Below are 72,089 nucleotides of genomic sequence, written 5' to 3'. Positions count from 1 at the left end.
GTCTCTGATTTGATATCAAGCTCCTTGATCCATTTTGAGTTAACTTTTGTGCATGGCGAGAGAAAGGGATTCAGTTTCATTTTGTTGCACATGGATTTCCAGTTTTCCCAACACCATTTGTTGAAGATGCTATCCTTCCTCCATTGCATGCTTTTAGCCCCTTTATCAAATATAAGATAGTTGTAACTTTGTGGATTAGTCTCTGTGTCCTCTATTCTATACCATTGGTTCACCCGCCTGTTTTGGTACCAGTACCATGCTGTTTTTGTCACTATTGCTCTGTAATATAATTTGAAATCTGGTATCACTATACCGCCTGATTCACACTTCTTGCTTAGAATTGCTTTGGCTATTCTGGGTCTTTTATTTTTCTATATGAATTTCATGATTGCTTTCTCTATTTCTTCAAGAAATGCCCTTGGGATTTTGATTGGCATTGCATTAAACCTATAGAGAACTTTTGATAATATCGCCATTTTGATAATGTTAGTTCGGCCTATCCATGAACATGGTATATTTTTCCATCTTCTAAGATCTTCTTCTACTTCTCTCTTTAGGGTTCTGTAGTTTTCATTATATAAATCTTTCACTTCTTTTGTTAGGTTGATTCCCAAGTATTTTATTTTTTTTGAGGATATTGTGAATGGAGTGTTTTTCCTCATTTCCATTTCAGAAGTTTTGTCGCTGATATACAGAAATGCCTTTGATTTATGCGTGTTGATTTTATATCCTGCCACTTTGCTGAATTCATTTATTGGTTCTAGTAGTTTCTTTGTAGACCCTTTTGGGTCTTCTAGGTATAGAATCATGTCGTCCACAAATAGTGATAATTTAAGTTCTTCTTTTCCTATTTTTATGCCTTTAATTTCTTTCGTCTGTCTAATTGCTCTGGCCAGTGTTTCAAGAACTATGTTGAACGGAAGTGGTGAGAGAGGGCATCCCTGTCTTGTTCCAGATTTTAGAGGGAATGCCTTCAATTTTTCTCCATTCAGAATGATGCTAGCCTGAGGCTTAGCATAGATTGCTTTTACAATGTTGAGGTATGTTCTTGTTATCCCTAGTTTTTCTGCCTTCTCAGAAGTTCCATGTCTTTGTTATTACAGCCAAAAGACACTTCTGCACATGGGTAGCCCCTTAATGAATCTTTGGGTACTTGCCAGAGCTGCTTAAAGGAACACTTAGAGAGCTAGTCAACTCATAAGTGTCAAAAAGCATTTACTTAAGAAGGCACTGACCTGCAGCTAGGAGCTGGGCATATGATTTTGCCCAGTGGGGTTTTTTTTTATAGAAGTGTTTTCTGTATACAGGGCACTTTCTTTGTATGGGATTTGTTCTGTTTTAATTAAGGACAAGCCTGGGATTTCATCACCTGCAGAGCCCTCCTGAGGACATGCCTCTGTATTGCACCTCCCCAGGGACATTCTGAGAGCTGAGTCTTAAACATAGGGACCCTGGGGGACAGGCAACATCCAAGCTTCAGCCTGTAACAGGATCAGGACCATTTCAGCTCTGGTCTCAGCTTCATTGACTGAATAAATCTGGTTTTAGGACCATGGGAAATTTATATGAGGTAGGGGTCTTTGTTTAAAGTAAAAGAATAACCCTAAGTCAGCTTAAACTTGTTTATCAAAGGGAGCAGGCTTGTCTCCTGGGCTGCAGGAGTGAGCCGTGCTGGGTGTAAGAAGCTAGGCCCTCCACAGATGCAGGGCTGGAGTCATCTTTCTCTGTGCCTCTCATCTCTACCTCCAGTGGTCATGGCCAGACAACTGCGGGGCCACCTCTGTATGAAAAATGGATGGCGATTTCCTGGAACATCCACCTTTGCATCTGATGACCTTGCCTGAAGCAGGCCTCGTGCTGGAAAGCCATGCCATGGTGGTGTTTTTCTGGTTGCATGAAGATGACACCATGTATGAAATGTTGCTTTCAGTCTTGAAGTAAAAAGCTGTCATTAGTGTGGGGACAGGAGCTGTCCAAAATTCAGATGCATAAACTAGTGCCCTGTACCTTCGAAAATCACAGGTCCTACATCAAAGCTCAGCAAAATCAGAGTCAAATAACACCTTTTAGTCACTGCCCCTGCCCCTGCATATGTGATGCTCTTTTTTTTCCTGCCACTCCCATGCCATCCTCCACAATGGCATGGCATTTCCTGTGCTGTCACACTGTCCCTGCCTGTGAAAAGGTGTGGGGTAGAAAAGACTGTCCTGTGTCTCTGCCATGATATCAGGTTCTTCTTCAATGGGGGACCCACAAGCACCCATTAAAGGCTCCAATTTGCTAGTGAATGGGTCCCTGGCCTTGCTGGTTGTGTGTACTCCAGATGTAGTGGGTGGCTCCTAGGGTGGGGAGCATATCATCCTGATGGTCCCAGGCCTGGTCACATAATTGCACCATTTTTTTTTTAAAGAGAGAGTGAGAGAGGAGAGAGAGAGAGAGAGAGAGAGAGAGAGAGAGAGAGAGAGAATTTTTAATATTTATTTTTTAGTTCTCGGCGGACACAACATCTTTGTTGGTATGTGGTGCTGAGGATTGAACCCGGGACGCCCGCATGCCAGGCGAGCGCGCCACCTCTTGAGCCACATCCGCAGCCCAGAATTGCACCATCTTTAAGGGACACTTTCAATAGACTTTTGATTCTGAGTTGGATACCTATCAGTGAGACAGAAAGGGAACATGATGCTGAGCACAGAAGAGAGGAACAGACCCAGGCTGGGGAGGCTGAGAAGGGACTGTGGGAGGAAGGTGAGTGCAGCTGGAGTTACACTGTGTTCATGGTGAGGAGTCCATTGGCAGAGAGGGCTGGGCTATTTCTGGCAGGTTTCCAGCACAAGTTTAGATCCTGGGAGAACACAAAGCAGTACCTACTTTTAGTATTTAGCTCCAGGAAAGAGGCAACATTGACAGGTGACCACCTGGAAGGCATTTTCTTTCTTTACTAGGCTCCCCATGCTCTGGGGAGTCCCTAGGTTGAGCAGCATTTTGTGTGCCTTGGGGGATTTAGTTCTCATTTACTTGGAGGCATTGATAAACCCAACCTGATCTTTTATTAAATTGGGAGCCCTCTCACCACAAAGCCATGAAAAGCTAATTTCGGCTTTACTATAAATTACTGCAAATTCTGAACCTGCTTGGAATGCCTGCCCATGCCTTGAACTCACCCATGCCTGGCTCTCTGACCAGATAGCAGCCCTCTCTGAAACTTTAGTGACACCTCATAAATATTGGCCTCCCCTGGCCAGACAACGACCCTCTCTGAGGCTCTAATGGTCTTCATAAATTCTGATGTTGGAGCCAGCAAAAATTGTAAACTACCATTAGTGTGATGCTTGTCAGAGTTCTGTTATCTGTAACCCCTCTTTTGTGTAACTTTCTGGGCTATAAAGCTGGGCTGTAGGAAAGCTGGGGCTGCTGTCTTGTTCCTGCCGTTTTGGGAGGAAAAGGCAGTCCGGCCGGTCGAAATAATAAGCTTGCTTTAATTTGATTTTATTGGAGTCAGTGGTCTTTTCTTGAGTCCTGGTCTAACAAATGTTTTTCTGATCAGTCCTATCTTTGACCAACTGTGGAGTTTTTGAAACATTGCAATGGAGATTTCACCTGCGAAAAGTTACTAAGGCCTTTACTATTGTTATGTGTGCACACTTTTGTTATGTGTTGTATGTCTATATATACATATGTCCGTATATCATATATATGATATACAAATTAACATATATAAGGAGCGCTCATAAAAACAAATTAAAAAAATGGATCCAAAGATCTTTAATTCATGTGATTTAAATGGTTCAATTTAAATTGGATAAACAGATAAAAATAAATGTCTTTAAATTTAACTTACAAGTTTTTCTAGGTGTTCAAAAAACTCATAAAATATTAATGTCTATAAAATGTCTAATATGCCTTGGTTCTAGGACTTTTCCTTCAACAAAAAATGGTTTACACTGTTCAATACATTTGTCTAATATTTTGATAAATAAGTAAAAAAATTTGATATGGGATTATTCATGAGTACTTTTGTTAGATATCTGATTGATTTACTAAGGTTTGTATAAGTTTGTACTAAAGTCTGTATAAGATTGTAAAAATCAGTCATGTGTTAAAGAGACAAAAATTTCTTAAAATATAAGTTTACCCATAACATTGTGTTTATTAAGTTTTACTTTTTTCTAGAGCAAGCAACCATAAAAATTAAACAACTGGTTAAATAAGAACTGTTATTTTAGAGCACTGTACTGCCATTTCTTTAAAAGCTAAGCTTGGTTAATGTAGAAACATTAATGTAATTGTGATGCTATTAATGTGCTCATATCTTCCAGGTATACAAGTCTGTAAGGTAGAAACTTTGAAAGAGCATTATATCAAGCTGGTGTTCGGAAGTTGTATGGTAAAAAAATATATTGGAGATTTATTTACCTGTTATCAATAAGATATGTAAAGTTTTGTTACTTCTTACATTGGGGAACAATTTAAATGTATTTTTAAGTTAATGAGAGCCTAATCTATGTAAAGGTTAAAACTTTCAGCCTTTCTTTAATTCATGTTTTAAATGTGATATCAAATGGTGTTAGCTAATGTTCATGTGACCTCAAACAATTTATGTAAACTTTGTAAAATGATAATTAAAAATACAAAGATCAGCTTTAGAACTAAAACACTTAAGATTTATAAAGAGCCCTGCCTTACCTGAGATGAGGCTCTGTGTCCCATCTTACTACATGTGAGAAAGACTATGAAAACAGTAGGCCAGATTTTAGTTCATTTAAAGTTATGTTCAAAAATTTGTTTTTTGTTGTTTTTTTTCTGTCAAGATTACTAGGATCTCAAACAGGGGATATAATGTATAACTCAGCCAAAAATTCAGGGTAGCTGTTACACGAACTAAGTGTTTTTACTCTTGTTAATTTTATTTTGTAATTTCCTTATAAGTGATCTAAAGATTCCCTGTTAGTGTTTTACAAAATTGTTGCTTTAAAAACACAACATGGGTTAGTTTGAGATAATAAGCCATCACCTACAAGACAGATAGGATAATACAGATCCCAATTAATAAAAAGATAAATAATTATAAAGTTATAGACATTAAAGCCCAGTACTCTTAATATAAGGCTGTTAAAATTTATTTGCTGGATGTTTAAGATTAAGTTTTAAAATTAAAGTTAAATTAAAAGGGCCAGAAAAACCAATATTCGGCTCTTGCCCTCTGAGTCAGTCTGAATCCAGGGAACAGGGGACTTCTCTAAAGAGCTTTGCAACTCTGGGCCACATAACCTCCCGAACAGGGAGACTAATGAGACCACTGGAGAACAGAAAGCCAATCAGTGCATTTGCTGTGAAGAGGAGGGTCATCAGAGAAGGGAGACATCCCTGGTGCTTCCGAGGGAAGCCACATGGTCAAGCAAGACCTAGACCCATCCTAGCGCAAATGGCACTAGCAGAACTGAGAAGTTTCCCCAGGAATGACTCCCATAAAAGCTCAGCTGTTAACAATAGATAGAAACAAAAGTCAGTTTGACTGCTTCATCTTAAACACTTAGCAAAGACAGTTAAAACCAAAATACAGCCATTCCTGGGCATTTTAAATAATAATAATGATGATAATAATAATTATTATTATTATTTAAGGTATACACTTTATGTTAGCCTCCCAAAATAAGTAAGACTGGAGGCTACAAAGAAGGATTCTCAGACAGAAATGTCTGATAACTATAAAAAGAGACTATCAAGAGGAGCTGCCAGAGACAAAAGTTTTTAGTTTAAGGCCTACAGTTATTCCTAACCTACACAGGTAGGCTTCGTGTTTGCTAGTATGATTATCCAGCCCTGAGTAACAGAATTAAAGGTTTCTCTATTAGACACAGAGCTCATACTAGTAAAAAATTTTTGCAAGATCAGATGGCATTAAATTATTAAACTGTATCTTATGGGGAAGGACATCTGTAACACTAAAAGTTAAATGTTAAATTTACAGGCCTGATAACTGGAAATGTTAAAGCCTGGTGAGGGAACTTCTATACAGTGACATGTTCCAGCTGCTACAACATTTACTCAGTACTCATGGTTTTTGTTTCTCTCATAGAAGCACCCATCCCCAGATGACTTTACAACCTGTTCTTCCCCAACCAGACTTCAAACCGAACTGACTTCTAAAAGGCAACTCATGTCCCTCACGCCGTGCTCCTTCACGTCACCCTCTCTCAGCTCAGAAGAAGCCAAAATGAGTGACGCCTGTCTTCTTACAACAATGGAGCCAAAAATAAATAGATTATCAATATAAGTAATTAATTAAGTCAGGTAAAATCAGGGAGACCGGTTTGGGGTGAGTTCTAAAAATTTGGAGACTGTTACCTGAGGGATTAAAATTCCCTCAGTGCTCTTCCCCTACCCTATCAAAGATTTGAAAGGGACACATAAGAAAAGGGGGGAATGATAAACCCAACCTGATCTTTTATTAAATTGGGAGCCCTCTCACCACAAAGCCATGAAAAGCTAATTTCGGCTTTACTATAAATTACTGCAAATTCTGAACCTGCTTGGAATGCCTGCCCGTGCCTTGAACTCACCCATGTCTGGCTCTCTGACCAGATAGCAGCCCTCTCTGAAACTTTAGTGACACCTCATAAATATTGGCCTTCCCTGGCCAGACAACGACCCTCTCTGAGGCTCTAATGGTCTTCATAAATTCTGATGTTGGAGCCAGCAAAAATTGTAAACTACCATTAGTGTGATGCTTGTCAGAGTTCTGTTATCTGTAACCCCCCTTTTGTGTAACTTTCTGGGCTATAAAGCTGGGCTGTAGGAAAGCTGGGGCTGCTGTCTTGTTCCTGCCGTTTTGGGAGGAAAAGGCAGTCCGGCCGGTCGAAATAATAAGCTTGCTTTAATTTGATTTTATTGGAGTCAGTGGTCTTTTCTTGCGTCCTGGTCTAACAGGCATGACACCTCTGCTTTCCACTGGAATCAAGGAAACCCTCTCACCTCCAGCACCCTGGCTGCCTTCTGTCCAATATCCTGGCTGTGTTTCTTTTAGACATTTCTGTCTCAAAGGAAAACCTACCCTGCATGAGCTGGCAGGCGGCAGTATATGTCTGTGGGTCCTGGCACCTAGGTGGACATGGGGACTTCTGCTGGTCACTGAACAACACTGTACTGTTAACTGTTTGGGTCATGATCTATCACTTTCATCCTACTTTAGAAAGCCAAGGTCATTATCTATCTGTAGTAGCCTTTGGATAATGGCTGTACAATGATTTTTATACCTGTATTTCTCTGGGAGAGGAAAACTTCTCAGCAGACATTATTAAAAGGTTTTTCATCCATGAAAGCTTAACCAGCCAAACTGGTTAAGAGCACAGTGTCACCGCTTGGTTGCCATGCCTGGCATCTTCATCTAATAACCACCTCTGCTGCAATGAAGATAGCAGATCAAAGCTGAAGAATCAATTTTTTTTTCCAAATCTGTTTCTGCCAATAGCTCTGGAAACTCATAGCCTCTATATTGCCTTCTCCTCCTTTGAGAGATGAAGGAAAGAATGGATGTTCTTTTTCCTTCAGAGTCCCTGAGGCCTCAGAGTCAAATGATTCAATTTTCTCCATCTGCACACAAGGGTGCTTTCAGCCTGACCCCACAAGGATGGTCAGGAGCTGTGGGAAACAAAAAGCTCCTTTGTGTGTTCAGAGCTTTTTGCATAATAGGGTCTCTTATCAGTGTGTCTACAAAAATAATAATAATAATACTGAGCAGTTTTGTACCTGGTTTCCTATCAGGAAAAGGAATTTCACCCCACTTTTGGCTCTGAATTAGAGAGAGGGGCTCACACACAGGTTTTCAAGATAATGACAGAATAACAATAATGGTGGGCTCCTTAGAGTGTCTTCCAATCTAGTTCACACACCCCATCACACCACAGGCCAGATGCAGAGCCAAGTGCTATTCTTGCACTGTCTTCTCCAGGCTCAAGGGTGCTCAAGGAGAGTTCATGTCACTGTGGTGAGGACCAGCCTTTTGGCTACTACACCTCACCTTTGGCTGGGTGATGCTAGTCACCATCCATGGACTGGGGTATGGGTGACTTCAGAAATGTGCCCACTACCAGCCCATCCCTCAGCCTATCCCTTAGGCCTGCCTGACTTCCTCTCTCAGCAAGATAAAGAGCATCCAGGTCTTGGCTTGTAGGCCCAGGGGATGGCAGGATGAAACAGTGGAGGAGCCTTAGTCCTGGGACTGCATGAAACCACTGTTAGGTGATCAGACGGAGAAGGCCCAGCTCTGGTGGTTAGTTTGCATTTCACAGGCTGAGACACTTCCTCTGAGAACTGTTCAGTCCCAGAGGGATTGCCGCTCTTCAGTTGGAAGGTGGGATTTCAGGGTGGCAGGACACCACAGTATGCAGTCCACTTATGCAGTACCTCCACAGCTGTGCACAGAAACCCAAACTACCACCTCCCTTTATAGAGAGGGTCAGTGATCAGAGAGTTTAAGAAAATCAGATGTCCTGGCTTTCTTGGTTAGCTGGAACCCATTCTTATAAATGTCAACATTAACTCCATTAGCAGTGTGGCCAATTTTTATTTAAAAACATTTTTTGTGGCCAATATTTCAATCTTTCAATATATTTATTTTAGTTATTTCCATTGAAGAAAGCGGTAGGAGAAACTCTGGATTAAAATGAGAATTAAGTTAGGAATTTTATCCACAGTGAAAGGGTAAAGTTTCTAAGCTGGAAAGCTTAAATTAAAATGTAAAAGATTAGGTATTATTAAGTTCCTCTGTTACACCCAGAACCTGAAATTCCTGAGATAGTTAAGACAACGCCCTACTGGCCATTTAGCCTAGGGCCCTGTGCAGTTTGTCACAGGGCCCGAACCAATCAGTTTGAATGTGTACCCGCTTAGGAATGACCAATCACCCCTGCCCGACCTGTTCCCGCCAATGAATGTGCTAATCATGTCTCAGAGTTGTTGTTCAATTTTCCCGCGCCTCATGAAGATTTGTTCTGATGTATGCAAAGCCCACCGCCCTCTCCAGAAAGTCTACTTAAGCTTTGCTTGACCTCTGCTCTGGGCTCTGGGCTGCTCTCCCTTCTTGAGTGAGCACGGGGCCCCAGCATGCTGGAATGGATCCCCAATAAATCCCCTTTTGCCAATTGCATGGAGCCAGTCTCTTGTGTGGTCTCTTTCTCCGACGCTCCGCTGGACCCTTACAACAGGAAGGATCTGTTATAAAGTTGTTTTGACAACCTTTCCTGCTGCCGGTGGGAGGGAAACACTCTGGCTGCAGGGATAGAGAAACTCTCTCTAAACTCACACATATGTACATTCAATCACATATTAGAATCAATGTCAGATTGATTTTTCTTTTGTTGGCTTAATACACAATAAAGCAAATGACTCATAAAGAAGAAAGAAAAGATTTTCTTCAATAAGAAACTGTTTAAATATGAAAACATTTTGATAATTGATAGGGAAGGTGATAAAATGGATTTGATACATATCTTGACTGAGGGTTCACAAGACTTTTGTAAGAATTTTGATTAGTGCTGGTGTTTAGTAGTTTCTTTGTTTTTTTTTTTTTTTAAAGAGAGAGTGAGAGAGAGACAGGGGGAGAGAGATTCTTTAATATTCATTTTTTAGTTATCAGCAGACACAACATCTTTGTGGTGCTCAGGATCGAACCCGGGCCGCATGCATGCCAGGTGAGCGCGCTACCACTTGAGCCACATCCCCAGCCCTAGTAGTTTCTTCTCTTGCCTCTGGGGCCCATTTCTCTGAGAATTCTTATGAATTAGTACCAACAGTCTTACAGATATTAAAGGATGTTGTGGCTAAAGTGAGACACCAGGAATTTTAGATATTTTAATGACCTGAGGTGGGGATGATGAGCCTTTTTATGATTTCACGGTTTTACTTTTTAATTTTTTTCCTTACTTTTTGCAGTCAGGAGCTGCCGCAGTCTGGCTGGGCACAAAATCACGAGCCACTCACAGCTTTGTAGATTCAAACAGCAATTCTTTATTCCCGAACTCACACCGGCCCTCTACAAACACGTTCTGGGGAAAAATCCACGTTCTGGTTCTGCCCCCAATACTCTGGGAGCCGGCATGCCTGAGGCAGCAGGATATGCCCTATTCCCAGCAGGGTACACCTTAAACCTGGAACCTCCCTAAACCCAAGGAGTGGGATACTCCCTAAAACCTGATCCACCCTAAACCCTGATCGGCCCTAGTCCTTGAGCAAGGTCACCTTACTCAAGCATACAAACAATGTCACTGGGAATGTCCAAGGCAAGTCCATTTTCAGGAGTCCTTCCTCTAAGCAACATGGGGTACACTGGCAAGGAAATTGACATACATACTTGGTTAATGGCTCTCAGCAAGGAGCAGCATTTTTTATAGAGAATGTTGCTTCTGGAGGCCAGGTGCCTGGAAATCTCAGGAAAAAAACCCTGGCTGGAACCCAGGATGATGTTCAAGTCTGGATGGCTATTGCCAAGGGAAATTAATTGTATTGCAGTTTCTCATTTCAACCAGGGGCAGCCAGCTTGCAGGTAGAGGCTAGGCAGGTGGCAGCTCCTTGGAGACCAGGGTCAGCCAGCTGGGCAGGGACAGGCTGGGCAGGAGGCAGTTCCTTGGGGGTTGGGGCAGTCATTTGGCAGGGAGAGGCTGGGCAGGAGGCAGATCCTTGGGGACTGGGGCAGTCAGCCTGATGGGAGAGGCTGGGAAGGAGGCAGATCCTTGGGGACTGGGGCAGTCAGCCTGTTGGGAGAGGCTGGGCAAGAGGCAGATCCTTGGGGACCAGGGTCAGCCAGCCAGCTGGGACAGGCTGGCCAGGAGGCAGCTTTGCAGGGACCAGGTTCCTTCCATTTTAAGGCCCTGTCCTTTCCAGGGAATCCAGAGCCCTCTACTGGAGGTCAGGGCCAGAGGTCAATGCTGATGGGTCACCTTCTTGACCCTGCAGTTGAGTCTGCTAGTGCTCAGCCATTATCTGTTCCCCTCTCTTTCTGGGGAACCTGCTTGGCCCCTTCACAGCTGCCCACTAGGAGCAGGACTGCTTTTTGAACCTGAGGTGAGTGCAAACGTGATGTGTATCCCCTTCTGTTGAGGTGGCCTTTCCCTTGTTCCTTTGAATGGGGACTGCAGGGGAGTGTGAAGGCTGTGAGGCCTGCAGAACCAGAAGACACCCAGAACTCAGGCTGCCATGACAGGGCCTGCAGCTCATTAGGTGGCGTGCTGGCAAGGTCCACAGGTTACAGAAGGGAGGAGTTTCACCCAGGTCCCACCCAGTGCTGGCAAACATGAAGCTCCCAGATATGAAGCAAATCAACACTCTGAGGGTTACGAGCCCAGGTGTGGGCCTCGAAGGGGTGTGCATTCCTGGGGCTGGGATAGAGCTCTGTGATGGTTGTGTCTTTGCTCAAAGGTAGGTTGACATGCTGTCCCTGAGGACATAATATGAGCTGATTTGGAATTGGGTTGTTGCAGAGTTAGTCAAGGTGATGTCACAGTACAGCAGAGAGTGCCCGAATGCAGGGTGACCATGTTCTTATGAGAGGCTGGCTGGGTGAAGAAGGACACATGGGGCCCTCTGAGGATAGAGAAGGAGGCTGGAGCCCAGTAGCTGGGAGGAAAAGGCTTCAAGGTCTGCATCACCGTTTGAGCTGGGAGGGCACACAATGGCACCTGGAGGTGTCCCAAGAGCAGGCCTAGTTACCTGTCTTAGTCTTTCGGCCTCCAGGACACAAAGGCTGAGTCTTGAAGTCACCCAGGGTGTCCAGCATTGTTCCAGCAACCACAGGGAGCAGAGGCTGCCAGCATGGCCATTTGCAGGTGCCCAGGCTGGCCAAACGTGTTGGCATGGTCACCCAGGGGCTGGGCCCCAAGGATTACCTGCAAGAATATCACCTATGGGAACATCAGAGATTCCAGGATTCTGAAATGATTTCCTGAGGCTTTCATAAAATTTTCCCTCAGCTAGCTCCAGCAAGTGGTGCCCAAAGGTGACTGAGAATCTTGGGAGAGCCTGGTTACAAAGGTGAAGGCAGGGAGTTGCAAGGTCATACTGAGGTCTTCAGGCACTAAGCACTATGGCCTTGTCCTTTGTCTTCCCTGCCTACCCTTTGGCATGCAATACCTCTATCTGGCCAAGTGTTTAGCTAAGCAGTTTCCAGGGCAATTCATGGCAATGTTCTTGTGGTTCCTTTGCCTGCACATCTCTGCCACATGGGTTAGCTTTTGAGGAATCCCCTAGCACATGCCACATTGGCTGTGGCATGCCAGGTTTGCAGATCCTTGTGAGAAATTCAGGTGGAAATCAAGGAAGGCACTGCTTTGGGTTTTGCTTTGAAGTTTGAATTTTGCTTTTTCATTTTTTCATTTTTTCTTTATTAGTACATCAGAGTTAAACACAGTAGAGGGCTTCCTTTTCAATAATCTCACAAGCAAGGAAGATCATTTGCTCCAACTCAGGCGCCCAAGCCTCCCCTTTCCTCCCTCCTCCTGCCCCATCCCTCCCTGCTTCTCTCTTTTTGTTTAATAGAAAGTGGCATATGCTCACATTTACATATCACTTTCTTTTTTAGTCTCCTTCCCACATCTGTATTTCTGAGTATTGGCCTTTTCAAGAGCAAATGATGCTCAAACATTTCAGATTTTTTTTAGTTCTGCCCTCCTGCTGTGTGCTCTCTGCTTTCTCCTCTGTGGCCAGAAGGTCATTGTGGTGGCTTCAGGAGGTGCAGGAAAGCACCAAGATTACATCAGAACCAGCAGTCTCTGGCTCCACTCACCTACCTCCCTTCCTCTGCTCCTGCATCATGTTGAGAGCACCCAGACCTCACCTAGAAACCACCCTCTTCCCAGTGCTGGTGCTTGGCTCCCTTGGCCTGTCACCATATCCTCTACACACAGATCCCACTGCATGTCTTGTTTCCTTTCTCCCACAGACTGTGATAAACATCATCAGGCCTCCAGTGGGTGACTCAAAAGGATTCCTGCAGCAGCACATCTGGAAAGACTTGGAGCAGTTAACAAAGACGCTGGGGAAGAGTGCTGACGAGACCACCCATGTGGTCCACCTCATGCTGCACTGCCTTCTCAAAAAGCAGCACCCACTTCCTGACCAGAATAAGCAAGGGGTAAGGGCTGGGTATGACTGCCAAGAGGCCAGGCTTCCCCAGCTCCTGGTATATGGCATGACAGGAATGGGAGCAAGCGCTCTGCTCTCCTTGCGGGGGGCTGGAGGGGCTGCTGAGCTCTTCCACACAGCACCTGCCTGGTGGGGGCCTGCAGTACTTATACCTGGTACTTGTGCATACAGCATTAACCTGTGCCCTGGGAGCACGTGGCACCCCGACAGGTGAAATGTGTCCCACTTTTGCTTTTCAGAGATGTCACACTTGTACTCTGACCTAATATGTGCAAGTCCACAATTTGTTACATAAACAAAGGAGGCTACAAAACACTGTCTGCCGAGCTAACTCTTCTACTGTAAATATTTAAATCCATGCCCAAAGCAAAGATCTGTGAGGGGACTCTGTAAGTGGTTATCTGAGTGGCATTAGGAGAGATTTCAGTTTCTTTTTGCTTACCTGAAAAAATCTTTCAAAACAACCATTGTAGAACAACATTATTTAAAAGCATACAGATAATAGCAGTAGCAATAAAATATGTGTTACTACCACCAGAGAATCTGTTCCCCTTCAGGTGTGTCTTCATCAGAAACCAGCATTAGCATGTGTTTCCATCTTAACACTGGTTTTGTTAAATGCCTCTTATTCTGGTGTAGTTTCCACAGCACCTGGACTTGAGAGCCCTAAATTGCTGCCAGCTCCTTCCTGCCCACATTACTCCTCAGTAACACTACCACCCTCAGAAGAACTCCTGGGAAGGGTGGTTGGGAGCCCTCACACACCAGATCCCAGGTGGGCACCTTTGAAATTATAACTGGAAGCTCAGTCCTCATCCTCAATGTCAATCCAATAACAAAGACAAGGTCATGAGAAAAAGGAAGATGATCCCCCACCTAGAGAAGAGCGGACCCCACCCTTCATGCCACCTTTACTACCTACCTTCCTCTTTCCCACAGCACTTACACTGGCCCATCTCCAGGACCATGGTCCAGTGCCAACCTGGACACTGTGAAAAGTTACAGGGCCTGAGCTCAGGGAGCTCCACCCTCACCACCATCCTTGAGCTGGACAGTCTGTCCTCTGTCCATAATCAGACAGGAGCACCATTTCCTGCAGATGCAGGGACCTTGGCCCAGGAGGGCTCTGAGGTTGATGGTCATCCTGGCCATTGCCCTTGGACCCCAAGCCAAAAGGTAAATTCACTCTAACCTGGATTCTAGTGCTGGAACTAGCAGGCTGCTCCTGAGCATGGGCACCCAGGCCATGGGAACATATGCAGTGGCCTGAGAGTAGCAGAAAAGTGAAGAGGAAGAAGGAAGTTGACAGAAAATGAAAGGAAGAACAGGGTGACATAGTGTGACTGTGCTGATTAGGCTGCTGGGCCTGTCCCAACCTCACCCATGAAGTCAGGGCACAGAGGGTCTTGGAGTCTGGGCCCTAAGTGCTCTGCTGGTCTGCAGATGGTGAGATTCTGATGGTGAGAACTCCCTGCTACTACCAAGGACCTCATCAGAAACTTTAGTCCCTGCGGCTGGCCTGGAACTAGGGGCATGTGTTCCTGCATCTGATCTCCTTTTCATGCTGTGGGCCCTGAAGATCCATAGCCACAGCAACAAGCCTCTCTATATATCCATGGGCCACAAAATGAGCCTGGAGGCAGCCATGTGCCTGATCTGATGCTGCTACAGATTCTGGATCCCAGAGCTCTTGTGCCAGTGGGGGTTCAGCACATGCTCCTCTAATTCTCACCACTTGTCAGCTCTGCTGGGGTCACAGAGCAGTGGTTTGAGGACAAGATGGCCCTGGGATGAGGGCAAGTCCATGAGCCCCTTGCTGAGGAACCTGGTGTGGACATATTGGGCCCTGGAGGCAGAAGGGTAGACAGGAGGATGCAGAGTTTCCAGGAATTCTACCTGAGATATCCTGCCTGTGCCTCATAAGCCACTGTGCCCAACACTCAGCTTCTCCCTCACTCAGACCTCCTGTACCTGGGTACCAGGTTGTCTGGAGGATAATTTGATGTCAGCTCTAATGGCACAGTACTCCACCAGTCCCCAGTCAGGAGCCCACCAGGAGCAGCCCTCAGCCAGAGGCCCTTGCAGAAACACTGGGGGTGAGTGCTGAGGAAGGCTTATGATGGCATCAGGAAATCCAGGGTGTGGCTATGCCAGGTACCCAGCACCTAAACTGGTGCTCAGGGGTCAGGGGATCAGCTCTCTGATGAGCCACTTGGCTCAGATGAGAAGGAACTCAGCCTGCAGCTGAGCACATGATGCCCACAGCTCACCTTCACAGTCATGGTGAGGGGACACGAGTCACATACTAGTACGTGTTCCACAGAAGCTATAAGGTGAAAATCCGAGAAGCCATCCTCAGGAAGAGAGAAATCCTGGTTCAGGAACAGTACTTGCAAAAGATTGGAGCAGGGAGAAGTTTGATGTGCTCAGGCAGCTCAGCCAGAGCAGGGAGGTGTAAAGCAACCTGGAACCAGTTTGTGTCTCAAGCTTTCAGATTGCAGACCTCTCTGCAGGGACTCAGCAGCCAGTGTGTAGGACTTTCAGATCTGCCTTTTTCAGGCAGCAGCTCTCTGTGTGCTACCAGGCCCTTGGGCCTTTGGGAGGAGCTGGGGGCATGGTCTGCACCTGAGTCCCTGCCTTCCACAGCCCAGCCCTGGAGACTGCTGAGGGTTGAGGGAGAGGGCCCAGAAGCCTCCCTCCAGTCTACTGCTTCCTGTATGCCCGTAACCTGTAATAGAGGTTACCGGCAACCATCTAGGAGACTGGCTACACACACTGTTAATAGTGGGACTCTGTCCTGCCTCAGCCTGGTTTCTGGCATGCAGAATGGCCTCCAGGTGGCAGCAGCAGTCTGCATACCACCAGGGCCAGGCTCCTGGGGCAGATGTGGGTGAATGAGTGGGCTTGTGAGCATCCACCAGCAAAAGCCTTGCTCTCTTCCCATCCAGGGTGTTGCTGGAGTCTTAAGCACATGGGCTGTCAAACCTGTGTGTGTCTTCAGCCCTAAGAGGCCTTTTCTCATCCATTCTTTCCCAGTGGCATAATGAGAAAAAAAAAATCCAGGAGATTCTCTGAGGCCCTCAACCTGAGAGAACTCTGGTTTGTGCTATCCCAGACCTGCTGGGCAGGCCTCTGTCCTCTTCTCAGCTTACCAGAGAGTGGCCCCCTGTTCTTGCAGGTGAGAAGTCAGCCACCTGAAAAGTACTTTGACCACTCAAAATAGGCAAGATCATGTGCCTTGAGTTGGAGAAGAGCCCACCAAGTCCTGAACCCACACTTCAGAGACAAGCCACCTGCTGGAATGGGTGAGGATGCTGCAGGCTCACTATTTTCTTCCTGGGCCCGCTGGCCTCTCAGCCCTCTTAGATAGTAAGAGAGAGGGTCTTGGAGTTGGGTCTCCCTCCTGCTGCTCTGGTGGGCCCCTGGTCATAGATGCTGCTGCACTGCCAGTGCCAGGTGCAAATGCTCCTGCCACGCTGAACTGCTGCCTGCCAGACACCCATCACCAACCCCAGCTACTTTCTCACTAACTGAAGCAGGAGCCATCTGGGGATTAGCTGCTCGTGCCCATGAGTCACGAGGCCACAGAGGTCAGCTAAACAAATCTGAGCCAGGATCGAGGGGCTTCTTGAGGCCAGGGTCCCACTTGGGACTGAGCCCTGTTTCATATTGCTCCCCACCTGGGTTGTCCCAATTTTCACCTGCAACCCACAAGCCCTCTTTTACTCTGGTAAAAGGTAACCTTGCTGAACTTTCTGGAGATGGCAGGAGGCACAGGTGACACTAGTTGGAAGGACAGACTAGCTCTGCTGGGAATCCTCAGAAGAGAGTTGAATGAAGTCTCCAGTAATGCGAGATAGAGCTACTCATATTGGGAGGACCTAAGACCCTCGTCCTCATATCAGGACCTGAACACTGAGGTTTTTGGCATTCCTTTCACCCACACCACCAGTGGTGGCTGTTCCTGATATCCAGAAGTCTGGGCCTGAGGAGGACTTTCTGTGGGAGGTGTGAGGGCAATCCCAGGTTGTTGGGCAGGTAGGGTGTGTCCAGTGTCTGGCTCAGAATCAGCCAGCACATTCCCAAGTTCTGTCTCCTCTAGTCTGACATCTGTTCTCAAGAACATTTACAGGACTCTGGGGCACTCCAAGTCATTTGTACCAGGCCAGGAAAGGTAAGTACCAGGAAAGACTTAAGCTGCCCACAGGTGGCTGCTTTCAGAGGTCCAGGCTCGTCCTGCTGCGATGTTGTGGCTCATGACTGGTAGGAAACATAGGAGAGGTCCCAAAGGGGGAGGAGAGTGAGATGGACTCCTGGCTTGGTGGGAACTCTCTAGAAACATCTGGCCCAAGTCCTGTCCCCAGCAGGGCTACTCCAGTGTCTCCAGAATAATCTGTGTATTTGGGGAAAAGAGGAGGTGTCTGCACCCTCCCCTCCAGGCACAGTGCCCCAGCTGCAGACATCTCTCTCTTGCCCAAGGCAGCCCAATCTCAGGTCCCTCAGAGAGGTGAGGAACTTGGGGTGCCACTAGGGGCCTGTGTGGGGTGGGGGCTCACCAGCCTGTTCCACCTGCCCCTTCAGCAGCTCAAGCAGCCCAGTGGTCCCCACTGCACCCCCCTGGCCAAGCCACTTGTACAGTTTTGCCAATTACTAATACAGCAGAGGTGGCTGCACTGGCATGCCAGTGAGTGGCAGGTAGGCGGTGGGCAAGGAGCACAGCCTGCTCTGCCCCACTCCAGCCAGGCAACTAAGCCCTTCAGCCTCTGACATCAGAGGCCAATACAGGAAGGTGATGAGGCCCTGCAGAGGGCAATCAGAGGTGATGGCAGGCAGATGCTCAAGGTGAGGGCCAGAACAGAGTGGAAAGACCTAGGGCACCTATGGAGGAGGAGGAAGAGGAGGAGGACACTGAGGGTCCCAGACCCAGGAAGAGGCAGCTTGGGTGCTTTGGGTTTTGTTTTTAGTGATTTAAATTTCATTTGTATGTATGTATGTGTGTATGTGTGTGTGTTTCCCTAAACAAAGCCATAAATGTGCATAGTCTGGATGATCAGATAGTTCTGTGGGGCTTGGGATAGAACCCAGTGCCTCTTGCATGCCACCCCTGCTTTCCCCATCCTCCTTTAGGCTGGTCTCTCAGTATTTACTTCTAAATAGCAATGTTACTGCTGCTTTTTCCTTTTATTTTCAGACTTAGAAATTATCCATTGACATCCCACTGTGGGGAGTCAAAGTTCTTTCATAGAGCCCAGATGCACACATGCACACGTGTGTGCACACACAGCACACTCGTCCTGCTTCCTCCCATTTCCATTAATAAGGGTTCACTATGTACAACATGTTTCTTTGCATACACTGGTTACCATTGAGTAACGTGTTGTACTTACATCTCTATATAAACTCTTGTTTTTCCTGGATTTAATAATTGCCTCATTTGGGGGTGGGTATTTTCTATGTGCCCATTACTTATCCTCAAATCCTGCCATGGAATGGAATGGAATATGAATCTCTTTTTGGTACTGAAAACATCAGGCAATCTACATGCTTAATTTTTCCTAGAGCCTGTGGTAGCTGGCCTCCAAGACAGCCCAGTGGTCTGCCCTTCTGGAATTGATGTCCCTGTCCTGCTGCATGGCACAAGTTGGTCTGTATGACAAACAGAGGATGGCAGAAGCACTGGCTCTCTCCCGGGCTCCAGTTTAGGTTACAGAACACACTGTGGCTCTTGTCTTGGATGTGGTCTTCCCTTCCCACTGCTCTTTATTGCCCCTTCCACTCTCCCTGTTTCCATTTCTCCCCCACCCCTTTCCTCTTCCTCTCTGCTTTGCTCTCTATTTCTATTTCTTCCTGTTTTTCTCTCCCTCTTTTTCTTTCCTTCTCCCTGTCTTTCTTTACCTCTCCCTTTCTTCTGTCTGTCCCCCTTTTTCTCTTCCTCTCTGCCTCCTCCTTTTGGCATTTGCTTTGAGAGAGGTCCCCTGCCCCATCAAAAGCCACTCTGTGAATGGGTCCACTTGGCTAGGAGTGCAAGCCTCCTGCCATTAGCCATGCAAGGACACCATTTTGGAAGTGGTCCTCCAGCCCTCAGACTTGGGAGGATGGTGCCCCAGCTGTCCTCTTGACTTCAAGCAACTTCATGACACCTACAGCCTGAGTCTTCCACCATTCTGCTTCCAGATTCCTGTCCCCTAGAAACTGTGTGGTAGTAAATATTTGTTCTGGGATTACTTGTTAAACAGCAAAAGATAAGCAACACAGAGCCATTCTTCCTCATTCATGCATCTGTCAAGGTCATCTTCACACCTGTGCACCATTTACCATCAGGGACTTCCCTTTACTCTAGCCTGGGAAGCTCTTCTGTCTGCTTCTGGTTGGCATCCCCTCCTTCCCACATCCCACACAGCCCTATGTTTTATACAATTCCCTGGTTTAATACTGAGAGGCAAAAGTACCAGCCCAACCTGCCCCTGCCTCAGAGACAGCACCCCAGCCCTGATCTTCCAGCTGGAAGACCTAGGAGTGAAGCTTTTTTTGTTAACTTGCATAAGATTTCAGGTATCTGTCAACAGCCTGGATATGAACTGCCCTGAAGGATGTCACCATGTTGAAGCCCATCTGCCTTGAGGGCCTGCTGGCTTCTCCTCTGGGCCCACAGTTTTGTGTGGGTTGAGCCTACCTGCTAGCCAGCTTTCTGTTATTGTGATAAAATACTTAAGAAAATCACCTTAAAAAAAAGGAACGTTCATATTTCCAGGTTTCAGTTCATGGTCACCTGGTCCCGTTATTTTGGACCTGTGGCAGGGCAGCATATCATGGCAGGAATGAAGCTACTCACTTCATGGAAGCCAGGGAGAAAACAGAAAGAAACCAGGGGTCCACTCTCTCGTGGAGACCACACCCCTAGCAACCTAGGACTGCCCACTAGGCCCACCTTCTACAGGTTCCACCACCTCTGGATAGGGCCATGGGCTGGGTACCAAGCCTAACACATGGGCCTCTCAGGGACACTCAAAGTCCAAATAATGGCACCACTGGGCTGGGCTGTCTGCCTTGGCTTCGAGGTACTAGGGACCCTCCTCCAGCTTCACTGCTTATCAGCTTCTGTTAGTTTCTCTTGTCCATGGCTCCCAGCATGGGCAGCAGACCCCTGATGGAAGAGTGTAGCTATCCTCAAGCATAATCTGCTCCAGGCCTGGACTTTTACCAGGCTTTCATCCTCCCTGGGGACTCCTCACAGGCTCTCAGGTGGGCGAATCCTGGAGTAAGAGCGTGCAAGTGTACTAGCCACATTGCCCTGTGTGTAATCAGAACTTATAGGTCATGTGTGACAGAAACCACCTGAAGCAAAACTGGGTCCAAGGAGAGCCAACACTGCACGGCCTGGCTGCCTCCTGGCTCTTCATCAGCCCTGCCCTGTGCAGGCTCAGAATCAGCCCCAGGTTTCCTCACTCCTGTATCTAGTGACCCCATGCATGGGGTATTCTAGCTGAATGGCTCCAGGAGATACCCCAGGTGGTGCACCTTCACTGGCCCAGCCTGTCACAGGCCTTTCCCTGAGCATGTCACTGTGGCTGAGGGTGGCCAGAGCCAGGGGCAAAGCCAGACTCCACCCACATATGGAAATGGGGTTTCTCAGTGGAAAGTCAAGGCACTGTTGTACATAGGGAAAACACCAGGTGGGGAAACTGAGGCTGAGGCCTTATGTAGAAGTGTAGAAGCTCCAGGGACTCATAGAGTTTCATTCACCCCAAGGCCATAGGAAGACACATCTCTTCCCAATAGTGCCCTGTCCCATCTCCCAGTAATTCTCTTTCAATGCCAGCAGGGAAGAGTGTGACTAAGGGCCCATTATTAACTTGCTGATCTTGTTTCTGAGGCACTGAAATGGCTTAGGGGATCCACTTGGTATATAATGAGGTCTCCATGACACATTACTTGGGTATCAATTAACTATATGGGTAAACGTGAGGCAGGATCCTTCCTGCTAGAAGGGAGAGAGAGCCAATCAACCTGGAGCATCAGTTGGATTTGTATTCAGCCTCTAGCAGGAAAGAGGAAGAGGAAAGGACCTGCAGGGCCCAGTGGGGCTGGGCCTCACTTCTCCTCTACCACTGCCACCATACACTGGGCATACACTCTGGTTTCTGCTGCCTCAGTCCCCTCATTCATTTATCAGTCACCTGCCAAAATGAGTAGTGTTCAAGAGAGGGAACTGACAGGGGACAGGGCAGTGCTGGGGAGAGACAGCTGTGCAGGCAGGTGGCGTTTGCAGCTCTGTGGGAATCAAAGATGACAAACAGCATCTTCGGGGCAGGGAGGAGGGCAGGGCAGGAGTACATCACAGAACAGGAGGAAAGAAGGGGCTGGGCCCAGGGACAAGGGTGGCATGGGGATGGGTAGGCCACGAGGTGCAGACCAGCCCTGGCTTGGCTCAGAGACAGGCTTCCTTGGGCACTGTGCCTGAACCAGGTGTCACATACTGCCAGACCAGAGCAGGATTTGTCCCCTACTGCTGGAAAGCTATAAGACTAAAGCAGTCTTTGAAAACCTTTAAGAGCTTCATTTTCTCCTCTTAGGATGGGGATGCTAAGCCCAGTTCCCAGGAGTGCTGTGAACATGAACAGGGTCCCCCAGCAGGAACTTACTGAACTTGGTTCCCTCTACACCTCCCACAGGTGTGGCTTGGGCACAACCCTGGTGAAGCCCAGTGGAACATTCTCAGGTCAGAAACAGGGTCCAGGGTACATTCCTGGGGTAGTGTCCTGGAGGAGGTAATGTGGGCTGGTCAGCTGGCACTTGGTGGGCAGAGACCAAGTGTCAGGCTCAGCCCTGTCCCCTCGGGCCAGCAACACTCATATGCTCTGGGTGCCTCTGCTGGATATGTCCCCCAGATGAGGACCAGTGAATATACCCTCACATACCCTACCCCTGGCTTTGCTCATGGTAGAGCCCCAGCATGCCCTCTGGTGCAGTAGATGCCCCCACCCTAGTCTACTCAGAAAGTGACTGGCAGCTGCCACTTGCCAACCCCCCCCCCCAAGCCTCATGTCTTTTCATGACACTGACATATGACACTTCTGGGGTAGGGGATAGGGATTCCAGGAAGCTGCCAATTGCAAGTGCAGAATGTCCCCATTTGTCTTGGGGCAGATGGCTGCCAGTGAGCTAAGTGTGTGCAGGGGAATGGGTGCCACAGGAACCCCTTCCTGCAGGGAGTGTGGGGCAGTAGGGGCAGGCACCCACTGGTAAAGGAGCAGGGATCTATATGAGGAAAACTTTAAAACTGTGATGGACTAAATCAAAAAAGATCTAAATGAATGAGAAGTTATTTGATGATAATATGGATAGAAAAATTAAATATTATTAAGATATTGATTGCCTTTTCCTGTACCAATGTCATCTCCTGACCCAATGCCATTTCCTGTCCCACTGCTTTCCCCAAGCCCATCACCATCTCATGGCCCACTGTAACCTAAATAAAGTTGTTATGGTCATTAATCAAAATAATATTAAATTTGCATGACTGAATAAGTTGTGGTAGTGATCATGAGTGTGAGCAAGGTGAACATTCTGATGTCTTTATCTTGTTAACCTTACTAAAATATGAATAAAATTATAATGGGAAAATGCAATCAATGTAAATATATCTTATCCCACTTCATTAATGTTTACTTAATAATGCCAATGGGATTCAACTCTTGATTCCATTTTATTGAATATTTCAACAAAATATTCCCTGAAATAATATTAATAACTCATTACTAAACTTTTATGTGTAATGAAGATGATTTTCTTAGAATTTTCTTCCAATAATGCATTGTGTGCTTAGGTTCTCTAACCAAAAATATTCATAATCCAAATTATGAAGATGTAAAGCATATTTTCTTGCTAAAAATTTATCTGCCCTGAGCTCTCCCTCCTCTTTTAGTTGTGCCATAGATTTCAGGTTTATTGAAAAATATTTATTTTTTCCTTTACAAGAAAGGATAGTTCAATCCCACAGACCATTGAAACATCAGTTTCTCCCTTCTGTCCTCTGTCATCAGATGCACTCAGGATACCTGTAGTGCTGGCACCTCCCTGGATGTGTGTGACACACTCAACATTACCCAAAGGCAACAGTACTCCTTTCATAGTACCCCTTTGCATGAGGGGCTTTTCATGTTAAGATGTTAAAGTCATCAAAAGCTCTCTTGAAGTGTCTACTTCTCTTTGTTCGTTAATACTTTGTTCACAAGGACAACTACAGACTTCTTATTCTTTGCTAAATAGAAAATCAGGCATCTCTCAACTTTACAGTGTATGTGCCTCTACAATCAGGAGGCTTGTCCTTTCCACAGGGAACTCTGGATTATTCCATGGAAGGTGGAGAACAACTTACAACTACCTTACCCAGGGTCTGCTCCTTGGGTGAGCAAAGGGGCATAAATGTTTTTTGCATTTAGAGTCAGTAGGGAAATGGTAGACCCTGCCAAGGGGCTCCTGAGCATATTTGTAAGATCAGGAGTCCTGGTCACACTCCAAAAGGGTCCATAAATCCATAGTGATTCTGGAGAAGAGGCCACCCTGGCAAGTTTGAGCACTTCCCCCCACACCCACTGTGTGATACAGGGTAAGCCTCTTATTTCCACACCTAAATTCTAAGGACATGGTAATTTACTTAATTCATGCAAAATGACGGAAACTGTGTCTGGTTAGTGATACCAGTGGGCCATCATTGTCACCCCAGCCCCTGGATCATTATCAGTGAATCAGTGACAGGCCCCCTCTCCCAGGTATATTCCAATGCACCCTGTGCACCCCACCTGAGAAAGAGGGCACCTCCACACAGGTCAGAATTTTAGTCTCAATCACTGCCTGAAGAAACCCCAAATCAGGATGCTCCCCAGCCCAAAGTGTTACAGTCACAGTACACAGAAGGAGTATTCCCAGTGTGTTCTGGGAGGCCTTGTGCCCTGCCCCCTCATGTCTCTCATGGGCTAGGAGCCCAGATAAATAGTTGTTTTACAGTATTGTTTAAGAAAAAAAATAGCAAGGAGAAAAAAGTCTGTATGTGTTCAATACAGAAAAATTTTTCTTTGTCAATATTTTTGATTTGAGGTTAGTTGAATCCATGGATTAGGACTGCAGATAAAGAAGGTTAACAGGGCAGGGGTTGGGGCCATAACTCAGTGTTAGAGTACTTGCCTCACATGTGTGAGGCACTTGGATTGATCCTCAGCACCACATAAAAATAAATAAAATAAAGATATCGTGTCCATCTACAACTAAAAATTTATATATTCAAAAAAAGGTGGTTAACAGTATATACTATATAACCCACAGCACATTACAAAAGGGACTGCTCAATATTTAATATAACTAATAAAAGCCTCTATTTCTAATGACTCTGCTATGACCCTCAGGGAAAGTTGTTTGCCACTGGCAGGATAATAAATGCATTTCAAAAGTTCTCATTTCTTGCAGTTGTGACTAGTTTATCATAAGTTTCACTAGTCAATTGGCAGACGAAGCTTGTTCCCATCATAGTCTGTAAGTTCTTGGCAGGAATGTTCTTAAGCCACAAGGCCATTCTGGGTTCTTTAATTATAACTAGAAAATGTCATCTGCAAATCCTGCAGAGGGATACCCACAGCTGGGGTCATCATACTCAGCTTAGAGGAGTAATTGACAGAGACCACCCTTCAGACCTTGTGCATGGAGAATATTCCTCTTCACTGCCAACCCCAGGATCAACAGGGACCTGGAGTGGCACAGGCCAGGGAGGTACCCTACCACCTGCTCACTAACAATGAGGAAGACAAGGACACCCCTTCTGCCTGATGTGCACACCCAGTTTCCAACACTTTCTTCCTCACCCAAGCTGCCTGTGATTGACTGCACAGCTCCTGCAGCTGACCTGGGGCCCAGGAGATGCTGCATTACAAGAATAATGTTAAACTTTATACATTTATGAAGGCTCTAAGTAAAGAAAACACTTGATATTTCCAAATCAAGGTATGATATATATATATATATATATATATATATTTTTTTTTTTTGCCATGGCCAAGTAAAGATGTAAAAACATTTAAAATAAAATAAAAAGTTCAAACCTCAAACTCAGGGCTGGGGCTGGCGCTCAATGGTACCACACTTGCCTGGCATGTGTGAGACACTGGGTTTGATTCTCAGCACCACGTATAAATAAATAAAATAAAGATCCATCAACAAGTAATAAAAATATATTTTAAAAACTTCAAAGTGATTTTATGACTTCAATTTCTTAAAAGTGAGTAACACTTAATGCATAATTTAAGAAGGGCATAATCTCAGAATTGAGGACAGCACATTTTACTTCAGAGAAACCTATCAAATCATTCTTACTTCTCTCATTCCCCATAGACCCAGACCCAGGCTAACCTTGGATTCTGTCTTGGCCAACTGATAGGAAAATGCAAAATGACCCTATTTTATTCACAGTGTTGACAAGACACACTGAGGCTTCATCACATCCTTTTGAAATGACTGATGTTGGTGAAGATGGCCTAATGTAAAGAGAAGGAAAACAATGTGTATTTAAGTTTCTAGCCATGTCTTTAAACTGGTTACGTATTTAAAATATTGATTACTCTCACAATATCACTATAAACATCAGATTAAACCCAAGAATGAATTAAATCAGTTTTTACTTTCAATGAGTGACATCACACTAGTTTTGTCTTCTAAGTTATGTCACATGGACCCAAAATTCATAATATTCTGCACATCCACTTTGGATTTAAATCCACATTATGTCTGACTACTAATAATATACATAACATCATTCATTTTTGTCAATCAACCAACTAATTAACAAGTCTCAGAGACCCTAGTTGTCCTTTGGCTGTTTACTGACTCATGCATGAGGTCACTTATTGTCCCTTGCTGGGGAAACAAAGGCATAGATTCTCCAGCCATGCCGCCCCACCCTCATCTACAGGCCCTATGAGCATCCCTGCTATAAACACTATGGTGACCCTGAGGTCCCTGATGCTCACCACAGACAACCAAACTCTCCATACCTGCCTATTATAGTTGAGTTATGTGCCCTCAAATTCATATGTGGTCTCAACCACCAATACTTCAGAATGTGACTTGATTTGGCAATAGGTCCATCAAAGTAGTAATTAAGGTAATAAGGTCCTTATTATGATTAACTATAATCCATTCTGACTGGTGATCTTTGAAAAAAAATATAGTCTGTGTAAGGGGTGGAATGCCAAAAAAAAGACTGATAGGCCTAGCAGTGTTAGTCTTCAAGAAAAAAAGGAAAGATAAAGAGCTTTGATTAAGAATAAATAAAGGTATGACCACTAGATCAGCATCACTGCAGATACTCATTATGGTTTGAATTCAGAATGTCCCCTAAAAAGTGCATACTCTGAAGGCTTGATCTCCAATGTAGTAGTATTTAGGGTGGTGCTGTTAGAAAATAATAGAATCAAGAGGACTTTGACTTCGTAAGTGGATTCATCCATTGATGGCTTCATAATATGAATTAATTACTGGGAGGTGGTAGAAACTGTAAGAAGTGGGATCTAGTTAAGGGAGTGGGTCTTTTGGGGCGGGCCCTTGGGAATTATATCTTGTCACCAGCCTCTTACTGTCATATTCTCTGCTTCCCAGCTGCCTGGAGGTGAGCAGATTTCCTCCGCCGAGCACTTCTGCCATGATGTTCTGCCTCTACCTTAGGCATAAGGAATGGAGCTGGCCAACCACAGAATAATACCTCTGAAACTAGGAAGCAAAATAAGATATTTTCTCAGATATTTTGTCAAAGTAATGAAAAGCTAAGATAATATAAAAGAGAATAATGTATACCCAGAAGAGGAAGATAAAATCATCAGTAAATGTGAAAAATTAAATCCCACAAGAGGAGTTGACATGCAAATGATAAATAGTAAAGTATCATACATTATCAATATAACAGACAATCAAACTTCTAGGAGGAAAAAAAACAAAGAATATTAAAAACCACCAGAAGAAAAAAGAACAAAATGACAGGAAAAAAATATATATACTTTTTCATAATCACCCTGAATATAAATGTTTTTAATTTTCCATATAAAAGATACAGATTGGCTGAATGGATTAAAAAAATAAGACCATATATACATTCTTGGTGTGTGTATATCTTTGTACATGAGGTACAAAGATATACACACACCAAGAGTGAAAGAATGGAAAATGATGTTCTGAACAAAGGGAATCCAAAAGCAAAAAAGGGAGTGGCTACATTTATAGTTGACAAAACAGACTTTAAAATAAAATTAGAAGAGAAAAAAGATCACTATGTATTTATCAAGGGAACAATTCATCACAAAGACATAATTATTATAAATACATAAGCAATGTCTTGGAGCAACCAATTTTTAAAAACAACATAATTAGAGAGAAATAGAAACAGGCCACAATAAATACATTATCCAGATTTTTTTAAAAATCAGCAAAGAAACATCAGACTTACATTTTACTATAGACTGAATGGATTTAACAAACATCTACAAAATATTCCATGCAACAGTTGCAAAATATACATTATTTTATTCAGCATACACAAAAAAGTTTTCCAAAATAGACTATATATTAGGCCATGGAGCAAGATGTACCAATTTTTTTTAATGAAATTAATTTTTATATTTTATCTGATCACAATGAAAAGAAACTAGAAATAACTGCAGAAATTACACAAACACATGGAGATTGAGCAACACACTACTAAATGAACAGTAGATCATAGAAGAAATCAGAGGGGAAATTTTAAAATTCCTTATATCAAATGATATAGAACCATAAGTACCAGAACAGAAAAAATAGTACTATCACACATGTTTATAGGAATGAATGCCTACATAAAAATTTTTTAAAAATAAAAAAATCAATAACATTGTGATTAATCATAATACAAAATGTTACAAAAACAAAAACAAACCAAATCCAAAATCCATAGAAGGAAAGACTCAATAAGAATCAGAAAAGAAATAAATGAATTAGAGACTAAAAGAATAATAGAAAGCATCAATGAAACAGTTGGTTTGCTGAAATAATAATATTGACAAACCCTTAGCTAAACTGACAAAAAGAAAGAAGGCCAAAATAAACAAAATTAGACCCCCCAAAAAACTAATATTAACAGGTACAGTGAAATTCAAAAGATCAGTATGAAAGTTTTTTTGGGGATGGGGGTGGGGGCGGGGGTGGGAGGGTGGGAGTATGCCTAATAAATTAGAAAATCTAGAAGAAATGGAAAAAATTTCTGGACACATATGACTTGCCAAAATAGAACCAAGAGGATATATAATACCCAAATAAATTAATGACAGGTATTAAGATTGAAGCAGTAATAAAATGTTTTGTTTAAAAGAAGAGGAACAAAAAAAAAAAAAAAGAATGATCCTAGAACCAGATGGAATCATTGCTGAATTTTACCTAATTTTTAAAGAATCCAATGCTACACAAACTAATTCATAAAACAGGAAATGAAAGCTTTCAAACTCATTTTATGAAGCCAGTTTTATCTTGCTAACAAAACCTGTAAAGGACACAACAGTACAAGACAACTACAGACCAATATCTCTGAGAAACATAGATATAAAAATCTTTGATAAAGTACTTTCAGATTAAATTTACTAGTGCATTAAAAAGACAGTATGCCATGACCAAGTTTGTTTCATTCCAATGATACAGGAATGGTTCAACACACAATTCAATAAATGTAATATAGCACTAAGTAAAATCAAGTATAAAAATCACATGATTTTCTCAATTGATGCAAAAAAAAACCCTTTGATAAAATTCAGCAACTCTTTATGATGAAAACCCTGAATAAACATAGTGAGATCATGTCTCAATATAGTGAAGGCTATATATTATGCTTAACTGAGAAAAGCCTAAAGTGCTTCCTATAAGATCAGGAAAAAGATAAAGTAGCAAATCAAATTAGCCCTCTTTGTTGATGATGATTGAATACCTAGAAATCTGGGGGAAAAAAACATCAAAAGTAAAACTGATAAATTCAATGAAGTAGGATTCAATATTAGCATGCATTTAAAAAAAATCAGTTGCTTCTGCATGTACCAATAATGAATTATCTGCGAAAGAAATCAGGAAAACAATCTCATTAAAAAAAAAATGAAGGAGGAGAAGGAGGAAAAAGGGAAGAGGAAGAGGAGGAAAAGAAGAAGCATAAGAAATACTGACGAATAAATCTAAGAATGTGAAAAGTTTTTACAATACAAATTACAAAATACTGAAGAAAGAGATTGAAGAACACACTAGAAGTTAAAAACACCTATTATGTTCATGAATTGGGAGAATCTGTATTGTTAAAATGGCCATACTACCCAAAGCAATCTACAATTCACTGCAATCCTCAACAAAATACCAATGACATTCTTCTTAGAACTAGAAACAAAAAATCAAAAATTCATATGTAAGAAATAAAGACCAAGAATAGTTATAGCAATTTTGAGCAAAAAGAGCAATATTAGATGCACCACAATACCTGAATTCAAATTATACCTGAGAGCCATAGTAACAAAAACAGTATAGTATTGGCATAAAAAGAGGCAGGTAGAGTAATGGAACAGGACAGAGAACTCAGAAATAAATACACATTGCAACTGATTATCAACAAAGGTGCCAAAACATTCCAGAAAGAACAGACTTCTTCAACAAATGGTGCTGGGGAAACTGGCTATTCACATGTAGAACACTGAAACTAGATTTCTCTCTCACCCTGTACAAAAATCAACTAAGGATTAAAGACCTTAATGTAAGATGAATCCTTCAAAACTACTAGAAAGAACATGGAGGAAGCACTTCAAGATTATGGCATAAGCAAAGATTTCCAAGTTACGACTCTAACAGCACAGGAAATCTAAATAAGAATGAACAAACAGGATTGCATAGAATTAAAAAACTTCTGCACGGCTAAGACTACAATCAGCACAGTGAAAGACAAAAAAGAGAATAAGAGACAATCTTTGGTAGCTATTCATCTGACAGGATGAATATAGGAAAAACTTAACAATCAAAAAGCAAGTAATATAATAAAAATGGACAAGTGACTGAATAGACACTTCTCAAAAGAAGAAATGCAAATTACCAATAAATATATGTGAAAAAGCTAAACATCTTTAGCTATTACAGAAATGCAAATCAAACCTACCAAACCAGTTTGGTAAGATGGTTATTCCAGTTGGAATAGTTATTATTTAAAAAAAAAAAAAACAGTAACAAAGAAAGTGATTGAAGAACACACTAGAAGGTAAGGATGTGGAATAAACGGAACCATATACAATGTTGGTAAGAATGTAAATTAGTACAATATCTATAGAAAACAGTATGGATGTTCTTTAGAAAATCAAAATAGAATTACCATGTGACCCATCTATAGCACTGCTGAGTATTTATTCAAAGGGAATGAAATCAGCAAATGAAAAAAGACACCTAAATGATCATGTTTATAGTGACACTATTCACAATAGGTAAGACATGGACTCAGCCAAGGTGCCCATCTACAGATGCATGAATAAAGCAAATATAGTGTGTATATATATACATACATAATAGAGTATTATTCAGCCAAAGAAATATGAAATCCTATCATTTGTAGGAAAACAGAAGAGGATCTTGTTAAATGAAATAATTCAGATACAGTAAGGCAACTATTGCATGTTTTCTCTCATATGTGGAAATTAAAAACCAAAAAAGATATTTAGAAAGAAGGATCATTTGGGTCCAGGAAGAAGGCAGCAGGGAGAGGGGAGAATGAGCAAGGGTAGAAAAAAGATCAATACATTATATGTACATGTATGGAAATGACACAATGAAACACATTAATTTATACAGCTAGCATGTGATAATAATAAATAAATATATTAACATATTTACATACAAAAAAAAGAGGAGATTAGGACAAAGACACACAATAGGGAAGACCAGGTGAGGACATAGGGAGGTGATGGCATACACAATTCCATGAGAGAATTCTGAGAAGAAAACATCATAACAACATCTGGATCTCAGCCTTACAACCTCCAGAACTTTGAGTCAATAATTTCTATTGTTCAATCAACTCTGTCATGGCATGTTGTTATGGCAGCCCAAGTTATTACATACCCCTTTCTACAGAGAGGAAGAGAAGGTGGACTCTGCCTTCTCCCATGGCAACCCTTGACCCTATGTCCCTGGAATATGGGGCCCTCACATAAGTCCATCACAGTCCAGCAGCACCTGACATCATTCTCATTATTTTAATGTTTTTGATGACATAACAGCTCTAACAATTTGAAAACTGAATGACAGAATGAGTACAGATGGGCCAGTTCCAGATTGAAGAAAATGAAGATGTAATGGAAAACGTAAGGGATGCCCAAATGTAATAGTCAAGATGATGAATGCACAATTTTCCAAAATCCAAATTAATGCAAAAACTCTATGATGAACTCCAAAATGTCAAAAACTTAAATCAGAGCAGGATGCACTGGATGATATTCAAAACCTTAAACACAGCCAGGCATGGTGGCTCATGCCTGTAATACCAGCCACTTAGAAGGGTGAGGCAGGAGGATCCTGAGTTCAAAGTCAGACTCGGCAAAAGCAAAGTGCTAAGAAAGTCAGTGAGGCATTATATCTAAATAAAACACAAGAAATAGGGCTAGGGCTGGGGCTGGGGCTCAGGGGTTAAGTGCCCCTGAGTTCAATCCCTGGTACCCCCCCCAAAAAAAAAAGAAAACTTAACCATAAAAATAGCACAGACTGCAGCCAATAAGAATGGACCCCCTGTCCGTAGGGCTGGAGTTGACCCAGAGGGCTTCAGCTCCCAAGAGTACAGGGAAGTGTAGATAATATCAAAGGAAAGGCAGAGACAGATTGGCAGCAGGGGGCCATTCAGGACTCTTCATCCACCAGTATCAAAGTATTTCAATACTGTAATGATCCATGCAACCACACTGGTTTAAGCCATGGAACACCAGCCTATTAGTACAGGTGGAATCAGACACTCCATTGCTGGTGATGTTTATGTATGAATAAATGTCTGGCCCCAGTACAAATAAGGCATCCTTGAGGTTAAGTGCACATAATATATGCCTTTACATTCTTATAGTAGGGCTCAGTATTTCGACTTCTAGGGTGATCAATAAATGCTGATGCTCTAACTGAACTATAGAAAACATTTTTATCTCCATGTAACTTGAACATTCTAAGAAAATGTAGAATGACCCATGAAGAACACTTTTCTGAATGGAAATAGTCTTTCATGGGCCATTTGTATAACTGGCCCATGAATGGCGAGTGCCTTCTCAGAGACTGTTTGTTGTCCTGACAAATTTCATATGAAAAGAAAATTTTATTCAAATTTTAAGTCAGAATCCCTTTGCCTTGGGAAGGGATGCCACACACAGAGGTGTTGATGAAGGGCTTTGGGAGCAGGGACATCTCACAGAGATGTGGATAAAGAGGAGGAGTACATTGATGGACCAGCAACACCTGGAAGGAGGCTGCACATCCAGGTGTAAGTGACAGAGAGAGACATGCTCCTGGACTTTGGCCTGAGGCTGTCATGGAAGAACTGCTGCCACTTCAGCCATGAGTTCAGAACTCAGCCTCTGCCAGAGCTGTCTCCAAGGAAAACCATAGAGGTCAGGGAATGATCACCCTGGCCTCTTTCCCCTCCAGCCCTCCTCTCCCCAGATATGTCTCCCATTGGGTAAGATCTATTGCCAAAGATCCAGGGAGCCAGGTTGATGCAGGGTGGCATGAACACAGGATGATGCTGAGGGGTGATATTCAGAAAAGACCCAAATAGTTCAGAGTTGTGAATGTCATATGTTTATATCTGCATTAATGATCTGACAACTTTCAAATGCTTCCCATTTAACCAACATCACAACAGGAGATGTTAATAAAGAAGGCATTAGTCTGTGCCAACCAAATTCTAGCAGACAGTACTTTCCACTCTAGGTGAGTAGAGAAGCTAAGAGCCATTAAACCAGTTTGGAACCTATGTTCTCTCTCTATCAGTCTCCAGCCAGAAGTCTCCTGAGCAACACAAGAGTAAGGATTAAATCACCCCCAGCCCTTGCTCTCTTTAAGGGGTACAGAGCTCAAGACAAAAATGGAAAGAAGGACAGTGTGGCATAAGTAGTAGATATCAGTTCTTGTCCAGAGTTTTAGCTATGTCAATAGAAACAATCCTTTCAGTTTTCATTAATAATTTTTTGTTTTTGTTGTATATGTTGATTGATTCACACTATGCATATGTAAAGAGACTTTTGCCTTTCTTATCATTTTTTCTCTTTTTATTGTCCTTTTACAATTTTTTTTGTTTTGTTTTGTTTTGTTTTTTGAAGGTTACTGAGTTTTTCAGGGTTTTTTGTTTTTGTTTTATTTTGGTTTTTGGTTAAATTTCTTAGCTTCTCCCTCTAATAGTCAAATTCTCTTGTTCTCTCTCTATCAATCTGTCAGTGTATTTTGTTTCATTTTAAAACTCTTGTTTTCCCCCCACCCTTCCCCACCACAACCATTTCATTATGGCCTTCACTTTTTACCTCTCTTCTACTTTATCTTTTTCACCTTTGGAATATTCTAACCTTTCTTTTGCCTTCCTTTCCTATTTTCTTCCTTCTTAATGAACTGTATTTTTGCCATATTTTAAAACTATTTAGATAATGTAATTTTTGCTCCCACCATTCATGTTTTTGCAATTATTAGTACCATGGGTGTTGCAGCTTACATTAGTGTTTACTTTAATGCTAAATCTAATTCACTGTTTTTTCTGTTTTAATTTAGGATACCATCATTTCTCCTTTTGTGATTATTAGTATGGTAGATGTCAAAATTGACACCTGGTATTTATTTGAATGTTACAGATTGTTCACTCTTTATTGTTGCTGTTGTTTTATTTCCCCTTTTCTGTAGTTGCTGAGTATTGAATGCAACCCTTCAAATTGATGGAGCATATTCTCTGCTGCTGAGTTACCCCCAATCCAGCTAGAATATTGTGCACCTTGTTCCACACATAACTATGCTCAAACTTCAGCAATACTTTAACACAAAAAATGAGGCAGGGACACCAACCTGACAACCAAACTTTTCAAATAAACATTTCTTATTTTTATGGAATAAAAACAACTGGCTTACAAATTTTAACATATATGGACACTATTATATAACACCTATTTTTTTCCCTGTAACAGTCAATAACTTAAAATTTGAAAGCAGTCAATTACACATTTCACTCATTTATCTTATTCTTTTTTCTTCTTCTTCTTTCTATTGTACTAAGGATTGAACCTAGGTGTACTTAACCAGTGAGCCACATCCCCAGCCCTGTTTTTATTTTATTTTGTAATAGGGCTGTGCCAAGTTGCTGAGGCCGGCTGTAAATTCACAATCCTCTGCCTTACTCCTGAGCCACTGGGATTATAGGCATTCATTTTATTCTTTACACCTGGCTTGAAACACGGAGGATGTGCCAATATATGAATGATGGAATCACAAACAACTGAACACTCATGACCTCTGCATCTACCAATTCCACATTCCCAGCAATTCACTCAATGCTGATTCCTTCCTTCCTGGCCTTATTCAAAGAATAAGCACATTAATACACATAAAACTACAGTAAAATGGAGCCAATTCAATACAACTGATGGGAAAAGAATGTGTTGCTGCAGGATTACTAAAGAATGACATTGCACAGGAACCCTGGATGTCAAAGGAGAAGGCAGAAAAGAAGGGGCAGAAGAGATGGAAAAGATGATCAAACTAGCTAAAGGAATGATGGACAGGCTTGGGAGGGCGGGTCTTCAAAGACCAGCAGATAGAGAATGTGAATTTGAAGTTCTCAGACAATACATAAACGCTATTAAAACCTTATGAAAGTGGATGACAAATGAAATACAGAACATTTTAGAATGAAATACAAGGCTGAGGACAAGTCTGCAGGGAGTGCTGAAATTAGACTGATAGAGCTGCCAGAGAGGCTGCCGGAGAGAAATTAGACAGCACTGCCACCCCTCCCGACCTCATCCTTGGTTTTAAAATGGTAGAAGGGCCTTTGAGGTAGGAGAAGTACATGCCAAGCTAGGAAACCCTGAAAATATACAATGTTAAAATGAATAATGAATAACATTGCAAGTGGAATTTAAAGAAATAAAACTGAAAAGGGAATCTGCATCTAAGAGTCTTTATATGCCAAGAAAAGTAATTTGGATGTTATTTGCAGTACAATATGTGAAATTCAATTACCAGATATAATGAAAATAAATCAGAAAATTTAAATAATTTTAGGTGATGATATATTGACCAAGTACCCTGCATTTGTTTTCCTTTTCTAATGTATGTTCTTAAAATTATGAAAAGTTGATATTGAGATAGCAAGCACATGAAAATATTTTAATTTTCAAATACTTACTATTAAATTATTTTAAAAAAATAAATATGGGGGCTTACTAACCCTTGATGATGTGGTGAGGACAGTGTATCCTTGGCCAGGATTGTGTATTTAGGCTGTGCTGCACAGTGGTGTCAGAAGCTGGCTGTGCTTGGTGCATCCCTATCACTGCATGATGCTTGGTAATGTAATGTTAGCATAATTAACAGATGAGTTAAATCTATCATTCTTGATCCCCAAACCCAATTAGGTGGGGACGTTAGGTGATTAAGTCATGATGGCTTCATCCTCAGGTAGGATAAATACCTTATAAATGAGCTGGAGGGACCTCCCTGGGCACTTTCCCTTCCAACTCTGCAGGAGACCACATTGTACTGAGGAATAGGGTTTCACCAGGCACTGAGTCTGCTGGTGCTCTGATCTTGGGCTGATTACCTCACCTCCAATCATGCCCACACCTTAAATACCCTGTTTCCATATCCCATAAATGTCCCCAAATCCTATTCTCAGGAAGTCAATATGAGACTTAGGCCTCCCATCTTCATGCTTGGCTACCTTGTGGATAAACTCTTGCACCTTTACAAAACTCATTTCAGTGACTGGCATGCTGTTTGGTGGGCAAAAGGAGCCTGGTTTGGGAACACATCATGAGAGGTCACCACTAGCTTCCTGAAGTTTTGTGCATACCATCCTCAGGGACAAATTTCAGTGCATTTTGGCATTTGATACACACTTCTGTAGCTCTTCCTACATAAACAAAAATCTACCACTATTGTGTGTTACTCTGTTTTTTCATGTGCACAGTCTCCTGAACAAGTTGAAAAGGAAGAGGCCAAAGAGGCACCATGACATCTTAAAGATCTGTGTTGACCTGGTGCTTTCAGGTCTTAGTTGTTGGAAGTTCTTTACTGACAAATTCTAAAACAGTTCTGCTAACATCTCACATTAAAAATAAAACTAGAATTGCCTAGCAAGCCTATAGATAATCTGAATATATACAGAATCTCATTTATGCATGAATAAGGTATGCCACCAAGCTGATTTTATCATGTAAAGATCTCACATTTACGAGGTGTTGTACAGAGATCTGATGAGTCTCAATGAAAGTATCTGTGTGCATCTTCCAGAGGTCCCCTTAGTTACTTCAATACATAAGATTTCAGATTGCCACACAGGAGGTCAGAACAGTAGCATGTCCCTTTGATGTCCTCATAACAATTGGGAGTCTGCCCAGCAAAGCAGGAGGCCAGGTATGCATGAATAAGGTATGCCACCAAGCTGATTTTATCATGTAAAGATCTCACATTTACAAGGTGTTGTACAGAGATCTGATGAGTCTCAATGAAAGCATCTGTGTGCATCTTCCAGAAGTCCCCTGAGTTACTTCAATACATAAGATTTCAGATTGCCACACAGGAGGTCAGAACAGTAGCATGTCTATTTGATGTCCTCATAACAACTGGGAGTCTGCCCAGCAAAGCAGGAGGCCAGGTACCCTAAATGTTGAGAGCTTTCTGTTACTGTTCCTAAGGAAGTTAGTCACTATTTTTTCAAAAATTAAATGTAGTATACAACCATGGCAGGAAATTAAAGGGTGAGGCCCTCAAAAATCCTCTATTTATTGGTACAGTCTGCCAAATGATTCTGGGAAAGAAATCCCATCAATGGAAAAACACTTTCCCTAAGGATACTATGATAGGTTAATTCACTGCAATTTGTAAATGTGCTGTGAGGGCCTTGGGAGAGAAGAGGCACAAGTAGATTCCCTGTCATAGGATATATATTGCTCTAGTACACATGCAAAATGGAGGAGGTCCAAGCTTTACAAATGGTGAATTCCACTGATAAAGAACATTCCAAGTGGGGGCATGTGTCTCTGTAGTGTGACATTTGACATTATTTCCATGGAGCAACATCATAGGAGTCAAACTTCAAGGATTATGGGGAAGAGAGATGAGGGAGTCCCAGAAATGGTCTTATAGTCAACTCCTACTCAGGAAGGTCTCCACTAACATTCAGCAAAATGAGACATTCCATAGTCTGGAGCAATTGCTGGGCTACAAATTAGACCTGCTATCTATGAATCCCATGTGCTTTGATTCGATCCATGCACCTTAGTGATCCCAACTACCTCATGAAAGGTCACTAATTCAACCACACCCTTTGGCCAGGAATGAAGGCCACCTTCATTGGTAGGCCTTTTACCAGAATCCCTGAATGGGGAAAAGGGAATGTCTCATTTCCCAGAAGAGGCAATGTAGTTGTTTGTGCATGGGTAAGAAGCCATGGAAAGCATGACAAGCCATGGGCAAAATACACATCCATGGGGACAAGCATTTCAATCATAAACAGGTTAAGTAAACAAAGACATCTTGGTTATATAAAGAGGACACACTAATATTCTCAATGTACTGCAGTGTATCATGAATAATATAAGAAGCTAAAAAATAAGAACAGTTATTTTGAAAGGGAAAAGAAATAGAATTTGCTCCCCAACTAGGTTAGAATTTGGTTGGTCCCAAGAAGGCCTCCCAACACCATTTGGTAAAGTACCAAGTGAGCCTTAGGTACTACTTACTCTCAGATAATTGGAAAACTTTCATGGCAAAATTGTGGTCACCATGATATATTGACCAGATAGATCATATACACAGAAATAATTTTGAAATAAGTTGCTCTAGTTGTCATCCCTCACCTTTAGTTATTGCTATTTGCCAGGGATCATTATACCTTTAAGTCCCAGAGAAACCAGGGAGAATAAGAACAATTCAGAAAAGAGGAAAGTAGGATGTGATAACTTCCTGCTACATAGGAGAAGGAACTACCTAATATATGGTAGGTTAGTAATCCACAATCCTTGCTCAGGAACAAAGACCCAGAGGATCAGAAAAGTCAGAGGAATATGTGAAAAGAACAGGCAGGCTTTTGCTCTGTTTCCCTGTGGAATTTAGGGATACGACCTTGTAGGGGCAAAGTATCACCATCCATTACCACCCTTTGCCAAATACTAATATTATTTGACTTAACATGGCATACAAACTAATAAACCCATCATTTTAAAATATTGTAAATGGAAAAATGCATTAAATACACCTAACCTATCAAATATCACAATATGCTATAGAGTACAGGTTTTTCAACCTTAATATTAGATCATGTGGCCAAAGAAATGTTAAAATACAAAATTCAAAGTACAGTTTCTACAGAATGCATATCACTATCACACCATGGTAAAGTTGAAAAATCACATGTTGGATCATGCCAAGTCAGAGACAGTCTGCAGTTCCTGGTTTTATACTCCTTGGCCACATAAAGCTTCATCTTCCATGCCCTCTGTGGTTTCATAGGGCAAAGTGACTAGTTGTTGCAGCTGAGCTGATAGGTCAGTTCTGAGCCTAAACTGCCAGGACAAAACCCATCAATATTTTTTTCCACTTCCTCATAGTGACTGAGAATCCCATCAAAAGATCATCAAAAGGAGACAAAGAAGTAAGCTGAGTCTAACAGAATCTAAAGAGAAGGTCAACTTGACAGGGGCAAAGTAAACATAATCAAGGCCCTGACTTGCTGCTCAGGCCAAAAATGAGACTCACAGACCTCAGGGAGGCCACACCATCAGCAACAAGCCAAGTGACATGGGACACATTCAGCACAAGATGATGACTGTTCCCTGGGAACAATTAGAAAGTCCACCACAGGCTTCAGGAGCAGATGTAACAGTCTTCAGGGTTAAGGCCAGGCAAACTCCCTCAGCACACAGCAAGAGCGAAGACCAGCATGAGGAGCTGATGTATACCAGGATGTCTTCTCCTATCATACAGTTCCACAAGGGCAGGAGACTGTCCTATGCATCTAAATACCATCTTGCAAGAAAGGAACAGCACTAATAAATCTAAGCATTCCTGGAAAGTGCTCAACCACCCAAAACAGGCAACTGAGTCCAGCAGATCCCAGATTCTGAGGGTAATTCTATAATTTGACATAGTTGGAGACAAAGTCACACCTAACACTGCCTCTCTGGCCAGTTTATTCTGTTTGTCTCATCTGTTAACTTCAGCTTTATGGAAAATATGAAGGCTCTGAAACTAGAGAGGAGCAGGAAAAAAACAGAGCAGGTGTTTACCTTCCATATGATGACTCCAGGGCAGATTCTCTCCAAACCTTGTTGTTTCAATTTGCTTCCCCTTGCTATCATTTTGCAGTTCATAAAAGCTGACTAAATAAAGCTATGTAGCTGCCAAGACAGCACTGTGCACTAGCACATGGACACATTTTTACCTTTGGCCTGTCCACAGCCACTTCACACCCATAGTGCATCTTGCAGGGTTTAAAAAAAAATCAAGAAAAAAATAATGGTAGCTTAAAAACAGAACATCTCTTGGCCATCATAGGTCTAAATTTTTTAGAAAGAATAAACAGAATTAAGTATCTGATGTGCAAAGGCAAAATCATCCCTGTATTTCATTCACCTTTATAGAAATCTAGTTTGCAAGTCCCTTTGCTGTGATTTGAATTGACCTACTTGATGGAACACAGGCCAATTCCATTAGGCACCTGCCTGTGCATAATGATGAAAATACAAAAACAAAACAAAGCAAAACAAAAAACAAACCTGGGTTCAATGGAAAAAAAATGTGAGGGTAAGATTTGCATTGAATATTTAGTAATATTCTGATTTGTATCAGGGGTAGATATACTTTAAGGTATTTTAAATTATTATTTACTCTTTCAAGTTTTTAAAAAAACATTTCACGGATTAAAAGCCAATAAATTTTATATCATATGCTATTTGGGAAATTTTAGAATTCAAATAGTCAACCCTCATGTTGTAAGAAACTATTTAGTATCTTAAGGACAAATTTAAATATTTTCCCTGATCTAATCATTTTTATTTTCTTATTTATCTTCCTGATGCCCATAACATAAATGTACATACTACTAACTATATGGAAATGAGAAATAAGTATCTTCATGTTAACAAGAGTTTCTAAAATGCTCAGCAATGACTAGTATTGGAAGTATTAGGCAAGTATTTTCCTGGCTCCACCAACAGATGAGGTAAAAAATGTTAAAATACAAAATTCAAAGTACAGTTTCTACAGAATGCATATCACAGATTAGCTCATGCTAACTCACAATGGGGTAGGGAGTGAATAGAAGTACTTTGGATTAGATAAAGGGGAATGAAGGCAGATGAGTGCAGTCCATGTTCTATAAAAACATATTCAATACCATTGGTAAGGCTGAGAATTACAAGGAAAAAAAGGAAAAATCAAATCAGTTCCATTTGTCTCCATCTACTTTTGTTACCCCCCCCAAAAAAAAATTCATACTGCATTCTTACTGCCACTTTTGATACAGTTGCAATCAAAGCAGTTTACAATTTCCACTGTCTCCAATGGGATCACCCATGTAGATGGCAACTTTCAGCTTTAGAGCTCACAATTTCAGCATCTGAGTTATGAAAAGAACAATCCTTTCCAAGAAAGGAGCATTTATGCAAGCACTTGGCGAAGCAGAAAAGAAAAAAAAAAAACTGATATGATTTCCTAGTCAATTTCAACCACCTCTGCCAAGATCATGATTCTGGTCTCCAATCCTGCACCTACAGCCCCCATGACGGACAGGATGAGAAGGTTGTCAATGAGGCTGGAAGGCAGCAGCATCTGATGCTATGAGTCAGCTTTAACTATAGTCCCTAGACCCCATGAACAAGAAAAATGTGGAGTGAAAGCTCACATGGAGATAGTTTTTTGGGTGTTGTTGTTTATTTTTTTTTTATTTTTTAACATTTATCTGAATAAATATGGAATATAAAGTTTCTTAAGAAAGTTTTTGAGGGGCTGGGGATGTGGCTCAAGCGGTAGCGTGCTCGCCTGGCATGCGTGTGGCCCAGGTTCGATCCTCAGCACCACATACCAACAAAGAATGTTGTGTCCGCCGAGAACTAAAAAAATAAATATTAAAAAATTCTCTCTCTCTCTCTCTCTCTCTCTCTCTCTCTCTCTCTCTCTCAAAAAAAAAAGAAAGTTTTTGAGAAGAAAAAGTGAAAATTAATATTTATAGCATGTTCTTATTTAGAATGCATATTCAGCAATCTGCTTTTATATGAGTCATACTAACTCTTAATTTTAGAAAATACAAATTTAATTTTGATGGCCACAAAGTAAACAGTCAAATCCAATTTTGTTAGAAATTTTACCTGTATTTAATGACATGAATTTTCTTAATTTTCTTAACTTAAGAAGTTTTACTTCTTAAAATCTATCTATCAATTTAAAAAAAATTTAGTGGAGGCATTTTGAGATGTTAATTTTTAAACAGTTTATGTTTCTTGAAATAAAAAGATAAGGCATATCATGTCAGGGCCACTCTGTTAAATGTATACCTGGAACCTACCCTCAACCTTTAAATGGGAATTCCAAAAGAAGCATCACAAGCAGAGCTTTTAAAAATAAACTCTTAAAACATAGTATATATATATATATATATACAAGGGAATATTACTCACCCATAAAGAGAAATGAAATTATGGCATTTGCCAGTATATGGATGGAACTGGAGAATATCATGCTAGGTAAAACAAGCCAATCCCAAAAAACTAAAGGCCAAACATTCTCTCTGATATGTGGATGCTAACTCACAATGGGGTAGGGGGAGAAAAGAAGTACTTTGGATTAGATAAAGGGGAATGAAGGAAAGGGAGGGGGAATTGGAATAGGGAAGAATGGGGATAGGAAAGAATGAATCTGACATCACTTTCCAATGTTCAAAGATGAATACACAACCAATATAATTCCACATCATGTACAACCAAAAGAATTGGAAGTTGTACTCCATGTTTATATAATATTCCAAAATAAATTCTACTGTCATGTATAAATTTAAAAAAATGAACTCTAAGAGCATTTAATTCTATGTTGAATGATAATACAAATCCATTACTATCACTACAATAACTTTTCTCTTCCAGAGGAAACTCAAAAAATTACTGACCTCAAATGTGGCAACAAGATCACTTGCCATGATGCTCAGCCCCTTGGGAACTGCCTCTCTGTCTTTGGTCACTGGAAACACCTGAACCTGCCCAGACTTCTCTACTCAGTCTTCCCAGAACAGTTCATAAGACTCCTTTCCTTTATTTGTCACAAAAGTGTTGCTAAGAAGTATTTTATTACTTTTCATAAATCAAAAGAAAACAACACATATACAGAAATAAATAAAATGCATGAGTATATAAAGAAAATCATACACATAAAACAGAAAACACATAAATAATCCTTCAGAAGAAGTATTGATACATTGAGCTTTATAAATCACACTTCACAAATGAGCATGAAGTTTGGTAGCAATATCAAGGAATATTTATTGAAACACACATTACATGCAATCAGAGTTGCAACCATAAACACTAACACTGAATGCTACTGTCTTAGAAAAAATTAACTTAAATATGCAGTGAAAGTAATCCGAATATACATGGTGAAATTAGCACTACCATTTCATAATGACTGCTTATCATATTCTGAGCTGTTAACTTTTTAAATTAAATATAATAGAAATAAGTAGATTTGAAACTAGGAGACTTTTTTCTCTATATGTATATATAGAGAGAGGAAAAAGTACCTGCTGCAGGGAAGCCTGAATCATAACAGGTTTGTGTCTCTACAGATCAGAAACACAACATGCAAGCCCACTGGGCTTCTTTAAAATAATTGAATTGCCCCTTCAGTAAATTATTGGACAAAAAAATGTGGCATATATACACAATGGAATATTACTCAGCAATAAGAGAATGAAATTATAGCATTTGCAGGTAAATGGATGGTGTTGGAGAAGATAATGTTAAGTGAAGTCATCCAATCCCCAAAAAAACAAATTCCAAGTATTTTCTCTGATATAAGGAGGCTGATTCATAGTGTGGTAGGGAGGGGGAGCATGGGAGGAATAGACAAACTGTAGATAGGTCTGGGGGTAGGAAGTGAAGGGAGGGGGCAGGGGGTTAGCAAGGATTGTGGAATGTGATGGACATCATTATCCAAAGTACATGTATGAAGACACAAATTGGTATGAACATAGTTTATAATTTTATGAACATACTTTTAATTTTTCAACCTGATATATAAAAAATTGTGCTGTATATGTTCAATAAGAATTGTAATGCATTCTGCTATCATTTATTTTTTAAAAAATAAATTTAAAAAAATTTTAAAAATAAAATAATTGAGTGTTTACTTATTATTATAATCTTTGAAACCACTGAAAAGTTTAGATGTTAACATGATATTAGATTAATCACCAGACAAAAAATGTTAATTTGATAATGTAAATAATAGATGAACCCTGGTTTCAAAGACAATATATTTTTACTGTCATGCTGGAAATATTTGAATGAGATTTGAAGTTTAACTCTCAGGCCACAGAATGCTCCTTCACATTTAAAAAAAAATTGAGAGTGGACAATCATGGGCAATTTAAATATTTTATATTTAAATACCACTTTCTGGGTTTTCCTCTTGTATCAACTTTTTCCTATCAATGTATCTGATAACTAAGCACCATGCTTGATTTTAAATGGATAAAGAAACTCAAGCTATACTTAAACCCAGATCTTTGGAATATTACATAAAGGGAGTAAATACTCAACTCCAAGACTACATCACCAATATTTACAAGGATGTACTTAGAAGGGGAAGAGCTCATTTTAAATTGTACTTCCTGAATGAATTAGCTACCTTTCACAGAAAAATCAGTCTACCTCTTTAGAATTTTGTAGAGAGTTTTATTTTTAATTTTATTAACTGAATTAATCCTCTGAACTACTATTTGTGCAACAGAAAAGTGATTTATTCAATGACACTGGAGTCCTGTGATAGAATGATACATTTCCAAAAAGCAAGTTCACAGCTTCCTTCATACTACCTAAGAAGGGACCATCCCTACTATCAGCACAGCCTTCCCCTGGCTTCCTGTCATATGATGTCCCAGGATGGTGCTCATTGCCCATCAGGCAGCCCTGTTCTCTTTTCATCACAGAGATCCTGTGTGGCGGCCTACTGACTAACCCCAGTGGCTCTGATGTTGGCTCATTTACTTATTTATATATTTCAGTTTTTCATGATCAGCTAATTGGAATAATAATTTTTTCATAGTCTATTGTCAAACTAAAAAGATTTGGTATAACTGGAAATAACGAATAGCTCCCAATAATTCCATTCTGACTTAATTTCCTTTATGAGTATTTACTGGCAACCAATAAGGAAGAGATTTATCCAAAGAAAATAAAAATAAATCTATTATAAAAAGAAAGATAACATGAAAAGTCCAATTTCTTTAATTTCATAAAATGCAAATAATTAATTTTTGAGCTACAGGAACAGAAATAAAGATGCAAGCTCTCTCTGAGGAAGGAGCAGAAATAACAGCTGACTCACCATCTCTCTGATTTAGATTTGCAAAGCCAAAGCCATGGCTACTGGACAGCTCTGAAGAGCTGCTGAAGGACACCCAGAGCAAGGCAGAGACCAGCAGAGCATCACAGATGTCTGCAGAGAAAAGCAACATATGAAGGTTAGCACACTGGGAGAAGCTCTCCTTTCTCCTCTTCCTTCCTTCTCTCCTTTTTTTTTTAGTTAAGAGGTTAGAATTTGCACCATCTTGGTCTTAAGCATATTAGTCTATGCCTAACAACAGGCTAATAAGAAAAATAAAAGCCCTAGCTTCCAGTCTTTGTCATTATCCTATTGTAACTATTCCCCTCATGGCCAAGTCAAAGCCCTCAGTGTGATGTGACTGGAAGGCACGCAATCACACATCACGAAACACTTCCATCTTGCACACACATAGAAGACACATAAACAGCCTGAAGAGCAGGGGTCATAGCAAGACACTACAAAAGAAGCAAAAGATGTGAGTTTTGATAATTGATACCTGTATTTTCAATATGATTGGCTTAGTTTCACTTACATAATTTAATTTTACTTTTTTATTTTTCCACAGATTCTATCCAGAATACTTTTATTATACAAGTATCATGCACATTGGGGAACATTTACAGGCAAGGAGTTTAAACCTCCATTTCACCCACACCAACTCTAACGCACATTTACCTTACAGTGACTGAGCCTCACAGGAATGAGACACCAAGTTATTGCTTTCTGAACACAGAGCTCTGATTAAACAGAATCTTCCAAACCAAGAACAAAGCCCTGTATCCTCTTAATTCTTCATACCCTGTGTACAGATGAATAAAATCTAAAGACATGTTATAAATTACCCCACCACCATTAAAACTTAACATTAAAATCAAATCATATTTCTCAAAAACTTTTAAGAAGTGCACCAATATTTACAGATCCCATTAAATTATGCATAAATATATTCTGTACACTCAACACACTGTTTCTCAAAATACAGAGCCTCTACAGGGGCTTGAGGGTGACAGGCAGCAGGAGAGCTTAGTGCCACCCTTTTCAAGTTTACTGGAAAAATCAAGATCTGAAATAAATATGCAAATAAAACTTCAGTTCCTTACAAGAACCTGTCATTCCAAAGAGTCACCCACTTAAAGAGTTAACCTTCAAAGTTAAAAAGAGAGAGAGAGAGAAAAGAAAAATGAAACGTCAGCAGGCATTGTTTCTACAAGTTTCCTACAACCAGAAGGCCCCTCTGAGCATGGGGTTTGCACCCACCAGCACCTACTCTCTGGCTGCAGAGCACGTGGTACCTTTGCCTCCTCCTTGAGGAAACCATCGTTAAAGTAGGTAGATAAAGACTAATTTTTGGAAAATAAAAATATTTAGTGAACATAAAAACCAGCCATATCTTAACACTGAAGGAAATAAATTATTGTTAATCTGAATATAATCAATCTGAAATCTCAACAGCATGGCTTCTTGTTAACCCTGGAAGTCAGAGGAAGGAGGGACGGGGTTCTGAAAAATAATGCTGAGCAAGTAAAAACAAAACAAAAACCAGTACTTGTCACCTTGGATCCTGTGTTCAAGGACAGACACTGCAGTGCTGGAGAAGCCACAGGGATCCATGAGGGCAGGTCAAGATCCTGCAAGTCTCAAGTGACAGAAGCCTTTGGATAGGTGGGTAGGGGAGGTTGGAAGCTCCTCCCCTAGCAAGAGCATGTCCCAGTCTGTCCCAGTGGAGAAGGATTCCTCAGTCTTTTCCCTTCCTGCCCTCTGCTCCCCCCCCCCCATTTTACTTCTTGTACTTGTCCATTTTCTCCAGGGTCTTATTAGAATCTACTGGACTCTGGTCTCCGGGGTTCTTATAGGATTTGTCTATGACAATCAGGGCTTCTTTGACCTGCTCCTACACTGCAGACACAGCGGTGCAGATGGCCTGGCTGCCAAACCTATGGGTGGGTAATCAGGCTGAAATGAGACAGGTGGTTCTGTAGGTACCTTTCCAAGATCAGGGAGGGCCTGTTGCTGCAGTTGGATGTTCAGTCTTGATTGAGGAGGTCCATGAATTCTTTCCACACTTGCTGAGCCGCCCCCAGTGTATTTATTCTTCTTCCTTGCAATCTCGGTTTACCCTCCTGGGTGAGGCCTGGTTAAATTTTCGTCCACTGGCTTACTAGGAAACTCAACTTCACAGACATACACAAAGTCCCAAGCCAAGTGAACAGCTTTTCCTTCCACCAAGGATGTCAGGAGGGTCTCAAGAGCAGCTTTCCAAGTTTCCCAGCCAGAAGATTCAGCCCAGTCTTGTCCAACTTTTCTCCACAACGATTGGCCTCCATTTTTGGACTTGGTTTTTCTGAAAACACCTCCCAGCAGCCAGGCATTTAAGCATTCAGAAGGTGACAATCGCCTCTGCACTTCAGCCACAGTCACTTTATATTTGGACATGGAGCTGAGGAGAGAGTCTTCCCAGAACCAAACAGAAGACTTTATGGGATTCTGCATGGCTCCCACCAGCTCCTTCTGACAGGGGAGACCTAGGGGGTTCTTAATCATGGAAAATGGGACCTTTGCGGATTACAGTCTGATCAGGCCCAAGCTGGTGTGAGTTGACGTTCTGTACCTTTTCCATCTGGTGAGCCATGTCGTGGAGCCCCAGGTTCTCTGCCAGGAAGATGGCATCCAGGGCATGCACACTGGGGAACAGCAGGTCTAAGCGGCTGTAGCCCATGGCGCCTCCCTCCTGCCCGGAGAGATGGGGGAGCAGGCCCGCCAGGCACCCTAGGTGCAAAGGCAGGCTGGCCCCCTCCTGGCTCTGGCGGCCAGGCCAGGACTGCTGCTGGTTGCTGGCGGTCACAGGCTGGTGCAGGGGATTGATGGCCACAGCATAGGCTTTGCTCAGATGCAAATAGGGATGGGCCAACTGAGTGTAAACCAGCTGCTGGAAGGGCGGTGGAAAGTAAGGTGGCGGCTAGTATTCAGGGACTCCAGTGTGGGACAGCAGCAGTGCAGAACTGTAAAGATGCTGCCCAGCAGAGGTTAGGTGGGGGATGCGTGGATTCCCGTGGCTACAAGCCCTGCAGCGAAGGTCTGGGCGCTTGGTTCCCCCGGGGCGCTCTGAAGCACCAACTCAGGACCTGGGGTCCCCAGCCAGATAAGTCAGAGCTTGCGCTCCAGGGGTAAGTCCGCTTGCTGCAAACACAGTGCGCACCAAGCTCGCTCATCAGCCTGCAATTGTTGGAGTCATAATTTAATTTTAAATAATGGTATATTTTGACACTGACTTGTAAAATACATGAAAAGTTCATGGTTGTCTCTTGATAGCTGCTGAAAATTGGTATTAGCACATGACTCAATGGGGACATATTAGAAAGATTTTCTTTAAAATCAGGAAGACGACTGCTTCTATTATCATTGTACCAAAAGTCCTATCAGTAAACAGAAGAAAATTTAAAATGAAGAGCATATAAACTGGAAAGAAGAAAAAGCAACTGTTAGAAATTGCAGATGATGTGACTGTATAGATAGAAATTTTTTTTTAAAAATGATTGCTTAGCTATTAGCTCAATATTCAAAAACTAATGCTATATTGGAACACTAGCTATACTTACAAAGTAGGAGAGAATATCAAATGGTAACAAAATATACTGGCTCCTAAGAATGCATCCTACAAAATGATGCAAGTGTTTATGGGGATCATTATAAAACTTTTGGGAAATGGGAAGAGGGGGACTACCTAAATGCAGTCTGCAAGAACTACAAGCAGGAAGACTCCATATTTTTAAGGTATCTTTTCCATAACTTGAGCTAAGGGTTCACTAAAAGCCCAATTGAAAGTCCAGGAGGTGGGGCTGGGGATGTGGCTCAAGCGGTAGCATGCTTGCCTGGCATGAGCAGGGTGCTGGGTTTGATCCTCAGCACCACATAAAACTAAAATAAAAGATGTTGTGTCCACCGAAAACTAAAAAAATAAAAAAAATTAAAAAATTAAAAATAAATATTAAAAAAATCTCTCTCCAAAAAAATAAATGAAAGAAAGAAAGAAAGAAAGAAAGAAAGAAAGAAAGAAAGAAAGAAAGAAAGAAAGCCCAGGAGGCTGTTCATAAGACTTGAAGAAGTGACTCACATGGCTCAGGGTTCTTAATCCAGGGGAATGAAGGGAAGGGGCTATGTAAACATGAGTAGAGGACAATTACATCTTTATTTTCACTAACCTCTAACTCAACTCAACATGACAGGCCACACAGGTTCAGCATGCCCTGTGCATTTGGTTAACCAATATAAATTAGATATTTTTATAGCAATCATTGCATGATTAGAAATACAGTTTGTGTCTCATTTCTTCAAAATAACAGTAGTTATTAATTTCATCGCCAGATTTTGTTCTTTTGCATGCTAATTAATAGCCAAGGATGGCTATTATATTACCATTTCTAGTACCCTCATTACTGCACTTTAATAATTGCTTTTCTCTGTAATTCCAGATGCAAATGTTCTGCATCTACTAGCATTACTCTGAGAAGGGGCTCATTGGCTTCAGCAAACTGCAGAATGGATTTGTTCGTGGCACACACACACACACACACACACACACACACACACACACAAACACAAATGGTTAAGAAGCCCCAAAGTGGTTGGTATGTTACTGGAGCATTATGTTACTGGGGCATTATGGGCATTTCAATGAATTCTGTTCAGGCTTTGCTACCTGGAGTGTTACCATGGCAATTTCTCCAATGCAACAAAACTCCAGTCAGAGTTATTCGTATTGTAGGCTAAGGGGTTCCCCCACTGGTGGGGGGGGGGCAAGTGAGGGTTAACCCATGAACTGTTTAACATGAGGGCCTGCTCCCCTTCCCAGCCTGGGCCCCAGCAGGCCTTCCTTAATGAATGTCCATTGACAGCCATGGCTCATGGCTCCCCCTGTAGTCACTTCTGCTCACATTTTTTTTCTCACCACTATGGTGTCTCCCCCACCCCCAAACACACACACCCACATCCCTTAGCTTGCTGAGAACTAAGCACAGATTTGAGAAGCAGAGTATGCAGGGTATAAGTCAGAGAGAATGAACCAGTTGACTAATCTTGGGATGTTCCTCAGCCTCAGCTTTCTCATCTATACAATGGAGATCACACAACCAATAGGGTTGCTGCTAGGATGAAAAGCATTTGCATTATTTTCTTTATCGTGAAATAAGTTATCACATATTAAGACCCTACAAATAATCCTGTGAGGACAGTTATCACATATTAAGACCCTACAAATAATCCTGTGAAGGACAGTTGTAACCTCCACATCCAATTTAAAATACAAGTGTAGGGGGGAGGCATTCACAGTGCCAAACAACACATTCATTCATTCCCCAAAGCTTAGTATTAAAAAGAAAAAGGAAAAAAAGACTGGTCACAGTAGTGCATGCCAGCAGCTCAGCAGGCTGAGGCAGGAGGATCACGAGTTCAAAGCCAGCTTCAGCAACTTAACAAGCCCTTAAGCAACTAAGCAAGACCCTGTCTCTAAATTAAAAAAATTAAAAAGGGCTGGGGATGTGGTTCAGTGTTAAGTGCCCCTGGGTTCAATCCATGGTACCAATAATAATAATAACAGTAATATTTTTAAAAAGAAATAACTTTTATAGTATAATCTTTCCTTGGGAAAAACAATTTGATACTTTTTTTAAAAAAATGATAATTTTATTTATAACCCTAACTGGAAGGACTTAGAATCAGCTATTCCAATTGACTCCTGAGGCCACCTGTGAAATCATATGATCAAAACAAGGTGCCCTGCTGCCCCGACCCATGCGGGCAGCTGAACTTCAGGTCGCTCATGTGAATTTCCAGGGACACCAAATAAAACACAGACATACACTTTACCTTTAAACAAGCTTCAGGAAGGCTCTATGGCTTTCAGCCTCAAGCTCCCCAAATGGGAGAGCAAGGGAAAGTCAGGAGAGGCTGGCCAAAGAGAGGGAGCACATTCGGAAGTGGGCTTTTATTGGGGGGACCTTCATTCTTAGAAAGTTCCATCCAAAAAAAGTTCAGAGGGGCAGGTTACAAAGAAAAGGTGAGTGTAATTCAACCCAAGGGGCTGCAGGGCGACACACCTATGTATGAAGACAACTTCCAGGACTGGGCAATGTCCAGGTCACTATGAGATGTAGTGATGGTCAAAGCCTCTCCTCTCAGGGACTGAGAACACAAATCATTCAGAGTGATCTCCCACAGTGCCCTCCTCCTGTGAGGCCCTGGCACAGGAGGATCTCTCTACCTGTGTACTGGGACAGTACAGTTCCTGCACTTCTGCATCTTCCAGCTAATTGACATACACACAAGGTAAACTCTCAGGTACCCTCAGAAATCGTCACTCCTTGATGTTTTCAATATGAACTGTTCTTTCTTTTATACTATGATGCCTGGAGTGAAAGTTGGTAGGATCAGATGTCATTTTTATTCTATGACATCATTATAAAATATGCAGTTTCATTAACTGAATATTATTCTTATAAATAATCTGAGAAATAATATGTCCATAAAAAATAGATAAAACTTGAAAGGCTTCAAAGCTATGAAAATTATTCAAAGAAATTTTTTTAACAGGTGAGATGATAAAGCAATTGTAAAGAACTATAACTTAGGACTTTAAAAACTTACAAACTTAGGACTTTAAAAACAGACTTTAAAAACTTACAAAAATTTAAAGCTGAGTACAAATAATATGCTTATAAGAATGAACATAAGAGAAAAGGAAATACTGTAGTTAGGCCAAAGCAAATTTATTTCTCTGTATAATAGCCACTCATATACATGAGAATGAGTCTGCAAAATTATCTCAACTTTTGAGTGCACTTATTCGTTCATAAGTATGAACATAATCAAGGTTGTGTTTCTAAAAGAAGCTTTAGAATTGGGCTGGGGGCATAGGTCAGTGGTAGAGTGCTTATCCAGCCTGAGCAAGGTGATGGATGGATTCCATCTCTAGCACCACAAAAGAAAAATTTTTAGTTGTAATATGTTTTATAGAAAAACTAAACACATCACAAATGTACACAATTGACACTGATTCAGGTCAGATTGCTAGGGCTATCCTCCTAGGCTGTCTGATGCAACAAATTCATATTTATAAAACATTTAAACCATATTGAAAAGCCACTTTAATCAATAGCCTGTTGTTTGTCATGCCATAATAACAACCTTAGACTGAAATAATAAAATAATATTTCAGCTTCTGATTTTAAAACTTAAGACACACTCATTCTTATGAATTTAATCTCTGGTAACAAAAAGAAAAAAAAAATTATAATAAGAACCAGAGGGTCTAAATTTTCCAGGTGGGTGTGGGGTTATATTGTTGTGGAATAACTGAAAATTGCTGCACAATTTTTTAAACCCTAGAAATAATATGAAAAATTTCATATGGTCATTTCTACTTAGAGAAATGTTTCTTCTGAAAATACCACAGACTTTAAAAACTTACAAAAATTTAACAAGTGTACTGTCACATTGGATTCATAAATATAATAATATGTTGGGTTTTCAGGATAAGACTTAGGCTGCAGGAGAATTTTTTTTCACTGTCTTAGAAAACACACACACACACACACACACACAATCTGATAATTTGAACATTCGCAGTTGAGAAGAATTTAGAGAAACTTTATTTAGTGACCCTGTAGGAGAGTAAAATATCCTACCCCAGACACATTTCTTTGGCATATTTCAAATTGGATAATTCAGAGAAACTTCAGGCTCTGTGAACACAGGAATGGTTCTGAAAGGTGGTTCTTTTCCAAAAGAAAAGTATCTATCTACATTAGTAAATAGCAGCTGTGCATTGGGGTGGGAGGTCCATTTTATATCCCCCACCTCTTTTCTGCCTAGGAGGGCTATAAACACAGCAAATAGAGATTGAGATTCTAACACCTGACCCAGATAGTTGGCCACAGGTGGTTGTTGCCTGGAAGACCCCTTCTGTATCACAAGATATCCTTGCTGGCTGTGCATATCCAATCCTCTTATGATCTCTCCCCACCCCCACCCCTGCTGGGTTTTCCCTTTTTCCACCTTAATAAATTTGTATAGCTCTTCTCTAATTTAATCTCCATCAGGGTGAACCAGTGAACCTTGAGAAGGCCCAATAGAAATGTCCCTTTGTCTGAGCAACACCATGTGTGGATAGTGACTTTTCTTTTATAAATCCAAATCTAAATCTACACCCTATAAGCATTACTAAAGCAAGAAAACTTAAAATATAAGAATTAACTAAATATTTAAATTGCTCACAGAAAAAAAAGTGTTTGTTCTATAATTTACCAGCAATAGTGATTGTAAAAACTTCTTAAATACACTGGTAGGACTGTAGAAGCATGAATTAAATACACCCCATGGATACATTCAGGGGTCACCTAGCCACCACAGGTGAGCCTCCTTGGCTACAGCAGGCCCCATAGCAAGTGGATTATGGGCCAGGCATGGTGGTGCAGGGCTGTAATCCCAGCAGCTCTGGGAGGCTGGGCCTCAATAACTCTGCCGCAAAACTAAAAAATAAAAATAAAAATGGCTGGGGATATACTTCAGTGGTTAAGCATCCCTGGGTTCAATCTGTAGTTACCCACCACCAATTAAGAAATGAAAGAAAAAAAGTAGACTGAGGAAAACCACATGCTTGAATGATCTCATCCACCCATTCTACACCATGAACACAATTTCCAGGTTTAGGGGAAGATATTCTTATATAAAACAGTGAATGAACCAACAAGCACTCATTGAAACAAAACATGACTTTTTTCCTAAGTAGGAAACAAGTCTCACAATTGACAGCATGCACAATTTACTTTCTACTGAGCATTCTTCTCTTTGACACAAAACCAAATCTCATTTTTTTAAAAATAAATGTTTAAGGTTAAAATCCACTGTGTTCCTGAAGAACATGAATAAGAACATTCTCCTTCCTTATCTTCCCCACCTGGTGATCTCAGTCCCTATTTTTATAACAATTGAGATTTTCAGATAGCTGTTCAATATCTACTAATTTAGATCTTATCAAATTTTTCTGTTTTATTAATTTGTTTTGCATACTATTGATAAGAGTTTTTTTCACTTCATTTTCTTTGGATTCATTCTCTCTTCTTTGTGAAGTACATCCTTCCTTTTCTTTTCCATTAAGTTTATAGGATAGTGAGTAGGTAGCATTTCTGAATAATATCATATTGAAATAGAATAAATAAAAGATAGGTAGAAAGGAGACAAAGGAAGAAAAGGGAGACTACTTTAAACTCAAAGCCTTGTGATAAATTCCTCATACCTTCACTCTCTGGTCAGTTTTTCTCCAAGGGCTGTCACTTCCCAAGCCAGATTTTTTTCTAAGAGCCTGAGTTCCCAAAAGGTGCATCTCACTCCCTTGACAGCCGCATTCTTCCTGAATATGGATTCCTTGCTTTCCTGAATAAATCTCTGCTCCTCCCTCTCTGACATGGGTGTTTTGTTTTTGCTGCTTGGACTAACCAATAAGCTATGAGCCTTCCTTTTTATCTTGAATTCTCCCTTAGTGAATTTCTGATGACAGCAGTGATAATTTCACCATTTTGTCCAACAGTTCACTAATCCTAGAAACACTGTATTCAATTTAACTTTACCAACCACTCAGACAAACCAAGGATTTATATGGTAACATAACAAAGGACTTACAGAGTCTGAGTCCTTCAGGCAGCCCCTGCTCTAAGTCTTCTGGCAAGAAATTGAACCTGCAGGACTCCAATCAGTGGTTCCACTGCTTGCTCACATATTAGAGAAATTTTCTGTTGGGTCTTGAATATCCCAAATAATAGGACATTACAAAGAAGACTGAAGCTTCAGCCAAAGTTCCAGGAACCACCCAGGGCTATGGAAACAGAGTCCAATGTCCACCAGTCCCAAAAATCACGTGGCATTATAATTCCTTCTCCAGAGAATAAAACCACTAAATCAGGTGATGGAACCACAAGCAATACAGTTCCTGAAAGCCACATCCTAAAAATATTTAGAAAGTTTCATAATTTTAAATATCAGACACATTCATAATAACCTCCCAATGAAATAAAAAAAAATGTTATGTTTGTTAGTCAAAAACCAAACTTTATCCAATTTTTTTTTTCATGGGTTAGATATAATTGACCCTGCCTCCATGCACATCTTATATGTGCAAGTATACCTTATCCTAAAGTGTATACAGGAAAAATTTAATGAATGCTACAGCACAGATAAGAAATAGTATATATTTTCCCCCACTTTGCGACTTATAATCTTGGAAGAAATTTTTTATTGCTGTGATATTAATGAGCATATAATAAGAATGCAATTTCTAATTTTAATCTAATTAAAATGCTAAGTGTTTTGTAAATTACACTGCTATAATCATTGGTATTCACGTATCATTATAGTATACTGATTTAGTTCAAGTTGTGGTGTAAGGGTCTGGCGAAACGTCAGAGGGAGAGACCACCCAAGAGACTGACTCCATGCAATTGGCAAAAGGGGATATTTATTGGGGATCCATTCCAGCGCGCTGGGACTCTGTGCTCACTCAAGAAGGGAGAGCAGCCCAGAGCCCAGAGCAGAGTTCAAGCAGAGCTTAAGTACACTTTCTGGAGAGGGCGGGGGCTTTGCATACATAAGAACAAATCATCATGAGGCGCGGGAAAATTGAACAACAACCCTGAGTCAGGATTAGTGCATACATTGGCGGGAACAATCAGGGCAGGAGTGATTGGTGCTCCTAGGTGGGGTACACATTCAAACTGATTGGTTTAGGTCCTGCAATGCCTACGTGCCAAGCAACTCAAAACCCTTAGCTATTAAACAACCAGAAAGTCAGTGGAAATATTTACTGGGCAGTTCCAGTATTGTCCTAACAGCTACAGGGATTACAGGTTTTGGGGGTAGCAGAGGGACTCTAACAATACCCAGTCTTTTACTTTTTAACCCAATCTCCGCACTTTGGAAACTTTAGGATGCCTGGTCTTTTACACTTTAACTCAGGCTCTGCAGCTTAGAATCAGGTTGGAAATTTTACCTTTACAGTGGAATCAGCCCAAGTGCTCAACTGATGAAAAAATGAATACAATAGACTTTTACTCAGCCATAAAGAAGAATGAAATCATGTCATTTGTTAGTTAAATGGATGGAACTAAAGAACACCATGCTAAATAAAATATGTGAAGCCAGATTCACACAGTTCAAGGATAAAATGTTCTCTCTCATATGTGAAGCAAGAGAGGGGGAAAAAAGAATAAAAAAAGAATCTCATGAAGACAGGAACCAATAGAGTAGAAGAAAGGGATAGAGAGGAAGAGAGGAGAAAAGGGCATGGGGAAGTCATGGGTAATAAAATCTACCAAATTAGTTATGTCCCTCCATGAATAAATCAAAGTGAATCTCACTGACATGTATAATTATAATGCACTAACAAAAAATAATAATAATAGAAGAGAGATCAGTAGAATAGAGTAAGTGTATGGGAGAGGAAGGGAAGGAATAGAAGGAAAGGTATTGGGGAATGAATGAGACTAATCAAATTATGATATATGCATATATGAATATGGCATAATAAATTCCACTATTATAATTATAGTATACAAATAATAACAATTTTTGAAAGTCAAATGTTTTATGCTTCTATTAGTTTTCACTATAATATATTGAAAATACCCAACATTTTAAATCTAATGATATTTTTACCTCTTTTCCAAGCTAGCTCTCTATTCCATTATTGAAGATTAAAGTTTCTAATGGATAAGAAAGGATATACAGTATAAAGGGACAACTAAACTAACAATGATATGTTCAATGTCTATGTCATAGCACCATTTTCAAACACTTAAAAAGAATTGAAGTGTTTGACTCTTAAGCAAATACAGAAAGTTTTGTAAGCTCATCAACAAATGATCCAGGGAAAGTACATTTTTGAGGAAGTAGAAATTTACAGGCATTTTTGAGAGGACATGAGAAAGAGATGGCTAGATTACATAAAAACTAATTAATGTCCTAGAGGACACTAACATCTTTATCTTTCCTATCTGCAAAACTGCACTCATCAATTTAGCAGATAACATTTCAGTGTTTCAATTATAATCAAATAGTAAACAAGTAAGAGAGCTATGGGAGTTTTATCCTAGATAATTAAGAAATAATGGGTACCAGTAAAGCCAGATTTACAGATAGGTAGTTAGTGTAGTTAGGTAAATCCGGTCTAATATCAAGTAAGATAAATGAAAAGGAGGCCATTATTGAGAATGGAGTCCAGAAAACCAGAGCAACACTTGGGGAAATTGAAATGTTAATGTCCCCAAGGCCCGGAACCCATTCTAAGGAACAGTTAATGAAACAGCTCCCAGCAAACAGGGAAATGCTAATCAAAAGCTTCCCCAGGCCTTTCCTGCCCAGATTACTCCTCCAGCCCATCTATTCCCCACCTTTTGGGTCTTCCCACCTGCATTCTATCACTGAAAGATAAAGGGAAACAAAAGGCATGAATGTGGGAAAGCTGAAAGAAGACCTTAGCACTATATAAAAAAGGGAAGACCTCCACCTTCCATGGATTCCACCTCTTGGGTCCCCTTCTTCCTCCAGGGAGAAGTCTTTTCTGCTGTCCTTTAATAAAGCTTCTACTTTCCACTCTACACTTGCCTCAGCATGCTTCTCTGGTGTTATACCTCAGCATTCCAAGAAGCAAGCCGTAAATAGCGGTAACACCTGTTAATCAATGCCTTTGTAGAAGACTGAGAGGTCATACTATCACACTCTTTGGCAGTATTTAAAAGTGGTACAGAATTTTCTTTTCTTTTTTTCTTTTTTTTTTTTTTTGTCTGTTGAAAGTTTATTATTGTGTCCAATCTGTATTTCGCAGCACTAAAAAATGACAAAATCATGGAATTTGCAGAATTTTCTTAAGTAGTGATTTGAAAAAACATTCAAAGCACATAATTTTATGCGTTAGAATTGAAACTAGAAAAAAACACATATCTATATTTTGGAGAAACATTTTATATTTGGCTTTATGCCTTTCAAAAATATACAGAAATGTATAATGCAGTTTTTAAGAAGCTATTCAATACTAACAGCACAGGCCTAAGGCAACTGGATTATCAGTGGGTCCCAGAGGCAGGTAGAAATGTGTAAAATTTACAAGACACACTAAAGAACTTTGTGTGTTGAAATAACCCTTCAAAAGTTCTAAAAAAATAAGTGAGGAAAATATCCTAAAGTTCAATTCATCATTGTTATTTAGAAACCTGAGGCTACAGCTAAACCCTAGATAAATACTTTCAAATCATTTAAGCTATTTTACACTTTTATATTCAAAAGTGTATATATTATATTGCTTTCTTCCCCAGTCAAAAGTGCCCTTCATATTCCGAGAAAAAAATTCTGGATCACTATAGGTAGGACATATACTTTGAGTCACAATTACCTAGAAATTTTATATTTTATATTTCCTTTGTGATTTAAAGGGAAAATTCACCATAACATATACTTATTTTTTATTGATTTTTTAAATACATGGCAGCAGAATGCATTACAATTTTTATTACACATATATACCACAATTTTTCATCTCTGTTTGTATATAAAATAGATTGACACCCAATTTGTGTCTTCATACATGTACTTTAGATAATGATGCCCATCTCATTCCACCATCCTTGCTAACCCCTTGCCCCCTCCCTTTCTCTCCCACCCCTCTGTCCTATCTAGAGTTCATCTATTCCTCCCATGCTCCCCCTCCCTACCCCACTATGAGTCAGCCTCCTTATATCAGAGTAAATATTTGGCATTTGTTTTTTTGGGATTGGCTAACTTCACTTAGCATCATTTTCTCAAACTCCATCCATTTACCTGAAAATGCCATGATTTTATTCTCTTTTATTGCTGAGTAAAATTCCATTGTATAAAAAAATCACATTTTAACATTTACTTATTTTTTTTAAATAAACTCATCAATGAGTTGTTCCCTTCTTTTTTTGAGAGAGAGAATTTTTTTAATATACATAATTTTTTTTTTTTTTTTTTAGTTTTCAGTGGACACAACATCTTTGTATGTGGTGCTGAGGATCGAACCCGAGCCGCATGCCTGCCAGGCAAGCGCACTACCACTTGAGCCACATCCCCAGCCCCTATTTATTTTTTTAGTATTTATTTTTCAGTATTCAGTGGACCCAACATCTTTATTTTAATTTTCTGTTGTGCTGAGGATCGAACCCAGCACCCCGCGCATGCCAGGCGAGCGCGCTACCGCTTGAGCCACATCCCCAGTCCTAACATTTACTTATTTAAGGACAGTTTCCTGTCCTTTATCAGGTACTTTGGAATGATTTGATCTCACTTTTACCAAACAACTCACACAGAGAAGAAGATTTTCCTTGAGACCCATGAGGCCTGAGTTCTCCTCATAATACCCTACAGGCCTGGCAGGGGCACTGAGAATGGGTCCTTATGGTCATTTAGTTTGCTTTTGCTTAAAGAATCCCTTACAATTCCACAAGCTTCAGACCCCACCAAGCCTAGGTCTCTCCTCATTTGGCACTCTGGGCTTAGCAGTCACATGAGCTTTTATTAAAGAAAATGCTATTGTTTTCTGTAAGTACGCAAACACATCCTAGTCTTCATACTTCTGGAAATGTGTTCACATACTATGAATACCGATCTTTTTACTAGTTTGTAAAAAGTTCTTTTTAAAAAACTCCAAGTTCAAATGCCCATAAAGACACTGATCCCTGTTTCCAGGGCTATTTCCCCAATGCCTACATCAATGCATGGCTTCCCATTCACAGGGGGGGCCTTCCTTCACATACCAGGTTGATGCAGATCCAACTCACTATAGGCAAACAGCAAGCATGCTACTGAGGAAAGAAGATCCTGACTCAGTTAAAATATCAGCAGGAGTTTAGACCCTGTTATCCAAGGCTTTATAGACTATATTGATCCTCTTAGCACTCATAGCGTTACTTGAGATTGAACATATTCCTTTAGCAATAAAGAGTATTGACAGCCCTTATCAAATAAGGACAAACAATCCATGTCCACTAAATGACTTGACTACTGAGAGAAAACTCTTAGAGAGTTTGACAAAGACACTACTGAACGATTTTTTAATAAATGTTCATGACATTATATGGGAGACTGTTCAGAGCCTCCATTCTACATGCCCCTGATTTACACCAAGTATTTAAGGTTGACTGTGTTCTCAGATAAGAATAACATATACACTACAGTTGTGTTGCTATTAGATGACACTGTGGATATTTATACTTGAAACTGGTAATACTGTGCAGGAACTTGTAGGATTAATACACTATCACCAAATATGATATAAAGTAATGCTTTCCTCGAGGCTTCAATGAAGACAGTGTACAAATCTTCAAATCAAGGTATCGATATGGAGACTCCTCAGGTCAAGCATATTACTTGAACATCATGGATTTGCTTCCCATGTAAGCCAACAAAATAGACTTGGTCTGCACCTCCAGTCATGGGCAGGGACATTTCCATGAGTGATTTTTTGAACTTAATGGAAATGAAGGAAGACATCAATGGATGAAAATAAACATTATCACTGTTAGAAGAGTGACTCAAAGTGTATGTTCTACCTATAGTGACCCAGAGTTTTTTTTTCTTGGAATATAAAGGGCACTTTTGACTGGGGAAGAAAGCAAAAGGAAGCTTCTGGAGAAAATTACACGTGCAGAGATTTCAAGTCAGACCTACTCACTGAATTGACTCCCTGGATCTGTAAGTGTGGTCACTCCTCAGATATCACCATCAAGGAATGAAATTGCTAATATGTACTTTAATCCTCCTTAGAGTAATAGGGGCACAGAAGCTGTCAGGTAGAGTTTGTGCTTTACCTACATGGAGCGAATGATGCAGCTGTTAGATTCCAACTGTGTAGCTGCTACATGGGAGAAGAGTGAACCCTATACTTCAGAGTGACAATCCATGAGACAGATTTAAAGCACTGGATAAAAAAACAAGACATGGACATTTTATTATTCTCCCTCTTTTTCCTCCAAATACCCAGAAATTAATAAATGGCAGATTCCCGGGGAAAATGATAAAACAGACTTACCTTCTTCCTCCACTTGTGCCTCCCAAAAGGAAGTAAAGGAAATGACAACTGCTCATACAAAAAACTGAACTCTAACTCAGAATCTGTGTTCAAATTTCCCCTAGAGTTCCCATCAAGAATTTCCCACATAAAACACTCTCATCTTGACTAAAAGAGTTTTAGAAGGCAGCCCAGGCAGTTGCTCATATTTTCAAAATAATAGATCCTGTGTCATAGACTATATATAGTTGCAGTCCACTCAACTTGGTTTAACCTCAGGGACAGAGAGAGTAGAGAGGAAAAGAAAAGAGAGAGAAAGGGGGAGGAGTGAAGAGGAAGGAAGGAGGAAAAAGTAAAGCACAAGCCAATGGTACAGGCTATCTAGAAACATTTTACCCTCTGTGAAAAATTCTCCTGACTCAAAATCTCCTTCTGATTAAAAAGATCATGTCAAAATGTGCATGATCTCTGAGAGTGCAACTTCCAGCAAGTCCTATTCTGGAAGAGTTGCTCTCATGACCAAACCTCATGCGAGCTGACCCATAAGGAAGAATGGTTTCCTCCTGAGAACCAGCATTCAGTCTGTATGGGAAGAAGATCTATGCATTTTTTTAGATATCTTTGTACTTCTCATTACTTTCATGTTGGTGCTCAAGAACATTTCAGTTTAGTTATAAAGCCTACAGGAAAGGACTATTTAAGTTCTTAAAGCACTTCTTAAGGAAATGAAGGTTAGCCAGTAAAAGCATTTAGCAACACTGAGGTCCATGGCTTTGTATTGAACCTAATTTTCTATCCTGCCAGCAAACTCCTCTTTAAAATTTCTCACAAACAGGAGGCTGAGGCAGGAGGATGGCAAGTTTGAAGCCAACCTCAGCAAATCAGCAAGGCACTAATCAACTTAGGGAGGCCCCATCTAAGAAATAAATAAATAAAAAGGGCAGGGGATATAGCTTAGTGGTAAAGTGCCCTGTGGTTCAATCCAAATACAGCAAAATTAATTAATTAATTAACTAATTTAATTTCTGACAGGATAGCACAGACATGAGAATAAACTCTTTATGACTTGGTAATAACAGATTTCAAATACAAGTTTTAAGTACCTTACTTGTACACACATACACACAAATACTTCCCAAATACTCAGAAAACAAATATTAGCTTATCTATTAACTTATCTATCTTACCTAATGAGATTAATAACATTTATTCACCATTATTTCTACTCCCAGAAGTCATACTATCAGAATGGGAGCCCTAAGGAATTATCAAATGTATTTTTTCCTAGTCTCTGTGAACCTTTAAAGCCACAAGCCATTTAAATATAATCTTGACATTTGAAGAACCATCACAGCCATATCTTCCCTGTGGAGATTGACCTTATTATCTAAAAAGGTTGTGGCAATGTAAATTTATTTTTAACATTAATTTGAGTACTAAATACAACAAAATTAAAAGAGGTGATACATGAAAGCTAGTGTTGATATTTACGGAGTCAGCCAGAGAGCCACAGGGAGTTGGGCTTAGAAACACATCTACTGCAGGCAGGTGTACTGCCCCTCCCCACAGAGTACCTGCACTGTGACTTCTTAGCAAGAATGCTCAGGGTCAGAGGGGGCATTCTCTTGGGTTCCAGGGAATGCAATACCAATGAAAAACAAAGAGTAAAACTGCTTACAACATCAAAATCATGCAATTAAAACTAAGGAAATGGGAGAGGCAGCAAAAAGCCCCCTGCTCCTCTCATGGCAATGGTTTCTGAAGCTACATTTACTCCAAGTTATAGTGACCTCCAGTGACTTGTTTTTTAATTGTACTTCAGTGACTATGTGTAGGAATTATCTGGTAATTCATTTCTACAAGCAAATTAATTAGTATGGTTATTTTTAAATCTCTTAGCAAAATGACAATGCTTTCTTGCAGGACTTAATGATTGGGTTTCATGTAAATGCCCCATTTTAATTAATTCATGGAGGTGGTTACACAAAGCTAAGTTAAAATTGTGTCTGAAATGCAGGTCGATATTGCATGTTCATTTGTTTCAGGGACTCACATACACTATGGTCTTAAATGAGTGAAATGAAATCATTAAGCCAGTTGGCACAGAGGGATGAATGCTGGAAGAGTAACTTTGCAGTGCTTTTCCCTTCGGGTTAAACTTTCCCATGATGACAAAGCTTAATCTGGATACATGGCAGTAAAGTGAATTTCTTGAAAGTCACATTAATTTGTCCTCCTGCCCACAACTTGCCTTCTTTTTTTGGGGGGAGGGCAAGGTAGGGAAATGGTACTGGGGATTAAACTTAGGGACACTCAACCATTGAGCCACATCCCCAACCCTATTTTGTATTTTATTTGTATTTTATTTAGAGACAGCATCTGAGTTGCTAAGCACTTCACTGTTGCTGAAGCTGGCTTTGAATTCATGATCTTCCTGACTTTCAGCCTCCTGAGCCACTGGGATTACAGGAGTGCACAACCACACCCAGTCACAACTAATTAAAAAAAAAATTAATGAGGGATGGAGGGAGGGAGTGAAGGACATGAGAGATGTTTTAAAAATTCCTCAAGAAAACGAAAAGCCCTGTGATCAAGATTTTTTAAACTTTTTTTTTAATTGTCAGATTAAAATACCTTGAGGACTGCTGAAACCATTTGGCTAGCATATCATAGCGTTAATCCAGAGCAGAGCAATCAGCCTGACTACCCTGAACTCACAAAAATCAGAAGCAGAACAAATCACAAAACACAAGCATTTGAACATTTAAAACAACCTGAATGACAAACCATTTTTTCTTCTAAGCAAAATCCCTCTCGAGAGAGGAGCTGGAAGTCTCCCAGAACATGCCAGGGAAATCCAGGTTTATTCCTGTACCCTACTGCTGTGCCTGCCAGTGCAATGCCAGAGTTCTCTGGTCCACTTCACTCTGCAGAGTTCCAAATGCAAGGATCCACACTATGCAGAACAGAGCCAGTTTGATGGCTATTACTTTTTCTTACATAGTTCCTATGAAATGCATTTGTAATGAAATGACGTTAAGTGAAGGCACTTGCAAGCTCCTATTATGTTCACTCACCTCATCTCACCTGTCAATATTCTAGCACTAATTTTAGGTTCTTGCACTTACTCAAAGAATATGCAAAACAGCAGCCTACATTTAGGTTCACAAAAGTCAAAACATGCTTCTTATGTTTTAAATGCAACAAAAGGAAAAACAATTTTAATCCATACTATTTTAGTGGTGGGATTTGGAGATACTTTTAAAGCTTCATTTTCAGAGACAAACCAGAGATTAAATTTGTCAATATTTATTTACAATAACAACACAATTTCTAAGTTTTCAATATAAGTTTAAAAAGATCTGCTGTACTCACAAGTACTCCTGCCACTCCTGTGCTGCAGGTCTTCGAATTCAAAAGAGTGAGCATCCTGAGCAAGGTTCCAGGGACAGGGTTCACGTCCACATTCTCGAGGCTCCTCCACCCCACATCCAATATCTCACTCGATGCAGAGGTCTCTTGGTGCACATCCTCCCCGCCTTTTCTCTCCTCTCTGATGTGGGGCGAAGGTGGAACCTGCAGACACATCCACTCATCTGCCATTTTGCACTCCTTGCCCCACACACCTGCAGAGCCCCTAGGTCCAGGCTGCCCTGGTGGTAATACAGGGAAGTGCAGGCAGGGACAGTAAATCTTAAACCTGGCTGGCTACTGGCAATGCTGGGGAAGGAGAGCTACACACCCACTTTCCTGGCTAGTTTATCCTATGTTTCCCACTCTCAAGAGAATAACATTTCCATATATTTCAGTCTAAAGAGGCCAAGTATGATGAGTGATGCTTTCTCATTAAATGGAAATAACTGATATCTATAGAACACTTCATCCAACAACAGCACAATTCACATTCTTCTCAAGCTCACATAGAACTCCAAATAAGATAGATCACATGCTAGGATATAAAACATAACTGAACAAATTAAAAGAATAATGATCACACAAAACGTGTCCTTGAACAACAACAAAGTAGAAAACTATAACAGAATAATACACCAAAATTCCTAAAATATTGAAGATCAAACAATAGACTTCTAAATAGCACATGAGCCAAAGTCTCAAGAGAAATTAGTTACATTTTGAAAATTAAAACATTTGGTTAAAATTTGAGCGATGTAGAGAAAACAGTACTTAGAAGAAAGAGTTTAGCACTGGAAAAATATACCATTAATAGCTTAAACCTCCACCTTAGAAAAATAGAGAAAGAGCCTAAATAAAGCAGAAAAAAAGAACAAGAATCAATGAAGTTTTGTAAAAGGAAAGCAATATCTAAAGGCCAACAAAATTCAAAGCTAATTTTTGAAAAGATCAATAAAATTGATCAAACTCAAGCCAAGGTAACTGAAAGAGAAGGGGAAACAGCAAAGAGAGAAGAAAAAGGAGGCAGAGGAGGAGGAAGGGTAAGAGGAGAAAAAACAGACATAAAATATTTTAAAACTTCTAATGTCAGAAATAAAAGAATTTCATTACCACTGATGTCATAGACATTAAAAGGTTAAAAGAATATTATGAAAATTATATATGTTTATGAATTTTAAAATGCACTGATTCCTTGAAAGACACACAATACCAAAACTCAGGGTCTTCATATATTCATGATGCTATATAACAGAAAAGCACAAACTGGGTGGATTGATATTCTTTTGAATTGACGCAGAAACTTATTTCTCATCTTACTGGAGGATGAGTGGGTTAAAAATCAATGCAAGCCATCAGCAGTTTCATTGTCTGATAAGTATCCACCTCCTGGAATATGTACAAATGTGTTCTCACATGGCAGAAGGGGTGAGGACCCCTAGGCCTCTTTTATCAAAGCACTAATCCCATTCATGAGAGTCTACCCTCAGAAATTAACTGCCTCTCAAAGGTCCTACCTCCTAATACCATCACATAGGAGACAATGTTTTAACTAATACATTTTAAAGGGATACTAACTCAGTCTACAACATTCACAAAAGCAGATATAGATAATGTTAAGTAGGTTTGGTTTATACCTAAAAAGAAAAAAAAGTGAATAATCAACAGCCTTCTAATAAAGAAAACACCAGGTACAGAAAATTTCACTGATGAATTATACCAAAAATTCAAGGAAAAAAATGAAGACAATGATTTATATTCTCTCTCAGAAATAGAAGAACAGAACATTTCCCAAATCATTTCATGGGGCTGTATGCCAAAACAAGATAAAGTCATAAGTAGAAAAAATATGTGCTGACCAATATCTTTCAGGAACATAAGATTTTTAAAAATTCTCAACAAAAGTATTAGCAAACAGAATCTAGCAATACATAATAACAATTCTACACTAAGACCAAGTGATATTTACTCCAGGTGTGCAAGGCTAGCTCAACATTCAAAATATAGTTAAAGTAATTAACTCATCAATCAAACTAAAGAAGAAAAATCATTTGATCATATAAACAGGTCCAGAAAATGCATCTGACAGACTTTAATGCTCATTCATGACTAAAACTTTCAGGAAACTAGGAACACCATGGAAATTCCTCAACCTGATTTAAAAATCTATCAAAAACAAAACAAGGAACCCAACAGTAATGTTATACATAATGTGAACAACTGAGTGATTGCTCCTATTATCAGGAAGATGGCATGAATGCCTCATCTTATTGTTCCTGGATTCTTAGCTAATGCAGTAAAACAACAAAATTTAAAAATAAATAAATAAAAGGTATACAAATTTGGAATAAAGAAATTAAATGAATGAAATGAGAACCTCATTTTATATTTCAAAATAACTAAAAATAAGTTTAAAGTGTTTTACCACAAAACACTTATATTTGAAATATAAAATGAGTTTCTCATTTCATTCTTCTACATATGTTATCCAGTTTTCTCAAAACCACTTGTTAAAAAGGCTGTGTTTTCTCCAATGTATGTTTCTGATATCTTGTCAAGGATCAGATGACTGTACATATGGGGATTTATCTCTGTGTCTTCTATGGTATTTCACTGGAGGGCTTGTCTGTTTTGATACCAGTACTTGGTAACAATCATCAGTTTACTCTCTACTTCTATGAGTTAAACTTGAAGACTTAAATTTAAACATAAGACATTTATAAAATAACATCAGAAAGTGTCTAGGTGACCTTGAATTTGACAGTGGTTTTTAAAATTTAATAGCAAAATATAATCCATGAAAGAAAATACTGGTAAATTGGAACTTTGATAAAATGAAAAACTTTAAGAACCTGGAAGGCTGAAGTGGTAGGAGTGCATGAGTCCAGTAGTTTAAGACAAGCCTGGGCAACATAGTGAGATACCATCACAAATAATGCATGAATCAATCAACTAATCAATCAATCAATAACTAATGCTCTGAAAAAAATGTTGAAAGAATAAAGAAACAAACCATAGAATGGGAAAATATATTTTCACAACAAATATCTTATTAAAACCTGCATCCAAAATATAAAAGTAACTCCAAAAATACAATAATAAGAAAAAAACACAATTAGTAAATTGACTTTAAAAAATCTGAAAACCAATTTTACCAGAGGAAATCTACACATAGAACAAAAGCTTATGAAAAACTACATAATACCATGTGTCATTAGGGATTTTCAACATGATACCACTATGCCACAATTAAAATGGCTATTTTTTTTTGAAAAATTACAATATCAAATACAAGTGAGAGTATTAAGTAAAAGGAACTTTCATGTGTGTTTGGTCAGAATGAAAAATGGTACATTCACTTTGGAAGACCACTCTGAAGTTTCTTGAAATATCGTCGTCCGCTCCACTTGGCCCCGGGCGGGGGCGGGGGCCGGGGCCGTCCGCGGGGTTGCGGTGAGGTCTAGGGACCGCGGGGCCGCGGTGCGCTGCCTACCTGGAGGGACCGCTCCCGCCGCTGCCATGTCCTGGGCCGAGCTCCTCGGCCTCCTGGCCGTGCTGCTGCTGCTGCTGCTGCTGCTGCTGCTGCTGACCCGCCGGCGCACGCGGCGACCTGGCGAGCCTCCCCTGGACCTGGGCAGCATCCTCTGGTTGGGCCACGCCTTGGAGTTTGGGAGAGACGCCTCCAGCTTCCTCGCTAGGATGAAGGAGAAGCACAGGAACATCTTTACCGTGCTGGTGGGGGGCCGGCACGTGACCGTGCTCCTGGACCCCCACTCCTATGAGAGGGTGGCGTGGGAGCCGCGCTCCCGGCTGGACTTCCACTCGTACGCCCCTTCCTCATGGAGAGGATCTTCGACGTGCAGCTCCCGCACTACAGCCCCACGGAGGAGAAGGCCCGGATGAGACCGACACTCGTCCACAGAGACCTGCAGGCGCTCACAGAAGCCATGTTCACCAACCTCCGCTCCATCTTCCTGGGCGACGCCACGGAAGGGGCCAGCAGCTGGCGGGAGGTGGACCTCCTGGACCTCTGCTATGGCTCTCTGCTCAGAGCCGGCTACCTGACCCTGTATGGAGTGGAGGCGTCCCCACGCACCTAGGAGAGCCAGGCCCAGGACAGAGCCCACTCGGCCAACGTCTACCACACCTTCCGCCAGCTGGACCTGATGCTCCCCAAGCTGGCGCGAGGCTCCCTGTCAGTGGGGGATAAGGACCATGTGTGCAGCGTCAAAGCCCACCTGTGGAAGCTGCTATCCCCCGTAAGGCTGGCCACGCGAGCCCAACGGAGCAGCTGGCTGGAGAGCTACCTGCGGCACCTGGAGGAGCTGGGGGCGTCGGAGGAGATGCAGGCGCGGGCCCTGGTGCTGCAACTGTGGGCTACACAGGGAAACATGGGGCTTGCTGCCTTCTGGCTCCTCCTCTTCCTCCTCAAGAATCCCGAGGCCCTGGCTGCTGTCCGCGGGGAACTCGAGGGCGTCCTCTGGAGAGCAGAGCAGCCCGGCTCACAGATGACCACCCTCCCGCAGAAGGTCCTAGACAACATGCCCGTGCTCGACAGCGTGCTGGATGAGACCCTCAGGCTCACAGCTGCACCCTTCATCACCCGGGAGGTGGTGGTGGACATGGCTATGCCCATGGCCGATGGGCGGGAATTCTCTCTGCGACGTGGTGACCGCCTCCTCCTCTTCCCCTTCCTGAGTCCCCAGAGAGACCCTGACACCTACTCGGATCCCGAGACGTTTAAATACGACCTGTTCCTGAACGCCGACGGGTCGGAGAAGAGAGACTTCTACAAGGATGGGAAGCGGCTGAAGCACCCCAGCATGCCCTGGGGGGCGGGCCACAACCAGTGCCTGGGCAGGGGCTACGCCGTCAGCAGCATCAAGCAGTTCGTGGTCCTGGTGCTGACGCACTGCGACCTGGAGCTGATCCGCGCAGACGTGGAGGTCCCCGAGTTCGACCTCAGCAGGTACGGCTTCGGCCTGATGCAGCTAGAACTCGACGTGCCTGTGCAATTCCGCGTCCGGCCCTGACCTGCGCGGCTCTGCCTTGCTGCAGAGCATCGCCCTCTCCTGCTGCTCCAGAGGCTGTGTCCACTGAGGGGACGAGGGGCGGGAGCTGCGAAGGACACAGCAGGAAAGACCGCAGAGGCTCGGACCGCTGCAGACCTCAAGCCGCAGCCGGACTCCTCCTCCCCGGCTCACCTTGCTCCTGTCACCTGGTGATGTCCCCTGAAGCTAATCCAGACTGGGCAGGGCCATGAGTCCTGCTGCCAGGCCCCCAGCTCCACGGTGGTCCCTGTCCCAGCCCTTGACAACTAGTGTGGTCCAGGCGAAGCCGGTCAAAGCAGATGCTGGCCTGGACCCAGCAGTGTGTCCACAGCGCAGGCTCTGTCCTGATTGCTAAGGCGTCCCTCAGGACTCCTCCCTCCCTGGGTGCCCCACTCACTGGACAGAGTCCCCCCACCGTCCACGGGACACCTGAGAGACAGAAGGATCTCCGAAGAGCGGACAGCCGGGTGTGGTCCCTAGGCCCCGCGGAGCGCTGGGCTCTGGGAGAGTCCTCTGATGTGGACTTCCCTGCCTCGGGGACCAGGAGACAGGCCCCAGGTGGCTGAGGAGCCAGCGCACGGGAGGGGCTGAGCTCCTGAGCCGACCCCTGCTGCTGCACAGTCCACCGCAGGTGGTTTCCCTGGCTGACACTTCAGAGAACCTGGACTTGGTTTTAGTCTGAATCCCTCCGTCTGCGGGAGAGACAGTCTGACGTCCAGCTCTCCTGACAACCGGGCGCCCTGGCCACACGGGCGCTCCGCATGGCATCGCGCAGGAGCCGAGCCCTTTGCCTGGCCGGTCCTGGGCTCTGCTCCCCCAGCGTCGGGCTCAGTTGGCTCTGCCTCTTGGTACCTTCTGGCCCCGAGGGCATCCAAGTCTGAGACCATCTGGCTCTTAGAAGTGACGTCACAGGAGCAGAAGTGACGTCACGGAGCTGGTGGGAACCAGCCGACAGACCTGCCTGCACTAGCCTTTGAACAAGCAGGTCGGTGAGGAAACCAACACTTGCCTCAGTTTTAAAAAAAAAACGACGTCAGAAAAACAGCCTGCGAACCCTGATGGTGGCCGCAGGTGTTATCGACAGCAGGTTCTGCTTATCGGATGCCCCTGGAGTGCTGTGACGCGCAAGGAGACATGGATTTCTATTCCTTACAATGTCTCTGTGAAGAGAGGACGGTGATGCCCTCTTTGTACATGGGAAAGTAGGCTCAGAGAGGTGCAGTGGGTTTCCTGGGGGTCACACAGCTCATCAACTGGTCGAACTGAGACCACACTTCTTGTTCTAGGAGCAAATGGTGGATGGGCTCATGTTCCTCGGGGTCCAGGGCTGGTGGGGTGCCATTCTGTCTGGCCTTGGAGTGCCCAGAGCCAGAGGCTTGAGTGTGCATTCATACCATGAGCCGTAGACACAGACACAGAGCTAGTCCTCTGGCTTTAGGTGGACAGGAGAGGCCCCAGGGGTCCGTCCCTTCCTGGAGCAGTGGGGGGTGTGGGGCTTCCCCAGTCCTCTGTCGCCAGGCAGCCCGGGATTCCCAGACAGACGGTGTGATTGGCAGGAGGCTGGATATCCCCGGGGAGACCCATCTCCACGCCTGGGTGACCCACCGCCGCCTGCTTCTTAACTCTGCAGGAAATCAGAGCCGGCAGCCTCCTGTGGGAGGACTGCCAGTTTCCATGGCAACCCTCGCTGCCGCCTCGCTGCTGCGGGGAAGGAAGGAGGCCAGCGTACGCGGGGAGGACCTGCCAACTCCCCCCCAGGCTGGGCCTGGCTGACCCTCAGGCTGGGCTGGGCTGTCCCCGAGGCTGGGTTCTCCCCTGCCTTCAAAGAAGGGCCGGTCCCTCCTCCTTGGAGCAGGTCATGGGAACTGCTCCAGGAGAAGAGGCTCCCCCCGCGGCCCAGGCGCTGGAGCAGGGGTTAAATGCTCTTGCTTCACTCTTTAGAATTTTTCTCGACTTTTCTTTTCTCCCTTTTTTTCCTTTTAGTAAGTGTTAAAGAATGGGGAGAGATGGCGGCACTGTGCTGGCTGCAGGGCTAGGAAGGCCCGGGTGTCGCCCTCCTCCTGCCTCCCGGGAACCGCGGGCCGCAGGCGTGAAGAGGGGTCCTCAGCCCTGTCCTTGCTGGCTATTTCTCTTTCTTTTTCTTCTTTTTTTTTTCCTTTCCTGTATTTTAAGTTGCAAATATTCTCCTTTAGACAGACTCACTTTTTAAATTTAAATTTGTCTTCCGGTTGCTGCCAGTAATGGCCAGCCAGCGCTCACTGCCCAAAATAGAAAACGGCTGAAAAAGAACGGGGCTGGGAGGGGATGCAGCAGGGGCTGGGGAGGGGCTGCGGCCTTGGCCGAGGCCCAGAGCCGCGCAAGGCCAGGGCTGCCCGTGGGCGGCCACTTCTCCCTGGTGAGCACATAAGGTCTCCGGCTGAGGAGCAGGACTGTCCCGTGAGGGGCCTCGCAGGGGCATGTGCTCCACCAGGGGGCGCCACCCACAGCAGCTGGCCTCGCCACCTGCCCCTCTCCAGACAGGCCCCCAGGGGCAGCGGTCTCGCCTCAAGTAATTGACTTGGATGTTCCTGCTG

At 41.8% G+C, this 72,089-nt stretch overlaps 1 long non-coding RNA gene and 2 pseudogenes across 1 annotated transcript; 2 read left to right on the top strand and 1 right to left on the bottom strand.

Annotated features, from left to right (window-relative positions):
- Positions 1–3,032: 3,032 nt before the first annotated feature.
- Positions 3,033–6,883, top strand: LOC144369887 (uncharacterized). Its single transcript, XR_013429730.1, has 2 exons — positions 3,033–4,384; positions 6,077–6,883. It is a non-coding gene; the product is annotated as an uncharacterized LOC144369887 (long non-coding RNA).
- Positions 6,884–46,736: 39,853 nt separating this feature from the next.
- Positions 46,737–48,197, bottom strand: LOC144370079 (transcription factor AP-2 gamma pseudogene; annotated as a pseudogene).
- Positions 48,198–67,984: 19,787 nt separating this feature from the next.
- LOC144369885 (prostacyclin synthase pseudogene) lies at positions 67,985–71,814 on the top strand (annotated as a pseudogene).
- Positions 71,815–72,089: the final 275 nt, after the last annotated feature.

Source organism: Ictidomys tridecemlineatus, chromosome 13 (assembly GCF_052094955.1).
Source record: "Ictidomys tridecemlineatus isolate mIctTri1 chromosome 13, mIctTri1.hap1, whole genome shotgun sequence".
In the NCBI taxonomy this organism is placed as follows: domain Eukaryota; kingdom Metazoa; phylum Chordata; class Mammalia; order Rodentia; family Sciuridae; genus Ictidomys; species Ictidomys tridecemlineatus.
Note: the sequence above shows the minus strand (reverse complement) of the source record. Positions and strands in the feature narration are given on the sequence as shown.